The 62008-nt window shown below is 37.4% G+C and overlaps 1 protein-coding gene across 2 annotated transcripts; it reads left to right on the plus strand.

Annotated features, from left to right (window-relative positions):
* The first annotated feature begins 29400 nt into the window (after positions 1-29400).
* SNX2 (sorting nexin 2) lies at positions 29401-60647 on the plus strand. 2 transcript variants are annotated; one of them, XM_088534710.1, is made up of 15 exons: positions 29401-29535; positions 37806-37923; positions 45619-45782; positions 46981-47047; positions 47257-47300; positions 47402-47543; positions 50107-50185; positions 53372-53447; positions 54739-54852; positions 55080-55173; positions 56969-57174; positions 57917-58060; positions 59246-59326; positions 59428-59499; positions 60155-60647. In XM_088534710.1, the coding sequence occupies exons 1-15, from the start codon at positions 29428-29430 to the stop codon at positions 60203-60205; spliced, it is 1560 nt and encodes a 519-aa protein (XP_088390836.1). In that variant the 5' UTR covers positions 29401-29427; the 3' UTR covers positions 60206-60647. The 2 variants fall into 2 exon arrangements, with proteins under 2 accessions (XP_088390836.1, XP_088390837.1); XM_088534711.1 differs by lacking the exon at positions 37806-37923 and having other exon boundaries at positions 29516-29535.
* Positions 60648-62008: the final 1361 nt, after the last annotated feature.

The following is a 62008-nucleotide window of genomic DNA, read 5'->3' on the forward strand; positions in this document are numbered from 1 at the left end:
AAGGCCAAGTTTGAAGCTCCTAGCTTTCATCCCACATGCATATTCTTCTATCACACTTACTTGGGTCATTGTCTTCCTGTCCAAGCACAGATGCTCACGTAAGTGTTAGGTTGGTTCTTCCCCACCCTTTGTTACCATTTCACAAATGTTTGACCTCACTTCTTCTTAGTACCAAAATGCAGAAAAATCCTTCCTTCTTTGTTGGTAGAAGGACAATAAAGGTCGTTTATATCTTCAAGAGGAGTCACCAGTTCTCACTAATTTATGATAACAAAGACTTTCCTGCAACCGCAAAAAAAAGGTGATAACACAGCAAGAAAGAAACTATTCTGTAATTCTTTTGAGAAATAGTGCAAAAGGAAATTTTTGTAGTTATGTTTGCACTTTGTGTGCTTGCATAATTCTCTTAGCTACACTAAAAAAAAAATATCCCAAACTTGGGAGTAATCCTTTGGATCTTACTAATAGGTTGTTAATATTGCTGCTGTCACAAAACTATCTGAGAAGATGAGGATATTTTATAATGAACTTGAAAAATCAGGTGTTGAAAAAAAATAAAGTGAGGGCGTGAAATGTGAGAAATAGGAGTAGACGAAATTTATTGGTCTTAGAAGAGACTTTTAACATTATCAATTAAAGCCAGTTGATCATCTCTTTTCAGGAGAGAAGCCTCTTCAGCAAATGAATGTTTAATAATCCCCATGCTTTCATTTCTGTAATCATTTCAGTCTGATATTAAATATGACTTGTTCAGATGTCTCTCTGATACAAGACATGTGTGTCAGTGTTTGGACAGAGAATAATTGGATTCATATCTCTGTTATGCTTTCAAATTGCTGGGTCAGATTTGGGTCTCTGGCTATAAATTCTTCAATTCTAGTCTAAGTCAAAGGAATGTGATGGATTTAATACCCTGAATAACTTATTAACTGCAACAATGCATAAACCAGTGGCACTTTGAGAAATAGAAGTTTATACCGCTTCTGTTTCCCAAAGAAAAAAAAAAAGTTTTTTTATTTATTTGTTTTTTGCATTTCTTGTAAATATTTTTCTTGATTAACTGTCTTAATCTATGAAGTTCATGAAACTAATGTTCCCATAAATATGTTCTTTGTTACTTTTTTATTGCAGTAATAATTTATTTTTATTTAGATTAGCTTTCCTCTCAAAATTAGTACTTAATTTACAAAAATGAGAGGAATTTGTACATACGCACATGACATTAAAGCATCATTAGTTATAAACAGAAAGTGCCTGTTCCTTCCCTGAACTGCATATGAAGGACTAATATAGAACTATGGGCTGTTTGCAAAGAAATCAAGAATTGGAGGATAAGGGAATTTTGCCAGCCTCTGCAGGTGCTAATCTGAGAAATACATACAGTGACCCATTGACTTTATCAGACTGAAGAGACTTGGGTTTGTTTCTCCTGCAGACTGGTTAGTTATTGTGTGCTTGGAACTTTCTGTATCAGCTCACTTGACTCCTCTTGTTGTAAGGAGCCATGGTTTAGTCCTCTGAGGGAATCCGTTTTGCCATCGGTGTGATTATTCCCTCTCAGACTTTGGGCGCACTGCTTAGCGATATTTTTTTCTAGCTCTCATAACTGGAATTGTTTATGAGCCCCAATTATCCTTACATTTTTAGTTAATAGATTATAGTTTTTAGTGATTATTAAGGGCTTAGAAGAGGAAGTCACCTATGCTTGATGACCTGTTTAGAGTTTCAGATATTGTATTAGGGAACTTTCGCTTGAATGTGTTAGGGAGCTTGTATTTCAGAAATACAAAGACTCACTGGGCTGCTCTGCACATCTGTATGTGGAGTGAAGTCTGTGGGGAGGGGCAATATTGTTTTACTGTATACTCTGGTGGAAACAGAGGAAAAAAAATAGAGTAGCTTTCCTGTACATAAACCAGATCTTGGAATTTTGATGCCTTAAACAAAGTTATATCTCTCCAGAGTTTGTATTTGTATAATAAAAGCTAAAAAACAACTGCCATGCATCTCATTTTGCTTCATGGTATCTTCAGAAATTGGCTAGAACATTGTATATGGTGTTATTGCCAGATATCTGTGTTCCCTTTGTGGCTATTTGCATGAATAACTTCAGATACATGCCAATTTTGTGTTTTTTAAACAAATTATATATTTTTAAACCAGGATAGTATTATCTTCTTGCCAAGTGGTGAAATGGTCTCCTAAGTTACTGCAAGAAAAATGATGTAGAATATGAGTCTGGGGCTCCGTTTTCCCAGAACAACAGTGTAGTTTCAGAATTGTCTCTCTCCTTTTGATGGTAAAATTTATCCAAAATCTGAGAAAATTATGTTACTGTAAGAAGTTCACTCTCAGTATCTGCCATTAGAAAAGACTTTTACTGAACTGTTGCCAATTAGCCCTAACCAGAATATAGAATATAGTACATATCATAGAGCAACTCTACAAGAAGTAGGTTTTATTGAGGGTTTTATCCTTTCTACAATTCAGTGTTTTGGGAAAACTTTCTAGTAGCTTAGAGCTGAAAGAATTTATAAAGCAGTCATGGCAGCCTAGGAGAAGCAGTCTACTACCTGAAAAGGACACTCATACTAATTAAATAAACTAATAATCACAAGGATTTGAGGAGTGCTCTTCTGAGAGTCTTCATCCTTCTTATTCAGAAGCTGTGCGTAATAGTATTAAATATTTTGCTTGAAGTAATCAATACCAGAAAATTTAACAGCTCTTAGCCACTAGGCAGCTAAGCACTAATGATAAGGTCAAATGATTTGGAAATACCACATTATATTTTTGTGATCACAAGTCTTTTATTCTTGATTACACAATATTATATGAAGTAATTTAATATGTATATGATATTATCAGGGTGAAGTGCTTAGACTAAGATGAAAAAATATATGAAAATTTGAAGTTGAAACTGCTATGCCGTCTTTAATTCCCCACACGGTGTCTGGTTACAGCTGGGACCTCAGAGCCATGGGGAACATTCTGTGTCTATAAATCACTAGCACTCATGCACACACTTATGTCCTCGCTTGTATTTTGTTGTGGGAATCATTTTCTGCTGTTTTAAGAAAACTGGGCATTTGTGATGGTTTATGCGTAGTTATTTTTACACCAAATGAAATACTCTAATGTGACATCACTCTCAGAGATTTCTTCTCTTTTGTACATTCAGCGAGGTCATTGCACAGGACATCGTTTATTAACGGCATTAATAGTGTCCTATCATGAACAGCCAGTACAACAGCTGTAAGTACACAGGAAGGTGGAACTAACTGCAAAGGAGCAGTTAATCTGTAATGTTGGAATATCTGGCACAAGAAAAAGCTCTAGCTGCTGTAGGATGCATGGACCGAATTCCATCAGGAATAGTGAAAGTTTGCCAGTGAGTTGCTTTGAGTGTAAAGCCATTGGTCCACAAAAAAAAAAAAAAAAAAAAAAAGAATGAATAAATAAAAAGCTGGAGTGAGAATCATCAGCACAAAAGAAAAGAGAGCACAGGCTTCAGAAACTTCAGAAATGGCTACTGAGATCCTCCAATTGCTCTTTGGTAATATATACAAAGCTAGTGATGGGAACTTGATGTTCTGGTAGCTGCCTTGTTTTAAAATAGCAGGAAATTTTCCAGGTGTTTGTGGCCAATTATCATCAATTTAATCTAAAATAAATCAGTAGGTATCGAGGTTCCAAATTTTGCCTTTTACAAGAAAGAAGCAAAAAACAAATTGTATCTTGGAAAATGTTGAAATGGGCTTTCTTTTCATACTTTTTTGATGTATTGAAGGTACTTTTCATGATGTCATCCAGATAGTTTAAATAAACTGTTTGTATGTAAGGTTAACAAGCTGCAGTGGTAGCAGGGTCTATGTGGGATTATATTAGAATTAATTTGATCAATTACTTTTAGTTCCAGAGGTCTCTAGATGAGACAGAAGCCAGCATACGCAGCTTGGCAGATGAAGAATCAGTGCAGTCAACACATGCCGTGAAGGTAATGAACATTCTTTCAAACTTCATTTTTCATTCTGAGGGGAGAGGACAACTAAGCCCAGACACTGCTGCTCAGAGCAGCCAAAATGATAACTATAAATAATCATAATAAAGAGCCCAAGGTTTAAATGCAATTGAGAAGGATAAAATAAGTATTTTGCCAATAAAATGATGTTGTTAAACCTGGACTTTTCAATATGATTAGCCTGGAAGCACATGGAAATTCCTTCACTTGGAGACACAGATTCTGAATTAAAAGATTGCCGAGTCCTTTACTTTGATAAACTGCCTGCCTCTGTGATAAACTACGTTTAGTCAATCGGGGGAAATCTCTACGAGGACATTTTTCAATTCCACAGGTGAACAGAAGCCCAGGGTCAATTGTGCTGGCTGGATCTCGCAGAAGACAGTGGGAAGTGCAGCTCCAAAAAGAGGTAGTGGGTTCAGCGCTGTCAACCATTACTACTTTTTTGTACACAAAACTGCTGGCGACTCATTAGCAGTTTTTAGCTGTGTTAGAGATCTAAAATAGAATCATTTGAAACATTCGGCAGCAACAGCATCAAACTACCTGTAATCCATATTCTGAATCTATTTCTTGCTAGTTAGAGAAATTCGTTATTGTCTTGCTATCTGTTAGGATCCAAGCATGCCTAAAACGGGAGCTTCATTTTATGAAAACGGTGACAACAACTCTGAAAATGTGGTTTACTATCCAATAGCAGTTAGCAATTTTTTTCCCCTGGCTTTCATTGATAACTTTGCTACATGAGCAAGCCAGATTTGCTTAAGATAGGCCACCCATAGGGGAATTCCAAACAGTTTGATTATATTTAACAATGATAATAATATGGTCCCTTTAAGACAAGACCATTGCATATTTAAATGTCTAAATATAGATTTAGGGTGTTATCCTTTATCTATATGTGAAGCTGTTAAAAAAATTTCAATAATTGCAGCCCCACAATTTCACATTCAGTCAAAACAGTAAGGTAGTTTGTACATCAGGACTGGTGTTTCACATTGTCTAGATCTAAGATTAAGACAGAAGCTAATACAGTCAAAAATTCATCTTGCTTATAAATCTGCTGTATGATTCGAGAAAGAAAATATTCTTTGAGACAATTTCAAAGCAGATTTTATTTTATTTATTATTCATTTATTATTAAGGTTAATGTTACTAAGGTTAATAATAACCATAATTATGGTTATTATTACCATTAAAGGTCATGAAAAATTGAAGGAAACTACGCCTGCTCAAAATTTTATTAGCCAGATTTGCTCGGAAATTTAATTTCTTTGTTCCAAGAAATATGTGATAGCAGCGTTTGCCAGTTGGTAATTTTTTTTTTCATAGCAGAGATAATCAAATTAATTGCAAGCCATGCAGTCCTGATTTTAAAATTTTGAGGTTCACAGTACAAAAGTGTTTTAGTTCTACCTGTATAGAAGCAAATGTCAGTCAGAACTGAATTACGCTGCCCAAATTCCCTGTTTCTCATCCTTTAAGCTATAGTCTGCTTGTTTGTAAGCAGTTATTAATAGTGAGTGATTTGCTCCTCACTCCTACCTTGGTCTTTACTCAGTCATGTAGACATTGCACTGTGTTGTTTTTGGACAGAAATCACATAATCTAACTCATTGATCACTGTCCTGTGCATTTTAATCTAACCTGTCCTGTGGGTTTTAGAGTAAAGATGGGCTTGTTAGGGACTATCTTATCCCTGTCTCTCTCCTCCCCGTCTCCCACTGTTTTTTCAGTAGCTCGGATAAACACTCCATCAGCCTCTTCTGCTTGCGGCTCCTCAGAGAAACGGCAAACTCTACATCGCTCCTGTACATTTGGTAGCAAGTGGCCATCTGATATCTAGCAAAGGACATTTATATTTATGGCCCACAGGGAGAGCCAGCAACTTGGCACCGTGCAGTAAAAACCTCTCAGTCGTCACGGGGGTTGCAATCAATTGCGAGCAGTTTTGGTAATATTATTTCCCAATCACAAATTTGGTTACAATAGATGGCATCGAATGCTAACAGTGGGCAGTTCTAAATGTTTTCAGTGTTCAGGTGCTGCATGACACTGTTCAGAGAGATAACTTTCACCATGGCTTTTCCTAGGCAGAGAACTACACCCTCATCCTGTGCCTGCTGCAGTATTGGACATGCTCCTTCGGGCTGTTTTATCCGGCTACGTAAGAATTCACATCTGAAGAAATGTTTATTGACTTCAGTGAGGTTTAGAGTTTATAAGCCCAGGAACACTCGTAGAAAATTAATTCAAATTAACTAAAGGTGTGAATTTAATTTTCTGATTACTTGAATTGCATTATGTGCACATTCTCCTCCAAAATTAAAGTGGCCCTAATTCATTTTAACTAAATTTACATCCAAAGTAAATTAATACATTATAAATGAGAGTCAGCTACACAGAAATTTAATGCTGTTTAGATGATCCATTTTAAAAGTTAATTCAGATTGATTTTTCTGTGTGTTCTAGACAAGCCCATCAGCTCTTAAATCAGCTCTGAAAATAGAATGTGAAATCCTTTTCACATTCAAATTTCTTTTAGGTGTGTAGTTTAAAATGTTACTCACTAGTTCCTCTAAGCATTATTCTGCATCCCTGCAGCCTGTGTATTAAACTTAGAGATACTTTTAAGTACCCAAATATTACTTTTTTCACTTGAAGGATTTCTGGATTGCAGTTGCATAGTAACTCAGGATTCCTAAAGAAAGCCACTCAGCCTCTCTGGGCTTTAGAGCAGCAATTATTGGGTGTTTATAAAATGTATGTTTTCATTTGGCTTTGAGAGCTCTAGTAAGTCTTTAGAAGGAAGAGGAATTAACATCATATTATTATATCATAAAACAATGTGGAAGAGTGCTCAGCACCACTGCTAATTATACATAAAGGAAGAGGAAACAAACTGGATTGATTTAGATTAAGTTATGCTAAAGTTAATACCATAAAGCCAAAATGATACATCAACAATGTCTCCATAAATTAAAAAGAAATGCCTGTGGACTATAGTAACACCAGAAAGTCAACTGGTAGGCTGCTGTCAGTCTATCCCACATTTACTTACTTATCCAACTGGCTCTTGTAAAAGAAGACAGAAATGCAGCAAGAGATGGCTGTAGATAAGCCTTGACACCAACCTTTCCTGTTAACACTGAGGTGGTTAATCATATTTTCCTGAGATTACGTCATCCTGTAGTATATTTTATATTTTTATCAGAATCATAGCAGGAGAGGAATTAATACTTTTTTTACAAAGCTGAAGCATGCTTTGTTTAACTGGAGGGAACAGTTGTTAGTATATCGTGAGTTTACCATTAGCTCAAACGGCTACACTTGTGAAAGAAGAATAACATATAGTATATTATTCTATAATAACAATATTATCTAGTATATTATATATATGTAATTATCCTGTAAAAGTAAGTTTATGGAAGACTTATGAAGTGACTCATGACTTTGCTTAACAAATTTTATTGAAGGTCAATACAGATTTTTGCTCTAACTCCTTTGGTGGTTTTGATGAGTAGGTAAAGATATGTCTGTTGAAGAAAGCATAATTGTCCAACCTGCTAGTATAACCCTTCCGATTTAATCAAGGGCCTGTAGGGAGTTTGGTTTCTTATAGTCAGCACACAACAAGCCTGGGCTGCCACACTGCTGTTATTGGAGCTTACTATGTTAGAGACATACCTTTGTTTTACTGTATAGATGAACCTGAAGAAGACAAAGTCCCCATGAAAAAGAGATTACTATCTAAATTAAGTTCCCCCAAAAAAGTTGGGGGGTGTGATTTTGGTTAGTATTTAGGGTATGCAGGACTTTAGGCTTTTTAAAGTTTAAGTTTAAAAACATGGCCAAAATCTCCTCTTCTTTTGGTCTTTCATTCATATTAATGCTTGGTTTCACTTGCAACGAGAATATTTAAATATATAGATTAACTTAACCAATATGCATTTACTTGTAAATATGCATAAGATTTTGAGGATTTTAACATCTAATCTTTACGCTTGATCTTTTTCCTTTAGATCAGTTGGTATTTTAAAGGCCCAAGGGTAATAAATTCTGTGAAATCAAATATATAAATGCCCAGCAGAGTGTCAGATGTTTAGAGCTGAAATAATCAAAATGTTTTCATTCAGCCCAGTGTAAACTCGGAGTCATGCATAAATTTAAACTCTCAGTGTGTGCACAAGCTGTATTCAGAAATCAAAGTCAACCGTTGTGGTTTCAGCACTGTATTTTCATACCCAATTGTGGCTATTTATGGAAGGGATGTTCAATCTTTGAGGTATTTTCCACCAACCTTTACAAAATGATGGATGTGCTCATAATTTTTAAGAAAGAAATGGAGAAAATGGCACTATCAATGAAAAAGGATGCACAGATGATATCTCTGTTATTTACAGATTCGGATCATAATTGGTACCCCATGCCAAGGCAGGACCCTTATGGCATATTCGCCATTTCCAGAGTTCAATCTTATATAAATACGATGAGAAGAATTTGATGCACAATAGACTCCTATAAACAAACAAAAAGCTTTAATTTACTGTACAGCAAATTGATTATCTTTTATATTTGATACTCACTATTTAATATCCCCCTCTGAACTTACCTACCCAACCCACTGAAACTAAGCTACAGAATAAGTCACTAATAACGACAAAATTAAGAAGAAAGAACTTGTTCCCATCAGAATCTTTGAAAAAAATAAAAAATAAAAATACTCAAGTTTAAACTTTTTTGATTTTTCCACTTGCCCTTTTACAGGAAAGGAAATGCAGACTTACCAGCCCTCCTATCCCTGCCATCTGCAAATAACATGCAGGTCTGATCACCATTCTCATTCAAAGTGAGTTGATATGCAGGACGAGACTTGCCTATCTGTAACACCTAATGCACTGTATATTCCAGTTTTGGACTTGTGTTCTACAAATATTAATCATCTATAAGTTTGGGGGCAACTCCACAAAACAAGCAGTATTTTCCAGATCACTATTCTCATAAACATCTGTGAAGCATTTAAGTGCCATCACTCAGGAAAGCTCTTTAATAGCAGCTGGGTCTTTAATAGCAGAGGGTCCTTCTTGCACCTTCCTGGCTTTCGGTCTCTCACAAATTTTCCTGCTTTTTCACAGGCTCCCATCACACTTCTCAGCTGCTGACAGGAGTAGCATGAGAAACCTCTACTCTCACCTTCAATAGAGCATTTCACTTTGAAGCTCCCAGGCAGGTAACTACTCCTGGCGTGTCTCCTTGCTACTCAGCAAGCCCTTTTCTTCTGGTTTTCCTTCCTCAAGGCTATGTGAGTATATCCCATGTTCTACTCCACTGCAGCAAAAATTTCAAAAGGATGAGGGTATTTCCAGATTCTCTATGAAACCCACCCTTCCTAAAGACCTTTTTTTAAGGGTCTCTTTCCAGTCAGTTTTCATAATTATGTCACGACCATCAGAGGGGTCTGTTTTCCTTCCTTTATTTAATAACAGAAATGTAAGTGGAGTGTAGTATATTCTTCTTACTGAGTAGGATTAACAGCATTTATAAAATTTCCTAACTGTGTTTTCAGCTTATATTGCAAATCCTAAAGTTGGCAGCAAGTTAGATTTAACTATTTCTTTATTATTTTTAAGGTTAGAGGGAAACATTGTAATAGTGTAGTCGATAGTAGATTCTGTAAAAGCACGTACCTTCGATTTGAATCTTTCAGAAAGGTATCTGATAGAACTTTATGTCCCCCTCCAGATCAAGGCTGATATAGGGAGCTTATCTATCTCAGAAGAATTGTTCCAAACTGTTCGCAAACTGGGAAGTAGGAATTTGCATTCATTACATACAGCACAAGTTTAGAAGATTTCCTTTGCCACTTGCTTTGAAAAGCTTTAAAAAAAAAACCCCAAAGAAGCAGTCTACCTCACCCAGTGCTCCAATACAGCCAACACTGCTTTTCAGGTACAGTCCTGAGAAGTCTAATTACAGCTCATTGCAAGCAGATAAATGGATGTGTCTGTGGTCTCAGTTTGCAGTGCAGGCACACACATGCACATCAAAGTGCATGATGAATGATGATGAATCCATGATCCCCTTCTATATTCCCTTTTCAGAACATGGGGTTTGATAACTGTTCAAAGTACAAAAGAGGAGATAAACAAGCATCAGTCATTTTTAACAAGTTCAGTAAAGACAAGCAAACACAAAACCTGTCTTCAGCTTATGCTACCTATAAAAGAAACAAATTCAGATGTCGAGCTTTCCAGGGAAAGCAATGAGGGGAAAAAATATTTTTTTTTTTTAAAAAAAGGGAAATGCTATTTAAAAAAAAAAAGAAAGAAAAACCCTTGACAGGCTTATTTTAGAGAGGGAGATAGAGGTGATGATCATCTTGCTGCATGCTGTACAAGGACAGCCAAGCAAAATGACCTGCTGGTTCCTTAGGCCAGCTCTTTGTGGCCTGGAGAGGGATATGATCCTTGTGCACACTGAGGGGGAAACGGTTCCTTTCCATCCGGAGGCACATTCCAGGCGTGGCTGGGCTTCTCCTGCACTCAGTAGCAGTCAGTGCATCCGAACAAAAGTCTTTTGACAGGGAGGAGGATACCGTGGCACCACGCCATAGCACCAGTGCTGAAGAGGGAGGGGAGAAGCCCTGCCAAAATACACTCCCTCAGAGCTAGCTGCTTACTGTAATCACACATCATTTATTGAATATGAAAGGCAGTCTGATATGAGCTGGGTGCAATGACCTTGCAATTTATTTCACTTTTCTTTGTCAGAGACAAGACATATCTGGGTCAGACCGTGGTTCTTATCCTCTCTCTGACCAATATAAGCTTTTCCCTCCCCTCCCCCCTTGATGTTTTTTTCTTTTAACACAAACCAATTAGGAGAAACTCTTCTTCAAAAGTTAGTGGCTCAGATATTGTGCAGGTGTTTACATTGACCTGTCTCAACTGCTCCTTGCAAAATCTGTCCAGAACATAATCCAGTGTCTTGGTGCTTTCCAGGCACCTTGGTGACCTTGCCTGTGCTGTGCACAGTGGCTGGCAAGACAGCCGGGACTTTGGAGTTTTGAGTGTTTTTTGTTTGTTTTTTTTTGTTTTTGTTTTTCAAATGCACATTTGGGGAGATATCACAGTGTCTCTGTGAGCTTCTGGAATGAATAATCCATATTTAATATATCCGTACAATTACAGATCTTTAGGGGGTTAGCTGACTGGTTCCTGTTTTCATGGCAAGTAACATAATTGAGTTTAAGATGTTGGTATAGTGTAAGATGGAATATACATAAAAATACTGATCTTATAAGGTAGCTCCCCGTTTTAGATTTTCCACAGTAATTGAGCTCTTATTGCCAGGCTTCTTGTGTTTAAATAATTAGTTTGCTTTGCTGATGTTATTGAATTTGAAGACTCAAATGACTTAAATCAAGGGGCTTAAAAGGGATGCATTCCCCTCCTCTCACTGCACCCAAATGCCCTTTCAGTCTTCTCACAGCATATGAAAAGTGTTTTAGTCCCTGAAAATTTGAATGGCTTCATCTACCTGTAGACAACCAAGCTAAGTATATTATTGACAAGTAAACAGATAACACGACGTGGCCCACTGTTGGCAGTTAAACACTTAATGACATGATAAATGTGTGCTTTCATACCAAGTGCCACCAAAACAACCATATGCACTGCTTTTTCCTAACTCATAGTGTAGCTTAACATGGATAAGAGAATTCAGGGATCTATTTGTATGGAATCTATATGCCACATACAGTAAACATAGTTACTTAAAAAGCTTACCTGCAGAAAATAAGTAACTCTAAATATGCATGGCAGCCTTAACTTGAAACAGAAAGCACTATATAATATATTCATTAGGCAGGCCCAGCTGTTCCATGGCAACCCTTAGTTGCAGATAGACTGTAAATCTTTTGCTTACTTCTGCTAGTTAATATTCAGACAGCAAATTCCCACATTTTGCATGACAGATGTAGCAGAATACAGTCTATAGGTCCCATCTGATTCTTTTCTGTGTATCCTAACATTTAAAGCCATGTAGATAGATGTCATGAGCAAAGACCCAGACAAATAAACCTAAATTGATGACAAATGCAGCAGAGGAAAACCAGCTCATGAAAGCCAGATCTTACATTAGTTTTGGACTTGGTTGAATTTATTTTTTAACACAGTAATAACCTCCTCACCAGTTGCTCTGAGAGTTATAGTAAAAGGTTTTTCTTCATAGCCTTTTGGTCATTATTTAATGAAATCTTGGAGATTGTTGCTATTTGTGTAACATAAAGCATATCAAGTTTATCTACTTTCCCATGATGTCCAGTGGGAGGGAGAGGCACAAATTCTCCTAACTGAATTCTCTAATTCTACTTGTAAGAACTAAATCCTAAGTGCTGGGTGTAACTGTCCTGACAATGTCCTCCACATCAGCCCAGAGCTGTAGTGGTTCTTAGAGAAAAGCACCCTAAATTTGTGTTTCTAGCACCCCTCCAATGGACTAGCTCATTACCTGCATCAGTGAAGCCTTAAATCCTTGTATTCTTCTACATCTCTCTTATCCGGTACATTGGTACATCTTCGGGGATGGATGTTATGAAGACAGCATAAAGCTGTTAAAATTCTTTCTTAATATTACAGCTCCAGAATAGATCTGTATCCCAGGAATAAAGGGAATCTCTGAGATTAAAGATAATTCCTGTGAATTTTTAAAATTAGGAAAATACAAAACGCTTTTCTTAACTTCAGTCTATCTCCAATTCATTTTCTATTTTGCAGCCCAAAAATGTTTCTTGCTTTCTGATTTAAACTGAGTGTATGAGCATCTTCAATAACATGATGGAAGATTTTTAACTGTTTTGCTTTTTTTATTATTTTTTCTCCCAATAGGTCAGCTGAGAAAGAAATACCCAGATGGGAAATGAAGTGCCACGTTTGGCCTGGCTTTCAGTCCTGCTACTGAAGTCAGATGTGTGCTGAAGGAACAGGGAAGGAACCTCTTGTCCAGCAGAGACAACAAGCAGCTGTCAGAGAACCAAGAGCAGGAAAGACACAATATAAAGTGCTCTTATGTGGCATGTCCAAAGAATAGCATGAATGCAACCAGCAGTGGGAAAAAGCAGACTGGGATAATCTCGAGATGGCCATCACCAATTACTGGTATCATTTCTGTGTCTGTTACACTTTCATTTTCTTCAGTGATGAGATCCAGTGCTGCTGGATCTGTAGAAAGTAATTTCTTCCAGTTTGCGCTATCATCTACGAATGTAACAGTGGAAATAAGGGCAAAGGAAAGAGAGACGCTAGAAAACGATGTTAGAAAAATAAGCCTGAAAATAGCATGAGGAAAGTGAAAACAAAGAACTCATTAACAGAGCAAACGGCTGGAATGCGGGTAAGGAGTTGACTATACTGCTTCAGCTTCCTTTTAGGCACACTGTCTTTTTCTATTTTGAAAAGTCCATCTCAAACAGCTTCAAAAATCAGAATAAAAAGACTTCATGTTCTAAAAGTGGAATCTGTGTATTTTGTCCAAGGGAAAAAAAAAAAAAACAGCATGAGGCAGTAGAGGGGATTAGAAATTTTTTGAGGGCCTTTCCAGATCTGGTCTCCTACAGTTCTATGATAAGGCAGAAAGTTATCACAGGCAGGTACATAACTGACAAAAATAACTGATCTGTTGAAAAAATGTGAAATGTAAGACCATTTTTTAAAGAATTCTTAAGAAAATACTGTATGTGGGATTTATATTGTGACAGAATGATCTAAGTGATTTTGGTTTATGTTGTAGGATTACTATCTTGCTTCACATGACTCGGAACACTTGTTTGTGTTGGATGCTTCCCTTTTAAAAATTCCCTTGTGGCTTCTTTTTCAGATATAAATAAAGTTGAAAAAAATATGTGAAGTGTGGATGAAGGAGGAAAAACAACAGATCCAGACTCCCTGGTACCATTCAGTGGTAGCAGATGCCAAACACAACAAGTAAGTTATACAACAAGTTTTAAGCATTATTCACCTTTTTCAAGAAAATTGTGAGGTAAGAAAAAAATGAACACTGAATTCTTTGCCTTCTTGGTAAGCATTTTTAAGAAATCCATGAAACATGCATATCTCAAATATAATGAGGGGGGTCTAATGTTTATACTTGCATTTATTGCCAGAGTCTAAAACTGAGCAACAGGATTATCCTTCAGGAGCTGCACAGATCAGAGGTGACAGATCCCATATGGCAATCCAGAAGAAAGAAAGTGCCCCAACCTTCTCCTCTCTCTGACTAAGACAACCTACACCCAGACCATTCTTGAAAGCCATTGTTTAGACTACTGTCTGAAATCTTTCATTAAAGAGATGATCCTCAGATAGCATTCAGCTCTGCAAGAATTAGAAAGTTTTCTTATTGTCTATCCCAAATCTTCTCATACGTGAACTAAGCCTTCTACTTCTTGTCCTTTCTATGTGGAAATGAATAATAGTTGATTATCACCCTCTGCATTTTTTTTTGCATCTTGTCCCCTCTTGTTTTCTCAGCCTTTCCTCACAGATCATGTTATCCAATCTCTTTCATGTTGTTCTCTTTTTGAAGCCTTTTTAGGTCATCTACATCGTTCTTACAGCGAGCTACAGACACAGCATTCTTGAGCCATAAACATGGAGCTGAATCTAAAAAGCAAAACAAAAACTGTCTCTTATACAAAAGGTTTCTGGTAATACTTCCTTGAATAAGAATTACTTGTTTTGCACATAATAGCCTCCATTTGTGTTCTTCTCTGCACTCACAGCTTTCTAATGCAGTTTTGTTGCTTCTAAGCCCTTGTTTTGTACTTGTGCATTTGATATTTGCTTACTGAATAAGATATTTGTTTTTATTAAACACCATTTGTTCATTTTAGGCAATTCATTAAAAATAATTTTAGAAATTCAGCCCTCTTTCAGCTCTTCTCATTTATTGTTGTCTGCAGGTCTGGTTCCGTTTCATCAAGCAAATCACGAACTGAAGCGCTGACTGGAGGGGCAGCCTGAATAGATAGGGCAGCATCAGCTTACAGGAACTTTTCAGATGGCTGTGAAACTATTCCTTTTGAATACAGCCTTTTGACTCCCAGTTGTGATTGATGGGTGAGACAACAACCTATAGCCACTTTGTGTCAGGTTCAGACAGTTCGTGAACACAGCAAATGTGTCTTGGAATACAGGTATTGCATTGTTTACTCAGAGCTAAGAAGAGGAAGTTTTTTTTTTCTAAATAGAAAGAACTATTTATCATTGCCAGCCACTGATGTGCAAAGGATTTCATTCAGCAGATTACCATTTTGTAAGCATGTCAAGCCATGTGGTATTCTTCCACCCTTTCTTGTATTCCTCATCCTCTTGGATGGACCATGTGTGAAGTGCTTTTTATCTGGCTACTTGATGCACAATTTTATGGTGCTTTTTTAGTGTGTCCATGTGTCCATGGCTTGTGTGACTAAATTTGACACCCATCTTGTAATGGAGTGTGAAGACAGGCTCGAGTGACATTATCTTCCATATAGTACGTTTTGACATAAAAAGTCCAGTGCTTTACCAATGCAGCCACTTAACCCAGAAAATTAATGATAGTCATCGGATGGTCTATATTTCAAGCTAGCCACCAGAGGGAGATAACTTAGAGCCAAATGTAACAAAATATTCTGCAATTTCGGAAGAAAAGTAACGACCATTTCATACTATGAATGTACAAAATCTGGGATTGCATCTATAGAATATGCAGAAAAGAGTGGCAACTCTGAAGTAGGCTGCGGGGAGTATGTGTTTTCAAGTGTAGTATAAACACGTATGTTTGAAAAGGAAATCTCTTTATTTACTGACTTCATAAAGTAACTTGCTGTGTATGCCAGCTTTGACATAAGTGTCTGGGAAAATAAAATCTAATGTTTATCTTTTTTTCCTTTGAGGAAGAAAAAATAAAAAATCCTTTGACTGAGACTGATGAATTTTTCCAGAAGTAACATGCCCATCTAAAATAATAAGTTCCATGTCAAAATCCTGATTTAGCAAAAAAAGAAAAGAAAAATAATCTTGGCAATAACTTAGCACTATTGTAGAACAAAAAGCTCCCTAGTCCAAAATAGTGTTTGCTTCGTTATATATATATATTTATATATATATATATGTGGTTAAATAGCAGTATAGGAATTTCCTAGGGCTGATGGTTTATGTTCATGACTTTTTAAGAAAAATGGCTTCCAAATAATATTTGCTCCCTAGCCCAGAAAACCCACAATGCATTCCCATCATACTGAAATCATCATGACAAGCCCAGTTACTTTTTCCAGCTGAATTCTTTTGGGTATGGATATGCCTGGAACTAATAAGCGGTACAATGTCACACTTAAGGGTTTCATCCACCAGAACCTCAGGGAAGACTTTCCTTTCTGAAGTTTAAACAGGCTTGAGGCAAAATATTTAAGCCCAGAAAAAGACTTATAGGAGTTTATCCTATGTAATATTCAAAGCAGTTACTCTAGCAATGATCTTGACCTAGTCACATAAACCTGCACCTGGAGCTGGCAACCTCTACCCTGAGAAATCAGCAACCATCTACCCTGAGGATTCAGGCCTGCACCAAGCATTGGTGCAGTTTTTTGGTGCTTCCTTCACTGAGAAGCCAGCACAGAAGCCAGGCTGTCGGTGGGTTGGCTCTGCGATGCTAATGCAGGGTCAAGAAGTGACTAAATGGTAATGGTCAGTGGAGATATTCCTCCTAATGCACCGCCATAGCTCCCTTGCAGGAGCAGCAGCCACGCGCACAAGGGCTCCATCTTTCCCCTTTTTGGTGCACCAGAACCCACATTTGGCAGGGGAAGAAGGGGAAGATCCAGGCTTTCCTTTGCTTGGAATTGCGCGTGTGAGGCAGCTGCTCAGCCCCAAGTGGATTTTTCCAGTGCCGGCAGCAGGCACCTCCTCAACAAGCACCACTTCCAGGGCAGCAGGATTGGCTTTTAGAAAGTCACTGGATGGTCTAGATATAAGTCCAGCAAAAGCGAGAGCTCAGTGCACACAGTTCTGCAAACGTACAACCCCTCTGACCTCATTAGGAAACTGGTATCTTAGGCCCATAAGCTAAAAATTTGTAACTAAGGCCCTTCAGGCACCTGCCTTCTACTCTGTGCCTGTGCGAATCAGAGATTTGGGCGCACCTCTTTCCTATCTATGCTGCTGACAAAAGTCAGCCAAATGCAGGAGCAGAGGTATGTTCCTTTCCCAAGCACTAAAAAATCTTCCTCCCACATAATAATATGAATATAGGATAAATCTTCCAAATCTCATGAAATGCATGATTGTATCGTAAAATGTGAAGGTTGATTAACGTCAGAAATACTTAGCTTAGTTTAATGATGGATGATACTAAATCATACAAATAACTAATAAGACTTTTTAAAGTTTTTGGCTATCATGCCTATGCTCATCTTCGTACACAGGCCCAGAATTATAATGTAATTTTCATATATAAAATTACTATGGGATGTAACTGTGGGATTTGACAAAGAAAATGTTCTCTACATATAAATATTAATTCTTAATTGTTGTTTAAAAACATCATGATTTTCCTCGTCAGTTCTTGCATGTGCAATTCATTACTGATTTGTCACATAATATCTATTTAATATTTTTGTCCTGTGACTCTGTCACCAGGCTCCGGGCAGTTCTTTTCAGAGCACTTTAGAAAAAGAAATCAGACAAGCTAGTTCAGACTTTATATGACTAGATTTTGCTTGGACTGGCAAAGTCCCTTCTACCCACTCTCTCTACTGGTCTTTTAGAGCTCCTGTAAGAAAGAGCAATTCCACAAGTGAGTTTCCATTGGCGTCACAGTCGGACACACTGTGACAAACAATCCGCTGCTATGAACAGCCAGGGGAAGAGCAGGAAAAAAGAGCAGCTTGTAAACACCTTGTGGATCTGAAACGCTTTTAAAAATGATTGCTTTGAAATAACACATATATTGTAGAAACTGGAGTGATTTACTCCAGTAAAAAAGGAGGCTGTGTTTGTTGGAGAAATTATTCCAAATAGTTCAAACAGCTCAAATCATGTCTGGAAGTAATTAATGACATAGACCGTGTTTGTTGTTTTGGACAAACAGTTTGTCAGCTATTAATGATCTATATTCTTATCACCCGACAGGAAATAAAAGGGCATTCTTCCTTCTTCCATTTTAACCTATAGACCTGTAAACAAGGAAGAACAGAGATACCAGTCCACTAGCATTTTATTAATGTATCAATTTACTAGCAGACACAGGAAGAGAACTTGGTGACCTCAAGGAAAAACAAACTATTTTTGTTACGTGCTAAGCAATTTGCTTACCAAACTTCTGACTGATCTCTCTTCCTGCCCTCCTATGCTTGCTCTATGCATTGTTTTGCAAGGTGTATTTCAACGTGGAACAACATATTCTGGGCATTCTGAAAGATATACAAAACTAAGAAAAGACACCTTGGGTCCATGAAGATATTTAACTGAGGTGCCACGGTAAAAGCTGAATTGCTGCAGGTTTTCCTGCACTATCAGTAGAAAAAGATAAATGGGATTGGTCACTCCAGGGATGATTCTGGGGTAAATCTGTATTGCTCTCTAAAGGAAAGTATCTCTTTCCATCAACCACATGGGGAACATGATGCTTAGCCATAGACAATTTAAGAATATGCTTAAAATTAGGTAAGATGATTTTCTGTATAATTTGTCATTTTCTGAAAGGGAAAATTTGCCTAGGATGTAAGCTCACTACTCACAGTAGTCCTGGGATTTTTAATGACTGGTTAAGTGAAGAAGATAAGACTATGTGCCATGCTGGAATGCTCATGCAGGATTTTATTCGTGTCATTTCAATTTCAGATTAAATTCATTCTGAATAGGATCAATGATTCTAACAAAAAGCATACTGACAAAACATGTTTTTAACTATACTTTAAAGTGAGGTGCTTTAAGCCATATATATGTATATATTTAAATATACAACACTAGGTTAATCAAAGTAAAGAAATAACACTGTGGGATGCAACATATGCTGGACAGAGGATTAGAAAAGCACTTTCCCTTTTCTGTTAACTAAATACTAGCTTGTGCAGGTCAAGCACTTGAAATATTGTGCCACGTGCTCTAGGTGTCCCTACCTGAGCAGGGGTTTGTACTAGGTGATCTTTAGAGGTCTCTTCCAACCTCACTGATGCTCTCGTCTCTTTGCGAATGGGTTCCTCACTGTCCTAGACCTGCATGTTACTTTAAGAACTTCCCTTAGCTTTCAAAGTTGTTTTCTTACTGAGGAATTTTGAAATGTGATTATTAATTTCTTTAGGCAATACGCTAACTGCTTTCCCAATGCTCTCAGGAGATGCTTCCTTTTTAATTTTCCATGTATTCAGCATCTGTTATCACTTGAAACACAAACTTGGAGGAAATAGCATTTCCAGGCTCAAACTTACTCCCCCACCAATGAAGTGTGCTGGAGCATGCTGAAAGAAATTTTTCAAAGAAGGACAATGTTGTGAAAACAGATTTTGACTTAGCACATCATAAAATAACTTGGAAAATCAAAGATACGTGTTAGATGCTCTAGTGGCTGTAGTGGCAGCTTCTCCTTTTGCACTTCTGTTCAGTGAATATTTCCAAGGTTTCCTGTTACTTATTGGGAAATTTGTAGCCAATATTAAATTGATAAACTAATTGATGCAACAGACAGAGACAGTGCTATTTGGTGGAAATCAATTATGTTAGATGCTTTTCATTTTTCCTACTTATCTTTGGCCTCATATGGCTATAATGTAGACAGATGCCCCAAGTCAGTTTACAGCAAAATTGTAAATTATGCAAATTACAGCTGCATTTGGGCTGTGGAACTTTGAAATAAAGCAAATACTGCTTCATGTGTACTCAGTGTGCAATTTTCAGTGAGAAATTGCTTTCACATGCCCTTATCTTACATGTTCACAAAGTGAGAAAAATATCTCAATGGATTAAAGTCTATGCTCTAAAAAAAAATGATTGGAAACATTTGCAACTTTTTTTTTGTCTCTGCTCTCTTTACCCATGCAAATGTAAACATTTGGAGAGATATTTTTAAATTACACCATGTTTTTTCTTTTGTTTAATTTTAGGGTTGTGATTTTTTAAAAAAGAAAAAACAGAGCAACACTATGTGAGTCAGTGTGTCTGGAGGGGTGGGAAGTCTTCTTATTCTCAGACTAATTTTGGATTATTATTAATAGTTTTTGGTCCCCGATTAATTCTGCAGTCATTTTATAATGTTTATGATGATAAATACCTCAATCAGCCAACAAGCCAACATTTAGGCCTTGATTCATCAAAAACTTACACTTAGGACTGAGGCTCAATGACCTAAAGGGTTTAAAGTTTTGGATATATGCATATGCTTTGCTGAACACAATTTTCTTATCTAACTCTTGTTGTTCAAAAGTTAATAATTTATCTATGCATTTTTATTACCATCCGTTCTAGGTGGTAGAGATAGTGACTCATGGGATAATTTGTTCTAGCACAGAAGTTTAAGGTAGATAGGCTTCTAGGGGAATCATCTTTTCCTTTGATTCCCCCTTTCTGTAGTCTGTAAGCAGAGTTCTGTAGCTTAAACTAGATTCCTGTGTGTTAGACAGCATAAGCGAAGAAAGTTAAATTATAACTCAAATGTATATGAAAATGCTAATTGAGAATGGAAATGAATGGTTTTAGAGCTGTATGTTGGATATATGCATTTTTAGAATGTCACCAAGAGTGTCAGAGGATAGATTTCTGTTATCTTGGTTTTACTTTAGAATTACTTCAAATCTCCCTCAGTTACATAGGAGCAGCCGAGGAGCTTCACCTCCTCCTTCTGCATGTGCATATTTCTAGCAGAGGAGCTGCTGGAAGCCCTAAACAACACCCTCTACCAGCTCTTGGGAAATGCTTTTGGCAACAGCCATAGCAGTAGCTTCAAAATCTTTTCTCTCATGAGAACGCATTAAACACAGTCTCCAGCATTTGAATGAATGCAAGTAACAACTCTGCTTCTTATCTATAAGGAAACCAAGCAATCTCACCATTGCTTCTTACAAACATTCATAAATGGATTAATTAGTGTGGGATATAGTTCCGCATTTTAATAACAAGGAGTTTCTTTTAGGAAAAAGCTATGGGTAAGCAAAACCTGCCTGGTCTTGTTTCTATGGTAACGCCTGAAATCTCTCCCCCACCGTAGGGCACGGCGAGGCCAGGCCGCTGCGATCCCGATCCCGCAGCAGGGAAGGAGGCCGCGGGGCACCGGTGCCGCAGCCTCAGCCTGCGCCCCGTGAGCAGGAAAATCAGCTTCCTCCAGAGGCTCGTGGCTTGGCGCAGCAACACCGTGCTGCTAAGCCTCGTGCTCATCGTGATGGGCCACAGGGGCGTTTGTATCTATTTTTGCTGCATGTCAATTATTTTCTTCAATGCTGCCATTTCCTCTACCTTGCGGCTTTTGCCATTATTAAAGTTCTCACACATGAAAAATAATTTGCTCTTCATTTAAATTCTTTCTTATATTGCTTCCTTAAATTGTATTCCTTCCTCAAAGCTTTTAAGATGAGATTTGTTTCGGAAGTGTAGCTCTTTGAAAGAAAAAAGACCAAACAAGCCCTCTTCATCTACCAAGTGATAATGCAAACAACACTATTTTGAGCACTCATCTTACTAAGTGCTGCACTAGATTGAAATAGTACTGCTAACTGAAAAATGTACATTGAGATGCATCTTGATTACATGATTTTGATGAAGTGTGTGCTTTCTGCAGATGATTTTCTGTTTTCTCCTAATAACAGACACTTCCGAATGGATTTTTTTCCCTGCAGCTGTTTTCATTAGGGTTCTACCCTGATGTTCTCACTAGATTAAATTTTCCTAGGAGAAGTGAGATACAAGCAATGATAATGTCATATTTTCTCTGGGTGTAGCAGTGATAGTAAGAGTTAGGAAGCATTTCTGAGCAATTTTTGCATTGCCTTGCAGACTGTGGCAGTACCAGAAACTAACTGTCGAAAAAGACAATAACCTCTAACCCCAATTCCCACTGAGGAAAAAAAAGGTAAGAGACTCCACAGCTGAGGAAACTTGGAATCCATTAAGGAAAAATCAGATAACACCTGGGCAAAATGTAGCCTCTGAGTAGAAGGATTTTCAAAGGGTAACTTTTGATGTTTTGTGGAGAGATTGAACTGATGTAGACTGCACATTTATCATTTATTCTTCTCTAACACTCTGTGATAAAGTTTTCTACTTCCTTCTCTTCACTGTTCTGTGTTTTTTTTTTCTGGTTTTGGATGAAAGAATGAAGATATTTTAATAAATCAGTATAAACAGACAGCTATATAAAAGATGTCAAAAAATGTGCACTACAATGGACCGCCAGAAATTACTTAGGCTGACTCCTTCTACCTCTTTAATGAAAGTCCTAACAATTTAGAGGACAGCAAAATACCAATACTCACCTTATTTATTTATGGTCAAAATCATGTATGAAATATTTTAAAATTGGTTATTAAATTGCTAAAATGTTCATTCCTCACAAGGGACCAATTGCAGATCTTACATGTTTTCTGAAAGTAAGAAAGTAGCTTGAGACAGCTCTGCATTACAGAGGTGTGTGAAATGGACTCAGTCACAGACTGAAGTCACATCACCAAAAGCGTTCAGTGGGCTGTAGCTGAACCAGTAGCTTCATGACAACTAATAAGTAGTCAGGAATTAGGCTGCAGTAACACGGGCTCCAGAAGTAGCATGCCTCCAACAGTGGCCTTGAGCAGATGCTTGGAGAAGGGTAGAAGGCTCAGGCAGTCACGTATGGTGCTTCTCCCAAACACTGTCCCGCCTCCAACCATCCTGAGGTGATTTAGCTGCTTCTTCGTATGTAATAGCCCTCCATGGATTTTTCTCCTATGCATTCGTCTTAACTTCCTTTGGGCCTAAATAATCTTTTAGCATTCATGACACTCTTCAGAATGTCATGCCTCAACTCTACTGCTTGTTGTATGAAGAACATCTTTTCATTTGCTTTTAGCATGACTCCTGACTAGCTTTATGTCATGTCCCCTTTTCATGCATCAGGAGAGGCACCTGAATAAGCAAGCTTCGGTATCTAAAAGGTGCTGTGAGTCTTCTCACCAAGTTGGAAAAATCAGATTTAGATTTAAGATTGATAGTGCAGAAAGGAAAAGAAATCTACTAGAAGGCATTCTCACTTTTGTCAAGTATAGACAGTGGAAAGACAGTCATGGGGATAGATAAATGCATATCACAGTAATCAGTACTTTTGCTTAGTTCTCTACTGCCATAAGTATATATTAAAATTGAGGAAAAAGTAAAAAAGAAAAAACCTTGCTACTCTGCTACCTCATTTTGCTCTTTAAAAAAATAAGAATGTTACAGTTCCTAGAGTTTTATGTTTTAATCTACTGCAACATTAAATGAACTGGGGAACAGAAATTCTCCTTGCACTACTTGATTAAGAGAACTACGGCAAAGGAGAATGAAACACACAACTTGTGAAAGAATAGCTCTCTCTCACATTTATTATTTTTTTAAAAAAGGAAGTTAGACTCTAAATTTGCTCACTGGCAAAGAAAAAAATAAAGATGCCAGAACAAATTTGTGTGTGCATGCATGCGTGTGTGCATGTGTAAAATATGTGATTAGATTCTGCAAAGCTTTTAGGCAAGGGTGGCATATGTTTCATAGAACAGTCATCACGATCTGAAGTGTAATGTTCATCTGGCTGACTGGAGGAGTGGGTGCATGTGTCAAATACAAAGATTTTGTAAATATTTGTGTAATTTTTCTTAGAAAGGCTGATTTACTGTAGAGCTTTACTGCTGGATGCAAGTGTAGGCACTACGCAATAGAATATTATTCCTTTTTAGTATTTTCTAAATGGGGAAAATCAAATCTCTAAAATTCATGTGCTCTGATTCAAGTCATGGTTGTTGCCCTACTGCACTTGGCCATTTCCTTGCAGTATTTCTTATTAAGAAAATACTCCTTCAGTAATCTTTAAATATTTATCTTTGACATTTTCAAAAGCAAGATAATAAAATATTGTATCGTAATGTGACATAGAGTAGGTACAAAACTGGTTAGGAAACAAACTCCAACACTATTTATCAGCAATTACCTTTTAAATGGAAGGATGTACTGAATGGAAACCAACAGTGCTCTATGCTAGATCTGGTAAGATTTTATATTCTCATTTACGATGTAATGGGAAAAATGCATATTATATTTGCGAGTGATACAAACAGTTGTAGCATAGCAGAATTTAAAATGGTCATAATAGACTGGAGCAAATATCTGAAAAAGAAAGATAAAATTCAGTAAGGAATATGTGTGAATTTGCTCTAAAGTCTGCGTAAGCTAAGGTAACCCTGGGCAAAACAACAACCTTCAACGACCTGAAAGGAGGTTGTAGTAAGGTGGGAGTCTATCTCTTCTCCAGAATAACGACTGGGACAAGAAGAAATGGCCTCAAGCTGCAGCAGGGGAGGTTCAGTTTAGACATTAGGAAGAATTTCTGCACAGAAAGAGTAGCGAAGCCTTGGAACAGGCTTCCCAGGGATGTGGTGGAGTCACTGTTCTTGGCAGTGTTCATGAAACGTGTAGATGAGGCACCTGGGGACATGGTTTGGCAGGCAGGGTGGTGATGCGTTTATAGTTGGACTTGATGATCTCAAAGGTCTTTCCAACCATAATAATTCTATTCTATGAGTCTATCCTATGATTTTAAAACCCTGTAAACCGTGGTAAAAACAGTACCCTTCCCTGCAGGTACAAAATGAGGCCAGTGTTTGTTCTGAACATAATCAAAATTAAATGTGAGTCGTAACTGTACCTTATTGCTACAAAGTCACATGGGGATGTATAAATATGAGGACAGCAATGGAGTTTGGACATTAGGAAAACATTTTCTGATGGTAGATAACAAAGCACTAAAAGCAGTTTGCTTGGAGAGCTGGCAGGGACCTTTCATAGATAGCAGGATGAGAAAGCTTAACTTTTAGCAGCAGTGGGATTGGTGCCTCCTGTCATGTTCCCTAGATCTCAACTACGTGGACCAACCCCAAACTTATATGACTCCTTACCATTCCACAATCTTTGAGTTTCTTTCAGTTTTCTATTTCAATCGGCTAAAAAGGCTACCAAAAGATGCAGTACTCCAGCAGGTACAACAGTAAGGTACAATACTAAAGTGGAATCAGGGAAATTTCTCAAACGTAAGCAGTTCTGCAGGTCTTACACATTTGATGACAAAATATTCAAGTTGCTTAGGACTTTGTTAGCTTTACTTTACATCCAAACAGTACTTTGTCCATGCAAAAAAACAAACAAACAAAAAACAAACAAACAAAAAAAACTTATGACCATTTGAATGTGTAAGCACCTCTGTGGTCTCAACTAGGCAGCTGAAACATAACCTTGATACTGCTGTTTTGTTCTTTTTCTTGGCCTTGTGGAAAGTTATTTCAAACTGACACAATCATAATCCTTCATGAAATCTTTCTGCATGATAAAAGGAAGGGTTTTTTGTGCATAACAACTCCCAGAGTGTTTATGCAGAACACATTTTTGCCTTCCTATCTCTTCTGAGTGTCTGGACATAGCCTCAGAAGCACCAGGCAGGAGCAGGAGAGGTACAGCCTAAGTTTTGTGTTGTTGATGCTACTGGTTTGGAAGAAGTACTGGCTGTAGGCCAAAACTTGAAAGCACCTTTTTTTTTCTTAAGAGTTCTCAGTTTCTCTCCCAGCCCATCAAAAAGTATGGGATCTGTCAATGGCTGACAAGAGGAGGAGAGGAAGAGAGGAGAGAAATAAAAGAAGAAAAGTATTGAAATGTGGACAAAGCTACTACTGGCACATTGCACATTGCAGCTCACTGCTAGGTGAAGAGACTGCTCGAATGTTAGGAATACTAGAAAAAGCCAAATCCTAGCTCCCTCAAGTTGGGCACACAAATTACTTATGGTTTTACTCACTCACCTTCTGCTTGCTGCCTGCAAAATGGGCAACATACTCCCACAGGAATATTCTGAAGATGAATTCATTAGTGCATGGGAAATTCTCAGATTCTGTAGTGATGAGCATTGGAGAAAATCTTGTGAAGAAATGAGTAATTTTGTCTTCAGAATAGGACTGGAACAGCACTGAGTAAACAAAGTATGGAGCTAAATGTTGTATAATAAGGAAAAAAAAGTCAATAGCTGTTCAATCAATGTTCCTTGGGAAGAAGGTTCCTATAGAAAATTTAATACGTAACCATTTAATTAAAGCAAGCACACTCCATATACACAAAGGGTTGCAAAAAGTTGCATGGATAAATCTGGTGTTAGCACTTCCTACCATTTTAGTTCTTGACTTTGCAAGATTAATACTCTTCCCATGTAGTATTACAAGAGTGGAGCTATTGGGTGCAAAGGAAGAGATGGCCATAGCTTCCTTTTTAGCATAGGGAATAGATTTGTCTCCTCTCCAGGTCTTCAGGCCCTGACATGGTAGTATGAGATAGAGTTGACATCTATTATATTTCTATTTTTTGCTACACATCATAACACCCATAGTCATAGGCATGATGCTTTATTTATTTATTTACTTACTTATTTTCAGCCATACATCACAATTTCCTACGTAACCATCTTGTGCAGTCATACTAATTTTACTTTCAGAATTTATGGTTCTCCCTCCCTCCTCCTCCGCCTTTGCTTTTCTCTGTTCCAGATTATTTTCCCAATCCAGATTTTACACACTGACTTCCAGTTTGCTGAAAAATCTGGGTCCTCTAGTTACCTTTGTACTAATTTCTTATCCTCTTTGTCATAATTATAGGTTTCTGTAGCATCAAGGCTGGGCCACACAATTCAAAAGCATCAGAAAAGTAAGTAACAAAATAAATCATAAATGATATTTTGCTTTGAAATCAAAGAAGTTAAACTTCTTACATTCTTTTATTAGTAAGTGACAAAATAATTCTGCAATTGAAATCTTGTCTGTTTTTAACTTCATTCTGCCTCACAGTATATTCATTTGCTGTGATAGGTGACTACTTCAAGGTATTTCAGAGAGCTGATTAATAGTCTAGCCATATAACGTTAAGGACAATGCTGTGAATCTTAATGAAATCAGAAAACTATTCAGCTTCATATTAGTTTGTTTTAGCCAGACAAAACCCACTAAGCATTTAAGTAATACGCTAGGTGAGTATACTAGCCAGATATTTAAAGAATATAATGTATGTTATATGATCTTCCTGATCACAGCAAACAAAATTGTGGGGAAATATTTGAATTGTTTAAGGTCAAAGGCTACAAATTATTCTCAAAGTAGTTGAATCATAATTTCTAGATAAAATGTGCATATACTAGTTATTTGAGAAGTTTCCAGAAGTAGAATAGCAAAGCAGGAATACCACAAAAAGCTGAAAAAGCAGTAAGTATGCCAACAAAAAAATGAAGAGGCCAAAGAACTGTACTTCCAGATGAAAAAAAAAAAAAAAAAAGTGTATTTGGAATACTTTCTCTTTCTTGTTTTGAAATTATAAAAAGAGTTCTGAAATCAATATTTAGAGATATAATAAAAAGCTGTTTTTAGGAGTGGAGTAAAAATGTGAGTAGCTTAACTCATGCCATATCTACTATGAACAATCTAAGCTTCAGTACTACTCCTATGTGAAGAAAAAGGAAATGTGGGCCTACTGTAAGATGTCCTATTCCCATGAAACTAAAAATGTGCTATCAAACCTGATGAATGATGGGCAAGCTATCTAATAATCTTTCAGTGGCTGTGTTAATGTAACAATGTAAGTTTCAAGATAAGTTTTTTATTACTGTATTGGACAACTTTTTCAGACCTGAGGAAATACTGCAAACCTTCCCTGTTTCTTGTCCATCTATATCTATTAGTCAAAGGAGATAGATTGCCCCTTTTGTTGGAACTTTCAAGCATCATAACTCTTCTTTATTGGTAACTTGCTATTTACAATTGGTAATTTGGAGTTCCTAATCTTCAACACAAATTTAGCTCTTAAGTGGCAGATTTTAAGATTGCACTTAAAGCCATTCTGCTAAGATCTGGGGCCCAATCTTTCCCTGGGGCACAGCAGGAGGAGTGAAGGTCAGCTCCCTAAATCAGCCGAAAGCCTAGTGAAAGGCAGAGACATCACTTCCTAACATTTTCTTACATTTCCAACCTCAGCAGTAGGGATAAAATTATGCATGGCATTTCCATGTTTTCAAGACAACATGACTTTCTATTTATATCTTTACGACTTTCACATGATGTAATTGGGAAGAGGCTGAAAGAAAAGAGTGTGTATGTGACTATCCTTTCCTTTTAGTCTTGGCACTATGTGAGCACTGGAGAGAGGCAGCCCTTGCCCCAAAGGAGCTTACAGTCTGAGGAGGCAACTCATTCTTCCTGTTCTCCATAGGACACCATTTAGAAATTAACTTTTAAACAGCAAATATTAACGAAGTCCTCACAAATCATGAACATGCTGAATGAAAGCTGCACTTCCACTGAACTGAAACCCAAAAGATAGTTTTTTCTAAAACTTTCCTTCAGTATCGCAAGAACAACAGTAACAGGTACAGGTATTTTAGCTCCTGCCTATTGATTCAACAGTATTGGTATCTTTCATCTCTTTTAGATGAGTATTATGTCTTAAATTTGTGAGAGAATAAGAGCTAAGTCACAAGGAAAAAAAAAAAAAAAAACAGGAATTCAGAATGAGCAACGTAGAGAGAGTGCCTGCCAATACTTCATGTATGTGAGAAATGCTTTAGTGTTTGTGAATTTTACTGGACTTGGTGAAATGACTACATGACAAAAACGGCACTACTCCTCAATCTCTGAGAGATCTTAACTACTGTTAGGATTGTAAGCTACTCATGAGAAAGAAAGAAAAAAAGTTCTTAATTCAAAGACAGACCCCAAGTGATATGAACTTCCTTTCAAATGAGCAAAACGTTGGATGCAAGAAGCGCCTCCGAGGGCTGCCACAACACATCGACCTTGCACTCGCCTCACGAAGCGCTGGTGCAAGGAAGAGCGGGCCATGTAAAGAAGCAGGGAGCGGAGGGCTCTCTGGTCGGCACGAGCTCTGTCCCGCACCCTGCGGGGACGCCGTCCCGGCGCCCTTGAGCAAAGCGGGCCCTTCCCAACCGTTCTATCTGCTGCCCGCAACGGCCGGCGGCGGGGGGAGGGGCCTCGGCAGCGCGCCCTCCCCGCGGCTCCGCCCACCCCGCTGCCCGCCCCTCGGTCACGTGCGGCGCGGGCGGTGCGGGCGCGTCACGTGACTCGGGGGGAGGGCGGCAGGCGCGGCGGGGCGGTGCTGGCGGTGCGGGCCGGAGGGAAGATGGCGGCGGAGAGGGAGCCCCCGCCGCTGGGGGAGGCGCGGCCGGGCGAGCCGGACGAGCCGGAGGACGGCGAGGACCTCTTCACCAGCACCGTGTCCACGCTCGAGGTGAGCGCCCGGCTGCGCCCGCGCCCACTCGCCCGCACTGCTCCGCGCCGCCTGTCACGGCTCTTGCCGCGCCCGTCGCCCCGGCCGTTACCCACCCCCTCCCCGCCACGACAGGTTCTCCCCCAAGCCGTCCCCCCGCCGTCTCCCGCGGCGTGCCCGGCCCGGCCTCAGCTCCTCTCCTATGGGGCCTCCTCTGCGAGCGGCCGCTGCCGGGCCCGCCGCCCCGCGGTGCCGCTGGGCCCCGCCAGGCCGGGTGCTTCCCCCGAGCGACGTCCTCCAGCCGGCGCGGGGAGCCGGGAGTGCTGCGGGGGTCGCGCCTGTCCCGGGCACGCGCTCTTCCCTGTCATCCCGCTCGGCTGCCGGGAAAACACCGGAGCCTCCCTCTCGGCACGGCGCCGCTGTCATCAGTGCTGCTCCCCTCGGTCGTGTCGAGGGGTAATAACTCATTTTCTTTGTTTGCTCCGAGGCTTCGCCCCTTTCCAGTTTGCCAAAACTTCCAAGGACTTATTTCTGTCTGGATCGTTCCCTGTCACAGTTAGTGCAGTGCTCAACTATAAAATAACACAGCATATTGCTGTTGGGCAGCTGCCTTTCTGCCCTTACAGAGGGTGGGTTTGTTTGTTTGTTTGTTGGGGGGGGGGCGTAGCTTTTCCGTGGACAAGTGGCAATTATGGATAGCTAAAGGGAGGCATTCATGCAAGAGGCTATGAAACTTGCACTTATTTGGAGAAAGCAGTCTGAAAGATCAAAAAAAAATCTACTGAATAAATCCATAAACCACTCTTGCTTTTTCTTTTGAATATTTAATAAAATAGAACAGCACAACTGCATGTGAAAATACTTCCTACTTCTGGAAGTGTTTGCACTCATTAAAGTGGAAGTTTTTTTCTTTCTAGGTTGTGGTCATATCTTACCCATGCCAGTGCCTTAGGGAAAAACTTAATTGTCTCTGTACACAGTGATCCTTTTAAGAAGAAAATCGTTCCTGCTCTCCTTTTCCTGGAGAGTTTCCTGCTCCTGACCTTTACAGTAATAGGATCAGTGCATGTTTGTTTTGCTCTGGTTGTTGTCTGACCTTAAAAAAGAAAACAGTAAATAAAGAAGTTCTTAAATGTGTTTTAAAGGCACTTGCCTCCTCTGCAATTGGTTAAAATATTTTTTTTCTTCTTTTTATAGATATATGATGAGCTCATTCCAAAAAAAAAAAAAGAAAAAGTGGAAAAATACAGTGTTGGGATAACAAATGATGTGATTTATGAACCTTCAGTTAATAGCTGCCTTAGCCTGGAACAGGCTGCCCAGAGAGGTTGTGGAGTCTCCTTCTCTGGAGATTTTCCAAACCTGCCTGGATGCCACCCTGTGCCACGTGCTCTGGGTGTCCCTGCTGGAGCAGGGGGGTTGGACTAGGTGATGTCTAGAGGTCCTTTCCAACCTCAACCATTCTGTAGTTCTGTAGACCTCTGTACCTGTGTATGTACAGTGTGTATTACTGAAATCTTTGTACTGCTAAGAAAAATTGCAGTAAAACATAAGTAATTTCTTTACTGATGTGGTATAGAATTAAAATCTCAAGATATACAATAGAATTATTACCTAAGCTTCAATCTAGCATTGAAAAATCTTTCTCTTAATGTTTTAAAAAAAGTTACTAAAAATCTTAAAACTGGAGAAACAAAGAGGTGCACTTTCTCCGTATCTGTATATTTCTGTGTTTCAAGTGTTTTGGTTGACAGTTCTGTTCTACTTTGTTTTCATAGCCAGCACGATCAGAAGAAAGTAGAAAGGGAAAGGCACTTCGTATAAAAATAAACTCTGAAGAACTTTTGTCAATGAGGCTTTTCCTGACTTTTACTTCAAAGAGTGCTTAGGAAAGAGTCTTGTTCTAGCAAATCTGGAAGGAAGGGATCATGAAAGTGGAGTTTGAACTTCTAGTTGGTTTAACTGAAACGTTGCCTGGGCATCCTAGTTCAGAGAGGAATGATTATGTCATGGTGTGGGCCTAATTAAGCTTCTGTATTTAAGTGCTCTTCTAGTATATAAATATTCATGAAGTACCTCTTTATAAGTAGCAATGGAAGTTCCATTAATATAAAAACAGAGAAGACACAGCGCTCTTCACGGTTGATTATATATGCTAGCTGGTAACAGAGAGAAGGACATGGCATGGTGGAAGACAGCAAGGTCTAAAGCCAGGTTATGTGAAGCTTATGGTGCTTTGAAAGGGCTCCAAACTATTTTGAACTTAGAGCTGCTCCTTTGCTTTTTATGTGATTAATTTCTACTCTTTTTTTCTTTGCTGCTACTTTGCATCTTGGAAAAGACATGCTGTCCCTTCTTACTTGTCATTTGACAAAGCAGTATTAAAGCTGTAAAACTGCAAATAGTTCTTCCAAATAGTTTTGATGTTAACAAAGTCTCCCCTTAGATTATCATTTGTTTTGTAAGTGTGTCCCAGTAAAACAGAAATTTCATATATATTATGAACAATAAAAATAAACAGAATGCTTAAATATACTTTATAAAGAAGCTCAGAGACTTCAGTTTTTCCTCATTATATATAACAGGAAGATTATTAGTTATTTCAAGCTGATTTCTTTGCATATGAAGAGAAAGAAGCTGGATCTCTAACTTCCCTTGAGCATGTATTAAAAGTTAATGTCTTGAATTAGATCTCTTCTTAATTTTAAAATATAAGATGTTAATATTTGATGTTCTTCTGTCATACGGTGGAAAGGAGCTACTAGGTATGGAAACAACTGGACCTTGCCCTTCTGCGAAAACTTGGTGCATGGAGTAGCTCCTCTGAGGTAACAGGGTGCTATTTTCTCCTCAGATATCTACAGCACCTACAAGTAGTGAAATGATTTTCAGGCTTATTTTATGTCAGCTGTATTGAAACCTTTCATGGAGCACCTTCACTTAAAAATAAAAAGCTTTGGCAGCTACTGTACTTGCTTTCATAGGTAGGAACAGACAGACACGATCAGACAAATGGTCTCTAAAGGCTGAATCTTGTTTTCAGTGGAAGTCAACAGAGAGTGCCATGGGAAGGCTTTCTTTGATGATCGTATATATATATGTACTGGTGCTCACATGGATTACTATCCGAACTACCATCATTTTGTAGTTCACAGGCTTGCTGAACTATATAATATTAATAATCTTTAAATCTTTAAAATTAATAATCAAACAGGGGTTTGCCTGTTTACTAAGTTTTCAGATGTCTTAAATCCAAAGACAGGTGTGTGTTATGAAGAAGACACATACCTACAAATTTTTATCCACAAATTGCTACTTTGCTGTCTGTGTCCTCTGCTGCTATTAGAAGAGACAGCAAACAATTGTGTGAAAGTCACTTCATGGTGACATGTATGGAAAAAAACATCCTTCAGATTTTTCTGAAAAATAGTATGCATAGTATTCTCATTTCATCACTTCTGCTTCCTCATTGCACAATCTAAGTCCCTACTACTTTCTTGCTCTGTTTTTCTGCCACCTGTTTCATTGCTTATCTGTTGTTTCTGTTATGGCACTTCGTCTTTCCCCGAGTACATTTCATGGGTTTCCTTACTGAATGTCTCCCTCTTCTGTAAAGGAGCTGCCTTGGGAACCTGTAGCTGAGTTGCCATCTATTTATTTCCAATGTTTTTTATACTTTTTTTTTTCTCTCTTTTAACGGAAGAATACATGGAGTCACTTGAAAACAATGAGTAAGCAATAGATGTGGTAATTTATCAAGGACTGTCATTTAGGGCAGGGTGTGTATGTAATATTGTTGCAAGTGTAACTGCTTATGTCATTGACCTATACATAGCTAAAATATAAACTTGTTTTGAGCACAAAAGGCAAGACATTGGATAGACCGTTAGAGAAGTCCAATATATATAGGACTATATACTTATTCATAGGTATCTAAATTGGATTTAACACGAAAATTGAAAATTATAGGGAAGGTGTTAATGATTCTGTCAAAATACTTGGTATTAAAACATGAAGCCTTTCAATGCTGTGTTATAACTTTGCAGAAAACTAAGTCAGTGTCCATGACTGACTGGTGTAATTTTGTTGGAAGCACATTTTTCTGTCTTCAGTGTTAAATACGGACAGTAACAGAAACATGAAATAATTGATCCTATTGAGTTTGCTAGTTTTCTGCTGCAGAGGTCACTGCCCTGCCTTGTTCTCTCTGCCCTTGTGGCAGTTTGTGGGCCTCTGTCCCTTGCTTCAGTCACAGTGATCCAGGTGGCTGGGAGCAGTGTGCTTTTTGTCAGCTTGCCCTATTCCAGCTGAAAGCGGTAAGAGGAGTTCAGGCATGTAGCTGAACTGGCTGGGCCAGGGAGCTGTGCTTTTACAAGAAGGGATAATGTCTAAACAAATAGGGCTATTATTTCAGCCAACAAAAGGTGTGTGAACTTGTTCTTGTGCCTCCATAAGTCAAGACTATTAAAATACTTGGTTATTGTCACTTAACTGTAATTCATGATACAGAAGGAGATGTGAGTTCTTGTTATTGCCAGTGCAGACTGGAATGGCGCCATAGTCTTCCGACACATGTCCAGTAACTCATTTTCTAGAAAACAAGTAGAACAGGATCCCATGTGTCTTGTGTGCATGAGTATACTGACCGTTAGGTGTCTTGGTTGAATGTTCCTTTTAAGTTACTTTCTGCGCAGGAGTTTCTCAGCTTTGCAAGTCATGTACCAAATGGACTGCTTTGTGACTTTGTAAATCCTTGAGTCATATAAATGTTCTAAACAGTAGCCCTGCACATGTGGCTGTCTAGGTTGTTTTTCATGGTTGATCTCCTTCATCTCTTGCCTGGTAGTCTGATTTTTCACTGCCGTGTGTTTGTATAGGTTCTCTGAGCTGCTCTGCTTCTGTAGATGTGTTAACTCTTCTTTGCAGCACTAAGGGAGCAGAATTTCTGCCTTATCCAGCTTTTTGATATATTTGTCTCAGAACAACATCTGTTAAAAGATACTAACATGCCACTGAAAGGTTAATAGTCCAGGAAATATCTTATTCAGCTGAAAACGCATTTTAAAGGAAAGATGTTTTCTGTAAATCATCCACAAAAGGAAGCTTTCCTATCTACTCTTCAAAGTAACAGAGCCCAATGCATGTAACAAGTATTAATTTTTTATACAGTAAGTTATAGATAGGATATCTGTTTTACTGGGAAAGAATCATCTCTGGACCTTGTGCCTTGTATACAAGTTAAAAGTTTGTCTGTGCTGTTGTTACGTTCCTTCAGGTTTCAGAGCTGCCCCTAAGGTTTGTTCTTGCCTCTCATTTTGTGAGTATTTTCTAGTTTCACTTCATTGCAACAGAGTCTATGAAATACTGTGTAAGTCGCTTGTAATTGATACTTGAGCTAAAGCTGCAAAGCATAATATCTTGTGCAAAAGTCAGGGTTTTCTTGAATGGTGCCGTGAACAGAATCTCTCACAATTCAGTAATAGGAAATGTAATCCTACCAATGCTTTGTAGCATTTTTTCATATATTTATGCTTTTTTCTTGGAAGCATCTGTTCCTTTCTTCAAAGGGAAAATGTTTTGATATGTCCTGGTTTAGGTCCTCTGGTTAACTTCTTAATTTAGGCATGTAAATGCTGCTTTTATCTTTTATCAATTATGGTATATGTGGATCAGGTGTAATGGTGTGGGGTGACTCTTTTGACTAGTAGGGTTTCTTTTTTTTTCTGGTTAGAAGCTGGATATAGTCAAAAGTGGTCATGAATAACCAAGATAGCTATCTAGTATAAAACTGAGAAGATAGACTGAGAAGATATAGCTTGAAGGCCAGAGTGCTCTCTGAGGACTCTTCTCAACCATTCATTAATCAAGAGCATGACTGCAGGATAAAACTGGAAGCCATCTGCTGTGTGTATCAGGTGTTTGGGAAAGCTTTTATTTGCTGTGCCTGACTATTACAGCTGTTTCTCATGGAGGTGAAGCATGAACTGTACGTCACCCTCAATCTGTGTTAGTGTCAAGTTGTTCACTATGCACCTAAACTCACATCTACCAGGACCTCAGTGGGTAGTTACCAAAGCTGAGAAGCAACTAAACTGATTCAGGATGTGTGACCTATGATTTTTTTTTAAAAAAAATGTTTTTCTTGATAAAATTTTAGCTCCTTGAGAATTTCTCATCTAATGGGGGGATAACTTTTCCAATGTCCTGTTGTTCCAGCTGACATGCAAAATCTGGAATGCAGAGCTTTGTGCAGCTCTGTGCAGAAAGAACCTTTTTCTCAGAAAACATGCTGCTTCCTGAGCTCTCAAATCACTTTAAGCTGCTTACCTTTACATCTGAAGCATACTATCTGTACTGTCATTTGTAAAAGAGTGAAGCATGGCGAGTTGTGCTTGGTTTTGTTTTAATTTCCTATTTAATTTCTACTAAATTACTTACAAGTTGTGTGGTACAGTTTAAAATGCTACTTAACAGAATGAGCAAATGTGACTTCATTCCTTCATTCTCTTCCTGCCATAGGATCATTTTGACATTGATTTAGGATAGTATGAGAAGTATACCCTAATTGGATTTATCTGTTGCTTTTAAGCTTATAAACTCTACTACCTACGTGTTTCCTACCTACATCACCTCCAGTGTTTCTGCTCTTTCTTTGCAGGTTCTGGGGCAAAATCTAACAAGCGGCTCAAGAGGCTACTGCTCGTTGTGGCTTACAGCATGTTACCCTTTTTTTTTTTTTTTTTCCCAAGCAAATTGTTTTCCAATGTTGTATCAGGAATTTTCAGAGAATGGCCATTTTGGAAATGCAGTGGGGTATAACCTCGGTCTCTTTGAATGGAGCATTTTCTTGTTGCAACCTTAATCTGATTTAGAAGAGAGTTTTCTGGCATTCTTCTAGCGCTCCTGCTTTTAGCTTTCTTGCGTCTTCAGCAGGAAAGGCTTATTTCAATAACACTTTTCCAGGTGGAGAGTATTTCAGTTTCATGTATCCTATGAAATAAATGTCTTATAGTGTATCTAAATGTTTTTCCGTCCTCTGACTAGGATTTTGGATAGCTGAGTTTTGGATTGACACTGATCAGAGCAGTATTGCTGCACTTCATGCCAGCAGATGCACTGTTCTTGGAGAACCTGATATAAGAAAGGTCTCCCTCTGTTTTCTGTGCTGCTTTCATGGGCATGCAGTATGGAATGCGGACAGAAATTTTAGTGTTTTTTCAATGTTTTTCTGTTTTTTTTTTCTTTTGTCACCATGACATCTATTGAATTGTGGCCCTGAGAAAAGCCTTTCTTCTGAATTCTGATTTTAACCCTAAATTATGACAATTTTATGCAAAACACTAGGAAGTCAGTAGTGAGGCTGGATTTACAGATGCCCCTTTTTAAGGCAGATTTTTTTTTGCTTAAGTATGCTGTTCTTAAATCCCTTTGCTAGCTTTCTTGGGGGAAGTTGCAGGAAATGAGTCTTGCAAATTTTGAAGTACTCTGAAATAACCAGAGTTGACTGATTCAGGAAGAACTTGCATACTGAAGCACTTATCTTCAGTTAGATGTGTGCTCATTTTGTGAGTAAGCTGTGCTTCAGTACTCTAACTTCAGTAGTGCTTTTATTTTCCTGAATGCCTTTGAGTATTTCTCTCTTCACAGGACAAGTTCTAGTCTTCAGTTAATTTGAAGAATTGTATCCATCTTGATGCTAGCTTTCATTTTTGCATAGTGTGACCCATTGTGGTAGTAATACCTAATTTTGAGCTGTTGCAAAGACACTATCCAGTCACATTTCAGACAGCCTACTTTCTGACTTCGAAATTTCTCATGGCTACAGGCAGCTGTGGCTTCTTCTTTCAATGCAATTAACTTATTTTCTTAATCTCTGGAAAAAAAAAAAGGGATGGAACACTTGAAGACTGCATTTGTACGCAGGAAAAAATACTAAACAAAATGCAAGCTTTTATACAGCTAAATGTAAGCTTTCCAAAAGGAACTTAATCAAACTGCACTCAGAAATACTCATACATTTTCTAGATACTTGTCTAGCAGTTTTTGCTTCATGTTAATTAAACATGTCCCTCTGATAAAGGAATGAAAAGAGCTGTTGACCAACTAACTCATATCCTTTGTTCATTTTTATCCCAATAGGAAATGGAAATAGCTGACAGGGTTTCCCTTCTGTGCATCTGGCTTTGTCTCTCTGTAATAAAGGAATGCTTATTGCAATAATTCTTCTATACTGACACATGGCAACTGATTCTCTGTTTGTTTATTTATTTATTTTTCTTCCACCTAAACAGTCAAGCCCTTCATCTCCAGAGCCGGCCAGTCTTCCTGCAGAAGATCTCAGCACAAATTCTAATGGTCCAAAGCCAGCTGAAATCATGCTAGATGATGATAGAGAAGACCTCTTTGCCGGTAACTGTTCTTTTCCTTTATGTCTCAGTAGACTATTTTCCCTTTGACATAAAGGGATGTGTTTTTGTGGGGAGTAGGAGAAAATATTTTATGCTGTCATTTTATTTGATGTAAGGAAATAGGGAGCAGTACCCTTAAAAACAGAAACTTCAATTTTAATTTTTCACAATTTAATATTGTAGAAAACCTTTTCTGCTGCTTAATTTGCAAATTACACTTTCTTTAAAAGTCATTAAAGGTTTTTCTTTGGGTTTTGAGTGTAGCCTTTGCAAATCATTCTCTATTGGGTTTAGCTGTCACCTAAATTTCTGTGATCTGCTGCAACATACTGTCAAATTTATCAACCTGAAAATTAGCAAGAGAGGTAACATACTAAGAAGGGAGAACAGCTGATGTTCCTTGTTGCCCAAAGATGTTTGTTCAGCCATTTTTAATATGTGTAACTATTGACTTGTGAATTCGTAAAACAGAAGATTTAATCTTGCTCGTTACTGAAAATAGTGATACGTGACTTCTTTTTAGGAATAGGTAAGGTTTGCTTAGCTTTCAACAGTAAACTAAAAATTAAGCCATTCCTCTGTGAGTTTGTGTTTTCTCTCAGGAGTAAACACTTCTATCACACTCATGACAAAGCACATTTTTGTAGCAGACCTTTTAGGAGTTAATGTCTCACATACTGGATTATTGGAACTTTCAGAAGCTTGTTTGGAAGAGAAGTAAGATTTAATTTTCTTAAGTACCTTAACAGTGGAATACAGGATTTTTTTTCCTTCTAGGATTCTACAGCTTTAGTTGTTATTTTTATTTTTTTAGCAAGTACAGGTGCTGTTACAGTGTAGTATAACTGTCACATAGAGATAGCTAGCTAGTAATTTGTTCTGTAGGCAGCAGTGCAGCATTTCTTGTTTTGTGATTACCAATATTCAAGTTTGTGTTTATTTAAAAAGCATGAAGAGAAGTTAAAAGCCTTGTTTCCTGCTTTATAACCTTATTTAAGCTGACAAGCCCATTTTCTAGTTTTGCAGAATGATATTTCTGCAGAGATGCAAAGGGGTGATAAGCTGGCCTATGAGATCAGTCCCATCATTTCACTAGTATGAGATTTTTTTCTCTAATAGCTGACTATGATGGATGTCTTGGAGAGAGTTGTATGAAAATTCTGATCAGCAGTCAATAAACAACACATTGCCAATCCTTCATCAATTCATCACTAATTTGTCCATTTTCTGCTATCCGTTTTCTGCAGAATAGTCACAGAATCACAGAACACCTGGAGTTGGCAGGGAACTCTGGAGATCATCTGCTCTGGTCAAGCAGGAGCAGCCAGTGCAGGTTGTCCAAGACCATGTCCAGCTGGGCTATGAATATCTCCGAGGATGGAGACTTCACAGTTTTTCTGGGCAATTTGTGCCACTGTTCAACCACCTTCCTAGTTAGAAAGTGTTTTCTTGTGTGCAATTGTTTTTTTTGTGTTCAGATGTTCCTGTTTTGCCTCTTGTTCTGTCACTGGTTGCCATCGAGAATAGGCTGGCCTCATTCTCTTTATACCCTCCCATCAGATATTTATTATGCGCTGTCAAGAGCTCCCTTGAGCCTTCCCTTCTCCATGCCAAACTGTCTCAGCTTCTGTTTTTCCTTGTATGAGAGATGCTTTGGTCGCTTAACATAGACAAGTGTTCCTTTTACAGTTGTAGGAGCCTTTATCATTCAAGGAAAAAAGTATAATGTTTGGAATATCTTATACATATCAAGAGATAGATTTAAATGCCTTTTTTGCAGTACTAACACTATTACTATTTATTGAGTGAGTCAGTTGACAATTTGATTTGAGTACAGTCCTAGTTTCATCTTCATTGGTTCCCTAGTGTGACCATTTGATATAGAACTTTGTAGCATTTAGTTCTAGGTTGTTTTAAGTAGATAGGTATTTGATTATGACACTGTTGGGATGTGTTGATTAATTTATTAGCTCTCTGGGACAGGCTTAAGAGAACTGCAGAATAAATAATTCAGCAATAATCCTAGTAGTTTTGTATTTATTACCTGATCTTATGACTCTCAAAGTTGGGAAGCACTTAAGGAACAAATCTTTCTTGTACTAGTAATTTGGTTATATAGCTTCAAAATGTAAAGGCAACTTTTTGTAGCCATAGAGCTATCTGGAAAGAATATTTCAGGAAAACCAATTCTCCTTTGGCTGGAAAATATTAAATTAAGAAAAAAAGGTAAATATTGATAGGCTGCAGACAGAAGAAACAAATGTTAGCAGCCAGATTGTTGCAACTGAAATGAATGCTGTGAGAAAACATGCTTCCAGAACAGATTTAATGAGTTTGAGTTTTGCTACCAACAACAGTCTTTTAAAGGTAAGGAGCATCCAGTTGCTGCTGTAACATACAGGAGGTTTAGTACAACTGAAAGCTGTTTTTAGAAGGTCATTTCATCCACAGATGAAGGCTAATACAGTCTGAATGGGGGAAAAAAAAACACTCAGAAAAATCTTTCACAGTATCCCATTCTAAACGGGAAGTTTGTGTGGTGCAGCACTGTCCTGGTGGCGAAGTTCTATCTTTCTTGCATTGTCAGCATACAGGTTCTCAGAAGCAGAATCTGATTGATACTTCCATGCTGTACATTCAAAAGGATAACTTTTTTTCCTCTTTAGGACTGTTTTGCTTGACAGCGTTGCTAATTCAGCACTTTCTTGCACTAATTTGTGATGAGCAGAAGTAATGCGAGAAGGTTGCATTACTTGTGTCTGCTTGCTTTCGGTGTGATTGCATAATCCTTGCTTTCTATGAAAGCAAGACTTCCGTGTTTAAAAAAAAAAAAAGGGAAGAAGAAAAAACAAAATATTTTATTTTTTTTTCCTTTGGGTCTCCTCCATCCTGTCCACTAATCATGTGTTGTTGTTCTCTAGCAAATGTAAGTTTGATAAGTCTTTTTCATTATTGCCTGTAATAATATTGCCTAATGGGAAAAGAAGGTGAAGGAGAGAACACAGAGGAAGGTTTCCTGAACTGTCTTAATGTAACTCAGGATCTGAAGCTTTTAGGCTTTGCTGCTGTGCTTCTGTGGCAGCTATCAGATTACATCTGCAATAAATACTTTTAGGTATTCTTTGTCTCTGAATGACAGTCTTTGTCTGAATTTTGTCACCCCATTTATTAGTATTGTGGTTCCTGGGATAAGTGAGGAGGGCTGTATTGCTGTTAAGCACTGTCTTCTGTAGGATAAAAGTCAGTGTGTTTATTTCAAGCAGGAGAAAAAAGAAAAAGGGGGAAATAATATTTTTTTCTTATCTCATAGGGCATTTATGTTTGGAGGCAGCTTTGGTCACTTCTTCAAAGCACTCAAGGTTAAGAACATTTTGCACATATTTGGTTCTTTGTGCTTAGGAGAATCCTAATGAAGCTTCTAATGATAGGAGCATCCATACTAAAGTTCGCTCTCTTAAAACCTGGCCAGCTCTAGACTTCTAATGTCAAGATAAAAACAAACCTTGAATGACTATTCCAAAATGATGGTCTAACATGCTATATGTGACTACAGCTGAATAAATGTCATGGATTGGCAGTACAGAACATAGATATGCCTTCTGGTGCTTGTAGATAATGAGCAAATTGTAAAGTTGTTTTTCTGAAATTGGTGACAGATCACAGATCTGTCCCCACCGGGGACAGATACAATTTCCCCACTTCTGTAGTCTGGGTGCAAGATTACTTTTTATGTGCTTTTGTTTGTTCTGTTCTTAAAGCATCCCCTTGTGCAGGTTTGCAGCTACTGTGTCCTGGTCTTTAGGCACTACTAGATTTGTCTTAGGCTTTTCTTTTGGGGAGTTGGTATGGAAAAGGAGATGCTCATTCTGTGGACCGGACAAAATGCTTACTTGAAGCTCAATTGAATAGCAAAAATTCTAGCTAATAGTGTCTGTCAGGCATGTCATGTGACATGTCTGATCAGAGCAGTTGTGTATGGATGCCCAGCTGCCTTTTGCAAGCTATTTATTCAGTTTGAAGTCTCTTCTGAAAGAAATAAATGTGCAAAAGCATTTGAACCTATATTTTTGAAGTCAAAAGGAAGCCTTATAAGTAACTGACTATCCTGCCAACCCACCCCTTTCTAATAACTCATCTACTGTTTTGGACAACAGTGTCTGCTCCAAATTTGTGGCATCATCTTTGTAAACCTTTGAAGATAATAAACCAGTTTAAGCACTCGAGTGATGTCAGAATGTTAGAGCCCTATAGCATTTGCAGGTGTGATCTGTTAAAAATAGCTCATTCAATTCAAGTGATGATGTGTGATGAACTGGAAACTTGTATTTTCTGTGATAATGATGATTGGTGAATACTAATGGTGAGATGTAGAGAAACAGGAAGCACATCATGCTGAGATTGACCCACAAGCTTAAGTGTTGAAGGGTGTTGACAGAAACTTTTATGTAATTGTCTATGGAGTGTTAATTATGCATAATTAGTCTTCTGCAGCAGACTGTGAGGTTTTTTTTGTTACCTACTGGAGTTAAGCACTTCTATCTATCAAACCCTATTGATGAGTTGTAAAGTAGATATTAATGCGTTTAAGTCTTATGGCATTAGCTAGGTGGGAGTGCCTAGTATGTGTCAGCTGCCATTGCTGATGTGACTGTTGATCTTGACACTTTTCTTCTAAAAGTTGGATGAAGGAGTTTTAGTTGAAAATATAAACTGAATACCTCAAATGTTTTTCTAAAAGTATCTTAGCTTCTACTCTGAAACGTACTTGTTTGTGATGTTAATATATACACAAATGCAGGTCTGAAAAGGTGGGCTAGTGGGAAAATTGTGCTGCTGTTTTGTATGATAGCAGTGCAGGTTTGTAACAATGAATTCTCTTAGCTTCCATAAATCATACTTTTTCCAGGAAGAGAATGTTTATGTTCTGTTTTGTTCATTTTCAACAGTGAGAAATGTGTGCTCCAGATTGTTTAAGAGTGTCTCTAAAATGTGAAGATACCACAGCAAAGTGCATGTGAATCATGGTTTGTGTGATGGAAAATAGTTGGTGACAGGAGAAGGAAGGGCTTAAGTAAAATGGCTTATTTATTTATTTATTTCTCTCTCTGTTAAATATTCAACTGTATAACTTCTTATACATCTCTAAATGCTCTGATCCACTGATTGAGAGAGCTACCTCTTTTCCATGTCTAGATGTTGTGCTTCCAAGGTTTTATTCTGAAAGTTTCCTGACAACTGGCTGAGCATGTTTTCCCACCTGATCTGAAATTTTAAATCAAAATTCTTTATTGGTCTAAGATTCGATATTCTGCCTGTGACATTTATTGAGGCCATTAGTAAGTTTCTTTAGAAAGATTCAGCAGTTTTTACTGAAGTAAAGCAACATGTGTGGTAAGAAAATCAGTCTTTTCAGCAAAAATTCTTAGATAATATTTGTACATATTAAAAGTGATGAATATAAAACGTGCTTGCTTTTAAGGTTAGTTTGAAAATACTGTAGACATCTCTAATCTAAAACTAGGAAGAGGGTTGGAAGCGGGCTGGAGGAGGTAATTTTTCCCTTTTACTCAGCACTGATGGGACCACATCTGGAGTGTCATGTCCAGGCCAGAGTGTCCTCTTTTGGGGTCCAAAGTATGAGAGACACACGGACACACTGGAACAAATAGAGATGATGGACTGGAGCATCCTTCATATGATGAGAAGCTGAGAGAGCTGGGACAGTTCAGCTTGGAGAAGAGAAGGCTCAGGAGAGATTTCATCAGTGTATATAAATATCTGATCTGGGAAGTAATGAGGACTCTTCTCAGACTCTTGTCAGTGGTGGCTTGTGACAGGACAAAGTCAAATTGAAATACTAGAAGTTCCATTTAAATGTAAGATAGAGCCTTCTCACTATGGTGGTGGTCAAACACTGGTACTGGTTGCCCAGAGAAGCTGTGGAGCTAAATGTTCAAAACTGCACTAGACACAGACCTGAGCAACCGTTAATGGTACGGTTTGGACTAGAGATCTCCAGAAGTCCCTAAGAACCTTAACTATTCTGTTATTCTCTGAATTATCCCTCAGTGAGGTAATGACCTTCCCTAATGAATATACCCCCCTAAATGAAACAACCTTTATCTGCCTTAAACTAAAATATGCCTGTGTTTTAAACTAGATAAAGGCATGCTGGCCTTGATATTTGTTTTGATTTTGTTTTTTCCCTTGATAATAAAGCTCAGTTTAAGCACATGATCTTATCTGTCTCTGACATAAAGAAGGGTGCTTTTGTTAATGAAAAAAAGAAGTCAGGGACTGACAAGAAGTGTTTTAAATAAAAATGAGAAGCAGAATTGACTAGCAGAACATCTTTAAGTAGCACTGGGGATAAAACTGAGTGATTTTGATATATTTATTATGAATGATTGTAATATACTTCAGTAATAAATGATTGGATTCTGTTGCTGAGGATATTACTTCCAGTTTTGTTTTTAGGTGGCTACTAAGTGACAGGCTATTCTGGAGAAGCATGCAATAATATTGGGTCAAAAATGAGACTTCCTTTTTTCCATAACCTAACTAGTCTCTCGAATTTTAAAGGACATCTGGTCTTCAGAATTGCCATTTTCTTGAATAAAGATTTGCTATTCATCGTATACACCAAGCTTTAGAAAGATTAAAAGGAAGTTGGCTTATTTTCTTTTGAAAACTGAGCTGGTCATGTAGACTGGAGGTGTGCAAGAATAGTGTTTTTTTTCAAAATTGTGTAGTAAACTGTTTTGGTAGCTTATTTTACAGTGTACTTGTAGTACATCTGCTTTACTGTCTGAGGCTTGAACTTGCCTGAAGAACTTGAAACTTGGTTGTAATTCCAGGAACTTTAGCTTGTAGCAAGTCTTGTGAACAGGTGTGGAAATCAAATTTCATATCAAATGATTGTTTTATGGTTAATATTATCTTTAAAAAGTTAAATTCTTTAGAAAGTACATTTATTGAGAAGCACAGCATTCGTTGCTTAGACTAGAAGAGAAACTTTTATACCCAAGACGTGTTGTTTGCCACTTGTCAAAACCAATTATTCTGGGGAAGTGTGCCGGTTATTTAGTGCAGAGATTTACATACTCTTTAAATAATCTGAAGAAACTCTTGTATAAACTGTTTTAAGCACAAAAGAGCTTGAAGAAAGTAAAAATAAGTTAGTTCTACTAGTCAGAATGCCTTATTTGCTGATACTTGTATTTGATGTATCGTTTGCTTTTGGTGAAGGGGTATGTTTTGCTTGTTTAACTTCGCTTAGAAACTTAATTCTCTTGGTATGCTCAATTATCAGGCTAGATAACTGAATCAGCTATTGAATGCAAAAACTAAAATTGACAAGGAGTTAAAGAGCAGCGAGCATGGTGAAAAGAATGTCACAGGTTTCTGCGATTATCTCTTACAGAAATGAATGACTCAGTACTATGGGTACTCTAAAAGACTCTTTACCTCTCAGGCTTTATATCTGTATGTTCACATATATTAAAAAAACTTACTTCAGCTAATGCATGCAGGTGAGCTCCGTACTTGTAGTAATTATATGTTAAATAGGTGCTATTTAGAGGTGATCTTATTAGACTTGGATATTGTCACTTTTTAATGTGTGTGTATGTGTGGTATCTTTGCACATTTATCTCTATTGTGTAAAAACATGTTTGCAAACTCAATGTTTATCTAGAAGCCACAGAAGAAGTATCACTGGACAGCCCAGAGAGGGATCCAATACTCTCTCCAGAACCGACGCCTGCAATCACTCCTGTAACACCTACTGCACTAATAGCTCCCAGAATGGAATCAAAAAGTATAACGACCCCTGTGATTTTTGATAGATCCAGAGAAGAGGTACTAAATAAACTTTTAAGTTATGGGTTGATTACCATGGAAATACGACATTAGCTTTTTGAGGATTAAAAAAAAAGAGCGGTTCCTAAATTATGACTCACAGAATCATTCTTTGATGAACGGACATATATAAGATGAACTATTCCATTTATTTTGCACTGAGTATTTAATATGAGTTTGACTCTTGGAATAGCTTCATTATTTGTTGCTTAAGTGATTAGGCTAGTGATCTGTACTGTGGGGAGTAACATTCCTACAGGCCAAATAATGCACCAATATTGTGAAGGTGTGCGTAGTAGCAAGTGCTGAGTTTGAGACAGAAGATGTGTTGGAGATTTATGGTAATTCATACTATCATGTTACAGATTTTAACTTGGAATCTAAAGCTGCTGTTAATGGGGACATGGAGAAAGCAGTTGTTACCACTGTCCTGCATATTAACAAAGAGATGAGGCTGATCATAGTATTGCAACTTTTAATATTTTGCTATTTATATTTTGCATTCTGTTCAAAGTCTGGGCCCTGGCAAATACTGCTCGTTCTAGAATATAGACTTACTAGGCAGTGTTCCTAATAAATCAGTTTGCCCAAATGAGATTGGTCTGAGTTCCAATAATGACCGTTTCCCAGATGCCCCTAAGTGGCATTTTATTCTGATTTTTTTTGCCTTCAACATAGCCACACAGTCCTTTCTGCCATGGTATTTCTTAAGACATCTATTTTATTGAACTTGTGCATATTGCATGAAAGGAAATCCCCCATGATCAGAACCCAGGCAAGTATCTGAAAATTCTATAGCTGTTCCCCAGCTGGACTACAGATACCATTAATAATAAGGAATATTGGTCTTTTGATTAGAAGCATATATAAACACTGCAAGTGAACAATTTTGAACCTCATTTTTTGCTGGAATAGCAGCAGTTAAATGAATTTTCCCATAATAGAAATATTTACTACAAATTCTTAGGCCAGCAAGACCTAGGAAGAGGCTGTCGCACCAAAAGTTTTTGTAAGAAGCCTCAAATCCACACCATTATTAGACCCTCAATTTAAATTAGATAGATTTTTTTCTTCTTCTTTTTTGGATTATTCAGACGTACTGACTCTTCCTCCTTTCCAGTACCCTAGTCCTACCCTTGTACTTATAGATAATATGCATGCATATAAACTTGTTGAACATCGTGTGTACTTTTTCTAGATTGAAGAGGAAGCAAATGGAGATTTGTTTGATATAGAAATCAATGTGTCAGACCCAGAGAAAGTTGGTAAGTTCATGTCTTGAACCTGGTGAGATGGTACACATTCTTACCTCTTGAAGACTATTCTGAGTTTTTAGCATAACCTTTTATTTGGTTATCTTTTGGGCAGATAGAATATCTAAGTGAAAAGTTACTTAATGTTTATTTCAGAACAAAAAGTATGTAGAAGGACTAGTGTAACTTGCTCTAGAATAAGTATTTTAATTTTCTTACAGGGGATGGCATGAACGCTTATATGGCATACAGAGTAACAACAAAGGTAATTAGTGCAATAAATATTTGCATATTACTTCATAATACAACTGAGTAGGTGAATTAGTAAATAATGACTGAAATGAATTCTCTTTTATTTTTTTAAAGACATCCCTTTCGATGTTTCACAAAAATGAATTCTCTGTCAAAAGAAGATTCAGTGATTTTCTTGGTTTGCACAGCAAATTAGCAACAAAGTATATGCATGTGGGTTACATTGTGCCTCCTGCTCCAGAAAAAAGTATTGTAGGTGAGTCTAAAAAGCTTGGATGTATGAATGCAACTTAAGCACTGCAATAAAAATGAAATATTTTAATACTGACTGTGTTTGTAAAATAAATGCTGTTTTGTCTAACTATTATGTACTGCTTATCAGGTGACCTAAACTATTATTTATGCTTTCCCTTCTGTATTCTAAAGAAGTTGTGTTTAAGTTGGAAAGGTATGTACTGGCCTCTTCCTAACTCAGAGCAGTGCTGATAATAAGAAGGACATTTCTCTTAATGTGCGTCCTTCTGTTTCTTATCTGTCATTCTTTCTGCACTGTTGCCCCTTAAGAGCGATTAGTCTATCAAAACAAATGTTAAACTAAAGTTTATTTTTAACTTGTGCTGTTATCTGTTCCCTGTAATACACAGAGCTTCCTATGTGCTGTGCATCTCTGATACTTAAGTCTGTTTCTTTTGATTGTTTGTTTTGTTGTTCATGAACACTGAAACTTAGTGCTTCCAAATTTTATTTCAAAATCTGTTTTTGAGTGCCCTCCCTCTTAGTAAATTCTTTGAATAAGCTGAGGAGCAAGAGTGAGGTATTGAAGTGACTTGATTGCCCGGTTTTGATCTCTAAGTAGTTTTTTTCAAAATTACTAGGTGTTTAAAACAGCAAAAACTGCTGAACAACCTTATAACGACTGCGAGTTTCGCAGTTTCTTTTGTGGTTTCCTGTGTAAATAACCGATTGGACTTTAGAAAGCCATCCTGTTTGATATGTAGGCAAACCTTTTTTTTTCCCCCCCCCCTCTTGGAAAAGTTTTGTCTGTAAATTTAATCAAGGCAGCTTTAGAGATAAGTAGTAAAGGACAGATTAACTAGTTGTAGGGAGGAGAAAGCTTGGAAAAATATTCTTTTAATTTTGTGGAAAAGAACTTCAGTTTGGGGAAGTCGTAGACTCAAACTTTGGGGTGGCTAGGGCAGGGAGGAGAACCTGCATTTCAGAATTCAATCCCAAAGTCAAATGGTGAGTTACTTATTGTGGAAAAGCATGTCAAGCAGAGTCAGCAGTGAGCTAAAGCTGAATGTTCATTTAAACTGCCTAACTGCATTTTGGAAAGTCTTGTTTTTTGTTTTTAAAAAATATTGCTTAAGTTGTGGATTCATTCTTGTGAAGGAGTAGAATGCATGTGTTATAGAGATGCCTTAGCACTTGCTCTTAAATAACTATAAGTCAGCAGAATAGGAAACTGATGTTATCTAGAATTAGCTGACAATACCAGAAGTGAGGAATTCCTTCTTCTTAGCAGTTGATGGCATTTTCAGTTCTTTTTCCTACGAACTTATGTTACCATCCTATATGAAGTATCTAATCTGTTAAACTGCAGTATTTCATCCTTTCTGCAATTTAATATTAATGAGAGTAAACACTAATGCCAAAATAGAAAGGCATACAAATTAAATGAACTGTGTTTGTATACATTAACCTTTAAGAATATATTAATTTTGCAATTTAGTGTTATGTTAACATTGTAGTATACATTTGAAAAACATACTGGTGGGATTTATTTCCTTCCTGTTATGGAGAGGGGAAAATGCTAAGGCTTCACTGAGAAGTAAAAGTCCCTCCTTGTTCTTGGAATGATAATTTTTGTTTATTGGTTAATGTGTGAAATTTCTGATGTCCAAAGGTTGTTGGGAGGGGAATGACTTGGAACTGCTGATTTAACAAGTCACAAAGTACATATTCAGATTTTTTTAAAGACTTTCAGATCTTCTTGAAGTGCAGAGGCAATAGAGCAGAAATCAGTGCAGGAAGGGGAGAAAAAAAAAAAAAAAGGTTTGGACTGTATCATAACTTTCTGTCCTTGTGCTTCAAGAAATAGGTGGGACTTAGGCTCCTAACCCTATAAGCTTGTGTATTTGGGTAGCATGAAAGACACGGCTCTCATTCTGAGTTCTGCTGCTGCTGAGTTTGAATATGTTTCCCATACCATGAGACATCAAGAACAGCCATTGTCATGATTCTTTGTCTGTTCCTCTTGAACAGAGGATGTGACATAAAGCTGAACACACTCCGCAGATTTTCTCTTCCATTCTGTTTGTATTGTTTGTATTGAAGCATGCTTCAGAATTTTCAGAGCTGACTTGTTTGTCACAAATAATGAAGACTTTTAATTTCAGAAATTAGAATTTACTAGAATTAAATTTTGATCATGAATATAACAGTCGTTAGGCTTATAAACTGAGATTTATTGTCTTAGTCCATTTTATTAGGGTAACTGTGTTATTTTTCTGAATATAAGGATCCAGTAAGATACTGACCTTTTAGATTGTCTTTTAGGTTGTAAAAGAAAATATAACTAATATTTCTAACATGAATTGCAATAGATGTATACAGAAAACTGCTTATTTGATGGGTCTATTTTTTTCAAAAGCATGCAACATGCAGTGTTCCTGTTCTTGGTATTCCTGTATGGTGCTTTTTGTTATAATGTGACTTAAATACGTAAATATCAGTGAGATTCATCTTGTAGTCATATCAGCTACGTTAGTGATTCCTTATGATAATGTAAAAACATTATGATGCAATTTTCTTCAAAGGCATGACCAAGGTTAAAGTAGGCAAGGAAGATTCTTCATCTACTGAATTTGTAGAAAAAAGAAGAGCAGCACTAGAAAGGTAATGTATGTATCTAACTAAAACTTGTTTAGCCTCAAAGTGACTTATAAAATACTACAGAGGCTCTTTAGCTGGGGTGTGGGCCAATTGGTTCTGGAAGGATGTATGGAGCTACTCAATTTTATGTTGAAGTGGAATAATATCTACTTAAAATGGGACATTCTGTGTTATGCGTGAGGAGAATTATGCCTACAGCTTTTCAAACAGTTCCCTTGAAATGGAGCTTGCTGGGATGCAGTAAGCAAATCTTTGTTCATCAGCTTCTTTAGGCATTTTGGTTTTAAATAACTAAGTGACTTCAGCAGTGGATCTGTTCTGTATAAAATTGCTTGTTGCATAGGGCAAAGGATGAAGGACACCTGAAGTCACTTGAAACTGAGCTGGCCACCTGATTACTTACAGTGCTTTTGTATGGCTAGTTGAATCTTCACATAAGAGACATCAGATCTGTCATCTAACACTGGTATACAGCTAGCATTGATCTGGAGTCTTTGCTGTATTTGGAATACTTTCACTAAAAAGTTGACACAGGTAGTCAAGCTTTGGAAAGCAACTAGTGGAAAAGAGTTCTATAACTTATGGTCATGTACAGCTGAGTCATATGTACAGTACAAACGTACCAAAAATGTAATTTTGGTATGATTTTATAATATGGCTATTACGATGCGATTGCATGATATGAAGGCAATGTACTATTTAACAGTTTGTTAGAAAAGCTAACAAAAATCAATAGGTTTTAGAGTGACAAGGAGCATATCTAGCAGATAAGCTATGAAGCTATTGAGATTTTAGTCTTCCAGAAATAATCTTAGCTTAGAATCCTGTTGCTAATCTTTCTATAACCTAGTTATGCAGTTGATAAGGATTAACTGTACATCTGAACTGATATTGACACTCAAAATACTGATAGGTTGTCCTGTCGCTAAAGACTAGGATATAGCTTATGGCTTGCCACTTAAAACTCTGCCCAAAAGTTACTGAAATAATTGTATCTCTTGGAGCAAAATCTGAAACACAGTCTGGGTAATCAGCAGTCCTGTCACTGAAGAAGTGGTGCTGTGAGATATAAAGACTCAGAGTATCAGCCGAAATTGGAGTTAATTGGACTTAACTAAACAGTCATTTCTACACAACTTCAGATCTCTGTGGTAGAGATGATTGGTTTCTCTCTTGGTTTCTTATTTGAAGGACAGGACTAGGATTAGGAAAAGCTAATTGACAAACCTGTGTGCCTGCTCTAAGTTCTACATTTCTTTTTGTTGTTATTGTAATAAAGTATATACTACTTCTGATAGGTACTGAGCACTGCTTTTGTACTGGGGAATGGGCAGTCCTACTCTTGGCAATGTTGGGAAAGCTTTGCAGTGTATTTCATTTGTTTTTGCAGAAACAAATGAGAAATCTTATCTGACAAGGGACAGCTTTTTCATTAGCTGGCTTTTCCATTCAGAAACAAACAAAAAAGTCCCTTACGTACCCAGATGCTCGATGCTCAAAAGGTATTTAGAGGCACTGGGTTTGTTACTTCTTCATAAAGCTGAGGAGAACATGTCTGTGTGTCTCAGAGTCAGATCAAAGCATCTGATTCAAAATTGCTCTCCCTTGAACACAGAGCTGTGCGTTGAGTGAGAAAGGAAGCAGTCTGGCTTTCAGTTGAATTTACTGAAGTTTATGCCCTAGAGCTGGGAACTTAAATACTACAAGTCTTCTGGGTATACTCAAGCACACCTCTAGTTGTCTCCCATGAAAATGTTAGTCATCTCCCTTGGAGAAAGTGCTAGTCTGTAGGAGAAATTGGAAAGAAAAATCTCTTTGGCTGCTTGCATTGTCAAGTTTAACTTGTACTTACTTGCTGTTGAGTGTCAAAACAATCTAGGAAAAAAAAGAGCAATTTAATGTATGAAATAATTTCACCACAATTCTTAGCTCCTTTAGGAAGAAAAATAAAGATGTGGTGGCCATATCTAGTGGGAGATGGAGAAAATTATATTGGAGAAAATACTCATGCTTTCAGTTAAGAGTCCCAGTCTGCATCATTCTCTAGGGCAGTTTCCTTGTGATTGCAACTGTAATGGGGCACTTCTGGGATTTTGCAGTTTTGCACAGCTTAAATTTTGCTCAAGCCTCATCTGCAAAACACTATTGGTAGTGTTCTGTCGGTGCATTTTAATTTGCAATATTGCCTACTTTCTTGTGGTCTCTTGAGGTGTTTAGTTTCTATAAAGCGTTCCTGTAAACACTGGACACTCTCCGTGAATCCCTAGTATTAAAATTGGTTGTGGTAAGCTCACAGCAGTTTATAGGAGGTGAGTACTGCAGAAATTTCCCTCTTCAACTTGCGTAATATTGAGACATTTAAGTGTTTCTGCTCAGATCTAAAAAGGAAGGAGTTGCGTTAATTTAACTTTTGAATGGATGAGTTCTGTAGAACTAATATAGGTTGAACACTTGGCCTAACCAGCAAACAAACAGTACATACCTAGAAGATGATCAACTTCTCCAGTACCTCCTGTAAATCTAAAGTAAGCCACCCAGAATTAGCTGTGACAAAAAACCTGTACTGTTCACTGCCCTGTACAAGAATATTTAAACAAGCTCCTGTCTTTTCTGTCTTAAATAGATTGTTAATAGAGTGAGGAGGATGTCATCAAGATGTTGAAAGTATCAAATATATTGCTATATTTTAATACCATGCCACATCATTATGATGGATCACATCCTAAGGAGTTTATGATGTAAATAAGCTATGTTAAAAACTCTAGCCAGCAACCTGTAGCTGTAATCATGCTTTGTTATGTGGTGCATGGGGCTGCACTAGTTACAGTCAAAAGTTTCTGGTTTTTTGATAGCCTTCACAGGTTTAAGTCTTAAATGAATATTTAAGCTGCTTATTGGTCCTATCTCATGACTCTCTGGAGAACTTGTGCCCTGGAGGAAGGTGACAGAATGCATAAGTATGATTTGAACACTGAGTAGAGAGGCAAAGGATTGAAGGGGCATGGAGACTGAACTATCCTCTGACCCTCTAGATGTGACTTTACGAGAGTGTTCAAGCCCCAGCAGATAATGAAGGGAGGTTGCGTGCTGCCTGCAGTGTACCTGCTCTTTAGATAAAGGACATTTTCCAGTGCTGCAGGCGCATTAAATCTGTCTTGTTATCTAATATTTTAATTTTTAAAATCATAGGTATCTACAACGAACAGTAAAACACCCAACCTTGTTACAGGATCCAGATTTAAGGCAGTTCTTGGAAAGTTCTGAGGTATTTAAGTTCTTTTAAGTTCTCCTATATGTTTTCAGGTATGGTAACATGCAAAGTAGTATGCTCTCTTTGTGTTGAGACATAGACTCCTAAACTCCTATGAAATCAAGTTGGATTGTGTCCTTCATGGGACAGAATGGCAGATGACTGCTTAGGTAGTGAGCTGCAAAGTCTTCTGCCTATAGTGCTATTAAATATTAGATTGGTTGTGACCAAAACTTACTGTTCAGTGATTCCTAATACTACATTAATTGGTTTGTCCAGTTGTGAGCGAACCTTGTCATATGCATAGTGAAAATTCATTTTACTCTTGCTTAGGTTAGGAATTAACAGAGCTGTTTCCAAGCCAATTTGCTTCCAGGAGTCAAGCTTCAGTTTTACTGGTGGGCTAATATGAACAGGCTTGCAGTGCTGCTGGCCATGCTAGATGTCTTGTGGATAGAGGATTTCAGTCACCAGTGCTATCAATCTGGCACCCTTCACAAACATTAAATATATTGCAAAACAGATCATCTGTTATGCTTATATAAAAGCATCAGTCATTTTATAAATGTGCATAGTGGATTTGCTGTAATACTGCACTGTCTTTTGGCCAATGTCAATATCTTAGCTTTGCTAATAAGTCACAGAGGCCCTGCTACTGACAAAAGCATCATTGATAGATAACTTAAAGTGGATTTATCAATGCTGCTGACACAAAATATCAGATGTGAGGGCCAAATGATTTGACATAGGATCCATTTTGTACGCATATTCAGATGAACTTTAACAAAGATTAATATCAATTGAATTTAACTTACCGTGAAAATTTCTGAGTGTCTTGCAAATTGGCAGTTCATACAATGTTCTGGAATTAGGTTTAGAAATCTGGCCTGTATTTAAAAGTAAGGACATCATTTTTATTTTATGATCCTTAGTGCGAATCTTGCATTATATTTATAGAATTTTCGGTATCTTATTGTGAATGTTAGCTTTTCTGTTTTTGTAGTGCTAGTTGTTTCTCTGTAATGCATAGATGACTAGTTAGGACCTTAGCTAGTTCATAATAACTTTTGACAAGTAGGTTGTTTGTTCCATTTAAATGTAAAGGTGTAGAAGAAAAGTAAATGGTCTGTATTTTTAAGTTTTCCTCTGAGAATGTAAAAGTAGTAAATCTGTGAAATTAGATTGCACTATATTGAAGCACATAGGAGTAAAGAAAACACTATATCCTTTTCTTTCCCCCTGGTGCCCAGTTAAACCTCCAGCCTTTTAACCAGTCTGTTTGCCCTTATTTGTCATTCAATTCTAGCTGCCGAGAGCAGTTAATACCCAGGCTCTGAGTGGAGCAGGAATATTGAGGATGGTGAACAAGGCTGCCGACGCTGTCAACAAAATGACAATCAAGATGAATGAATCGGATGCAGTAAGAGCTGATTTTTCGACTTGAATAATGAGATGAATTAATGAGGCTCAACAATTGCGTTTTAAAGCTGTAGAACTAGAAAATGGGATATTAATTTACTTATTGGCTTGGATTCTTAGTTGTATCAGTTGACCACCCTGGCAGTACATGGATAATTTGCTTCTTTAAAACAAGAAATGCTGCTGGTAATTTAATTTGTAGTGCTTGACTCTTTCATCTTTTGTCAGTGGTTTGAAGAAAAACAGCAGCAATTTGAGAATTTGGATCAACAGCTGAGGAAACTTCACACCAGTGTTGAAGCATTAGTGTGCCACAGAAAAGGTAAATTTATTTTTTCTGACTGCGTGAACTTAAATATTTAGAGCTTTAAAAATATTAATGAACTAGGAAGTTAATAATGTTAGAGCTCTAAAGTAACAAAGTTTTACATCAGATTTTAACATTAAAAAAATCTCCTAAATGGACCTTTTGATTTAAACTATTCTAGCATTGATGGTATTATTTTTAGTGTGTATCCCAAATATCTCTCAGCCCTCCTCTTGAACATGAAAGTTACTATATTGATTGGTATAGAACTTCCCCCCTCGAAGAGTTTTAATATTGAAACTAACAGAACTACAGTAGATGTCCATAAATGTATCTGTAAATCTAATGGCAAGAGGCTTTTACTTTTAAACAAAAAGTGGCTGCTCAAATCCATTTAAAAATCTTGTGGTTGAGCATTGTTCTGTTAATTGAGTTTAAGCCCTTAATTGGGGATTTGCTGATCTTAAATTGGTCCACATAGCAGTATGTCATCAAAGATACAGTTTAAGTAAGTTTTTTTCTGGTTAGGTAACTAGTCTTAAATTATTTGAAAGTGAGAGCAAGCATACCCGTAAAGTTAATATTTCAATGGCTTATGCAGCTGTTTTGTCAAAGACTGTTTTCCATCAGATGATTTTAAAAAAATCAAAACTTTAATTTGGTAGTATATGGAAGATTATAAATGTACCTTCTGACACTGCTACTTAATTTTAAAGAATGGAGGTCACCTTTCAACACTGCTTTCAAAAATGCATGAATGTGTCTTAAGCTCATTTCCCAAATCTCTACCAGCAATCATTCTCTGTAGTAGAAGATCTTTGGACAGCTGTCCTCAGGGTTAAAGCATGTTTTTAAGATGAAAGGAACATGGAAAGTGAATGTGTTTGAATACTGTGGATTCGCTCTTAGATGCGAAGAAATTGAGTTTTATAGAGCTGTGTTAAAATTGTGAGAGTTTGGGGAATCAGATTTTTTTTTTTCTTCTACAAACATTTCTGGTATTCTGATGATTCTACAAAGCCATCACAATAACAAATAAACTTGTACTTCTAATCCTTATGTAAGTTTGAATATGACTTTTTGTTCAAAGGTGTTTCATAGGTGTTAATGTTGTACAGGATGACTTAAGTGGAATTTGATGAGATTTGTTAATGAATAAGCTAAAAACTTCAGCTTCCTGGATACTAGTCATGCTGGTGTGTGTGTGTTTTTTTTTTTTGTTGTTGTTGTTTGTTTTTTCATATGTATAACTACATACCTGACACGTATATTACAGGACATGCAGTCTAATTTAAGATAGTTTAGTCAGTAGAATAGTAGAGTGGAAACAAGTTCTACTCTGGTGTTGATATTCCCATTGAATATTTCTTGCTGCTTTGCCCTTCCAGTTGCATGGGACCAGTTACCCTACAGATGAGTTAAGTGTTTTGGACTTGCTTTGTAGGTGACTTGGCTTTTGTTTTGCTGGCAGTTGGATAATACCAAAGTGATAGTATCTTTTATGTCTTGCCATGCAAGATGGGCATCATATAACAGGTTCAGCAAATTATTTAACTGATACTGGGGAATTTGGGGTGTGCTATGTTCTCCCAGAAGTGATTTTATTGTGATCTCCCTGAGTCACGGGCGTGGACCTTATCATGAGGTTTGGGAAATAGTGTGTAGTGTGTAGTTTTATTTTTCATCTAGCAAAGTCAAGGTTGCTGTTGGGCGGGAGCGTCTGCACAAGCAGAGGTTTTAAGATGATCTGTGTTGAAGTTTAACATAAGATATTAACTATGTTACACTATATATTTCTCCTGTATTTCAGAGCTTTCAGCCAACACAGCTGCCTTTGCTAAAAGTGCTGCCATGTTAGGCAACTCTGAGGACCACACTGCTCTATCTAGAGCTCTGTCTCAGCTTGCAGAGGTTGAGGAGAAAATAGATCAGTTGCATCAAGAACAAGCTTTTGCTGATTTCTATGTGTTCTCAGAACTGCTTGGTGACTACATTCGTCTCATTGCTGCAGTCAAAGTGAGTACTGCTAGGAATAATATTAATTTTTGCTTAAAGTCACACTTAATGCACTCCTTAATTTAGAGACTTGGATTAAATGTGTGTTCCTGTGCATTTGCACACTTCATTATGCAGTTAAGACTGAGCTTTTGCCTGAATTCCACCTGAGTAATAAAAACAAATCCATAATCCTCATTTATAATCCCACAATAAAAATGGTTGTCAGAAAAAAATGGGCATGGATTAACAGGAATCAGACAAAATGCCAATGGTGTGGCATGGGCAACAGTGTCCTAAGAATTTTATCTGGAAGTATTTTTGAACTTGTCAGCTTGTTTGGGGGAAATTACATACACACACACTCTTTAATTCTGCTTCCTCAGTACTTTGCTAGCAAAAATAGATATTTAGTCAATGAAAAGGTTTGATGGAATCTATACTTAGAGAAGCGTTTGTGTAAGGCAGCACTTTGTAGCGACTGCTTTGGTAGTGTTGTGAAGGAACAATGCAACGAAAATAAAATGTTACGGGGCACCAAGGTGTCAGCTCTAAACAGGCTTATTGAATGCCCCTCTATTTTTAGGTGGTACTTAGCTATGTAAGCACACTGCCAAATTAAATGCAAGACCACTTGTGGTAAGCACAGTGAAGTGTCTTCGAATATACTTGTTGCAGCTTTTTCCAAAAATATATTTCATTAATTGGAATGTAAGTGGTTCTAACAGTTCCAACTGCTTAATAACTTTGTCCATCTTAACAGGGTGTGTTTGATCATCGAATGAAATGCTGGCAGAAATGGCAAGATGCTCAGGTCACCCTACAAAAAAAACGTGAAGCTGAAGCAAAGCTCCAGCTTGCCAATAAACCCGATAAATTGCAGCAAGCTAAAGATGAAATTAAAGAGGTAACACTATCACAAATTTCCATTATTCTGGAGGCCAGTCTTTTTACGTTGGTTCATTGGGCATCAGTGCCCAACTTGAGACGTTTTTTTGTTTACAGATCACTTATTTGATGTTTTCCATATTTACTGAAATTAAGAGGAATTTGCTTAAAATATTAAATGTGCGTAGTCATTATTCTTTCTAAGATCTGTAAGGCAGCTGACATCTGTTTCTACAGAGTCTGGGAAACGGGAGGAAGGGATATGGACAAATTTCAAAAGGCTTTTAACTGTTACAGGTGACTTGAGTAGACAGAGGAGTATCCCTTGGATTGTAAAACTAAAGTCTATCTAAAAAGACTAACGGAGAATTGTTCCCTTGTTTTGCTTAATGATGCTGAATTTCTGTCCATATATATATGTGTGTATGTATATTTGGTATAATTTCAGTAAAAATAACTAATATGTTGCAGTGTCATAATTTATACACTTTTTCTATCATGCTTCTTTAAGGAAATTGAAGAGGTAGGACAACTTATTTAATATTAATGCATATATTCCAGTTATGTGTCAGTATTCTCTCATTAAATAATGGGAGAACATCAATGAAGTTTTCAAGCTGTATTATGCTATTTTTTTTTATTTGGCTGCCTCCTTCATCACTAACCACATGCAGCTTTGTTCCTAACTTTTGCATATAGTGTTGAAGGTCCTTGTAGACTGGTGAAATTGAGCGTCACTCTTGTGTGACCACTGTCTTGTTGTTGTTGTCTCTCTATGCCACCTATCCAGCCACCATACAGAAAGTGAGCTGAAACTCTCTGACAGAAATACTTTCTGAATATTTGAAGCCGTAGGAAATGTATGGTGACCGTTTCTAATGTAAAAACCAATTGCTTCTGTAGGGTTATTTCTTTTTTGGGTTATTACAGAAGGTTGTTAGTAAACTCACAATTTGAGTATGATGATGCTAAGTGCTAATTACTGCCATTGAAATAGCATTCAGCAATGGGGAATATATAATGATAGTCCTGCTGGTAGAGAGATCAAAGTGGAAGTGATAATAATAATAAATATATATATATATACACACACACTACTGTATATATATATTTGTGTGTATATATCTATATCTGTGTTAAAAAGATACTGATGATTTGAATGAAGAATGTAAAGCCTTATCTCTGCATGTCTTTCCTTTGCCAGTGGGAGACAAAGGTTCAACAAGGGGAAAAAGATTTTGAACAGATCTCCAAAACCATTCGCAAAGAAGTGGGAAGATTTGAGGCATGTATAAATGTTCAAATGGCAATTTTACTTTAATAACAACATTCCAAGCAAAATTGCTTAAGAGTTTAATCTGCCATAATTGTTTTATTTATTAACAGAAGGAACGAGTGAAAGACTTTAAAACTGTTATTATCAAGTACTTAGAATCATTAGTGCAAGCACAGCAGCAGGTAAGGGAAACTTTTCTGCATCCTTATAGAAGCTAATACTGCAGTGTATTCCATATAAGGTTAATGTAAAAACATGGGCTTTATGTACCTAAAACAGAGAACTGACTCTAGTCTGTGGTACATTGCTGAACATAGTGATTGCTGTCACCTAGTTATATTACTGTTCTTACTTGCATAACTCTAATTCAGGAGAGCAAAGACGCTTTCTTGGAGAAGTGTGAGGGAGTAGTTTCTCCTGTTTTTCCTCTGAAACCAAATTAATATTTTCACTTGCAAGTGGGAGTAAAGTGTATTAAAAATGTGCTTAAACTTACTGAAGATGCATGAATGCTTTGGTCTTTTTTCAGTTAAAAAAGAAAAATAGTGTGCTGAATGTGTTATAGCAGTAAAATAACTTTCAGTTAAAGGTAAAAATAACAAGCTGAACTGGAAAACAACATTTTTTCACAGGATATATATAGTGCTCAATACATAATTGTAGCTGTGAGCAATTTGTGCATTTGTTAATTGTTTTTTGTCTTTCATTGTGTAACAAGGCTAATAATAATATGAAGCATCCATATTCTTACTTTATCCAGCACACCAGGTGGAAGGTGTATGAGTTTTCTTTTCCAATATTCTGTACCTAACAGTAATTTTTTTCCTTCTTTCCAAGCTAATAAAATACTGGGAGGCATTCCTACCTGAAGCCAAAGCCATCGCATAAAAGAAGAATATTCCAAATAACAAGACACTCTGGATGTTTGTCCTGGATAAAAAAAAAAAAACTAAATTCCACAGTAAAATCACTTTAAAATCATCCAAATAAACCACTCTATATTTTATGAATTAACATGTGGCTCTTTTATATACTACAGCATTTTATTAACAAGCTGCATGTCCTGACTCTCTTTAAAGTGGACTGTGGCATGAAGTTCTGCAATACATTGCTGAATTGAACACTATTGTGTCTTAATACTTGCACTAAAATGTGCACTGCAAGGCCAGAAAGCAGATATTTTTGTTCTTTACAATACAATGTTCTGTAGTATGTTTACCTGATCTTTATGAAACAAATTTAATTGCATTGATTAATGTTCACTTACACATTCCTGTATAAAATCATGTTTTTGTGATTACAATAATAAAGGGATGTATCTTGTGAAACAGTTATGAAGCTCTCTGGTTTGTTTCTTACAGATATTTACTATGTTCTTTGAGGTAGTATTTATAACAAATTGAGTTATAACCCCAGCAGAAGCTAAATATCTGGGAAAGAATGTCAGTGGCTGTGCTAAAGATTCTTGAACAATTATTTGTGGTAAACTGTTTTGTTCTTTAAATTTGATTCTTTGCTACAGATATTCTTTTTACCTGAAGTTATCACTGCCTTGGTAAACTCTAATGCCTTGGTATTTCTGATAGTCTTTTCTGAATACGTTATAAACCTCCTGAAGGGCTAAGATCATGTGCTGGTCAAATATAGATATCATACTAGACTGATAAACTTTGTCAGTTTAAATCTCTTCATGAATGGTGTGAAGATGCCAAACAAACAAACAAAACCCAACACTAATTCTAGTAATTGGGGGAGGAAAAGAATTTTTGTTGCTTATGGTCAAGAATAAGGAAATAATACTATTTCTGAGCAAGATGGAAACTTGAATTCGGCAGAAAGATTGTGCACTCTGATTTACACAAGGAAATGAGTTAAACTTTCAAGATGAGTGCCTTCCCTTACTTCTGCAGAGTTCCGTTGAGTCAGCATTTTTAGGAATTTTCAATGACACTGGCACAAACTAAGCAATTTGAAAAAGCCTTTATCAAGCTTTTCGGGAGTATTTTTTTAAAACAGGCAGAAATGCTAAATCCTTAAGCTTGTAGTAACTTTTGCCTCAGCCTTAATCACTTAATCTGTAGTTGGTCCTGCTCAAGTTTATAACAGGTTTGTGAAGAATTTGGACTAGGCATAACACGCTGAGTGTTGTGATATACTTGGCTTTGGCTTGCTTGGAACTAATGACAATAGATAGGCAGCTCAACATTAACCCTGAAGTTAGTTACAAGTTTGAGAATGGGTACTTTCTGAATTAAAGACTCAGTTTCAAAATGGGTAGACATGTGCTTTCATGTTTCATGATCTCTCCTTTTAAATGCATATTCTCCAGCTTTACTTGCTGTTGATTCTTTTTGCTTGCATCACGATCTGAAATGAGACGAATTCTGGATCAATTTCTTTTCTCAGTGAAGAACCAGCACCTTTAACATAGGTGAAAAGCTGCTTAGCCTTCCAGCAGGGATTACTGTGACTTTCTGATTATACTAGATGCTCAAAATAAGATTATGTAGAGTGTGCATCTTGTTTGTTTCCTTAAAAAAACAAAGCCTGATGGAGAACAAAAGGATAATAACATTTTTGGAATTAAGTGGCAGGACATTATTAATACAACTATTTCACAGCCTTTAGTGAAAGGTTAGTCAAGGTTAATTTAAACACCATACTTGAGTAACTATCTTTTTTTGGCTTACA

This window comes from Tinamus guttatus, unplaced genomic scaffold, assembly GCF_059628265.1.
Source record: "Tinamus guttatus ecotype Peru unplaced genomic scaffold, ASM5962826v1 Tinamus_guttatus_pri_ptg000591l, whole genome shotgun sequence".
Taxonomy (NCBI): Eukaryota; Metazoa; Chordata; class Aves; order Tinamiformes; family Tinamidae; genus Tinamus; species Tinamus guttatus.

Coding starts and splice junctions, on each gene's coding strand:
- SNX2 (XM_088534710.1), top strand. CDS start 29,428: ATGGCGGCGGAGAGGGAGCCCCCGCCGCTGGGGGAGGCGCGGCCGGGC. Junction 29,536..37,805: donor GCACCGTGTCCACGCTCGAG/GTGAGCGCCCGG, acceptor CCACCTAAACAG/TCAAGCCCTTCATCTCCAGA. Junction 55,174..56,968: donor ATTAGTGTGCCACAGAAAAG/GTAAATTTATTT, acceptor CCTGTATTTCAG/AGCTTTCAGCCAACACAGCT.